A 72,089-nucleotide genomic window follows, 5' to 3' on the forward strand; every position below is an offset into this window, starting at 1 on the left:
TTTGACTTCATCCAAATACTTTTAGCAACGGCCAGTCTCAAGTGCATTTGTGAGGTTCCTTCACTCAAAGAGAAGCAGAAGGTTCTAAATGGAGTAATTGTGCACAGGCTTAGGGGCAATCTGAGACATGGCCAAACCACACGAGGATAATAGCCATCTCAGCACAGCGACTGGAGCTATGTAAAGCTAATACATACAGACGCTGTAGGCTTCAGCCTGTCTAAAAAGGCAGGGAGGTTGCATGGTATATTAAATTCACTGAATTTTACAGCCAACATCTGGCCTCAAGGACAGCTGTGGTCAGGTTTAGTGAAAGACTTCAGTGAAAAATGGTAAAGTCAAAGTATGTGAGCCTCTCATTTGCACTAGAGCAATTTGTTAATCAGGTGATCGGCATTGTGGCTTAATATTTAGTAGTTTTATTTTACTGAGGCAAGAACAAACTTCTCAAAGAGTTAAGCAGCATCTCCTGGACTCCAGGGAGTCTTACTCATGTATCACTGTCCTTTCTGTTCGAGAAACATACGTTTTTATTGTTAAGAAATTATGAATGTTTCTTTTAAAAAATCCCTTGAATTTTATGTACTTTGATATCACCAGGCACTCAGTGATGAATAAATAGTGAATAATGAGAATGTTGAATAATCAGCATCTAAGCCAGCCACATCTGAGATTTTGAATAAAAGACTGTTTAGCATAAATAAGAACTCTTCCTCATAAGCATGGAAACCAAACTGTGGGATTTTCTATTCAATGCAGAAAAGTTGCATCTCAGAGCTGTTGAGTTCATTTAGCTGTCTGTTTCTAATCTTGCAGAAAACACAACATGGGTTTAATGTGACCCTGAAGGGTATAAGCAAAACAGGGCTTGCCCTCTGATCCTCCATTTGAAGCTTGTTGAATTAGTCCAAGCACATTTGAAATGAATCAAGATGGTTAACATCTGCCTCTCTTTATTAGAAAATTTCTCTTTTTATTATAAATAAACACTTTGTCCTGGTAAGATTGTGAATTCCATTAGTCCAAGGACTGGCGTTTCCTGAGCAACTTGAGTGCTGAGCCAGAAGCACAAGGTATGATTAAATCTTGCTAGAATCCATCAGTGGACACAGAGTTGACAATTAGCTAGTCCGTGGCAGGCTTTTGCTTCATCCTATGTAGCAGCTGATTCAGCTACACTGAAGAGTCTTAGAACAGGGTCTTGATTTTCCTGATTTACATCATGACCGAATGGTGCAGAGATGCTTGGCACTTCTTTGAGAGAAACACGCCTCAGTCAGCACTTTGCTAATTATCAGAACACAGGAGAGGCCCATCAGATAGTTGCTTTGCCTTTCAGCCTCCTCACTGTGGGTGTTTGCTGATATCGGGGGGTAAAGTAGACCCAGATGAGACAGTTTTTTAAGGGGCTGTGGGTATTAGAAAGCAGGATTTTTAAGAAGGGTTGGCTTTGTACCACCTCCCCTCCCCCACTCACACTCGCCATCTTTCCTCTCCTTCTCCAGCTCTCACAAACGCACAGAATGTGGTTTTAGTGTGGCTTTTCAGTGACCACACTGATGTCACACCTCATTTAGTGGGTAAGGCATGATGGGTTCTGTGAATTCAAAAAAGTAATTTCTCACTCAAAGCTGGAAAAAGTAAAAGCCTCTATTAGAAATGAATTGTTCTTTCTCTCACACATACCCCTTACTCAAAGAAAACTGATTTGAACACTAAATTATTACTATATGACTTCGGACATGATTCTTCACTCTTTTAAAACTAATTCTCTAAACTGAAAGTAAAACAACATTGACTTTGAAGAATAATCTTCACAAAATGTCTCCCCTTACATTGTGTAATTAGTGTTCCCAAGTAACCCAGTGATGGAGACATGATCAGCCCGTTTAATCCAGGAGGAAAAAAGTTAAGCCCTGATATTTGCACTTGTAAGATACAGAATAGGACTAATGTCTAGGTCTCCCATTTTTCAGTCCTGTGCTCATTTCGAAACACTAAATCCAAGACACCTAAAAATAAAAATAAAACAACAACAATAACCCTGAAAACTGTCATTATTCTGTTTTACAAAGCTTGATGGAAAGAAAGATATTCTGGTTTTTAGTGTATGTCAGGCTACATACCTGCATCAACCCACTGAAAACAAACATACTGAATTAAAATTTTTTTTTAATCTTGTTAAAACAGCCACTCAATTGTTGTGATATCAATTTTTCGAGGGGACTTTTGTCTGTTTCTTACCCTGCTATATGCTAAGAACATAGAATAGTAGTTGCCTTATTGCAGGAAGTCCACAGATATTTGTTGAATAATTGATTTGGTGAGCTAGCAAGAAAATAATGAATCTTTAGGCCAAAATCTAAGTGCAGGTGAGAACCTGGAGAAGCAAGTATGGCATTTCATCTGCTATTTTTACCTTAAGATTTGAAGACCATAACCATTTAAGTTTTTATGATCCTGTGGGATGTGGAGGCCAAAATAATACAGCTCAAGAAAACGACAATAAATATAAACCCAAATATAGCACATTACACATTATGGCAAATGTAAATGACTAAATAATCCAATTAAAGTGCTAAAGTTGTTGGGTTGGATTTTTAAAAATCTGACTCTATTTACAAAAGGCAGATTCCCAACAGTAAGGATAGAAGAGGCTTTTAAAAAGTATGAAAAATATGAATCATGAAATATTAACGATAAAAACAAAAATCATTGTATGTTGCTGCTGCTCCTAAGTCACATCAGTCGTGTCCGACTCTGTGCGACCCCGTAGACGGAAGCCCACCAGGCTCCCCCGTCCCTGGGATTCTCCAGGCAAGAACACTGGAGTGGGTTGCCATTTCCTTCTCCAATGCATGAAAGTGAAAAGTGAAAGTGAAGTCGCTCAGTCGTGTCCGACTCTAGCGACCCCATGGACTGCAGCCTACCAGGCTCCTCCGTCCATGGGATTTTCCAGGCAAGAGTACTGGAGTGGGGTGCCATTGCCTTCTCTGCATTGTATGTTAGTAATATACAAAATAGATCCTAAGGCAAAAGGTTTTCTTAGATATAGGTTAATTTTAAATAATAAATTATTTAATTTACAAGTAAGATATAAGAATTCTAAATGTGTATGCACCAAATAACATAGCTTGAGAAGCCATGGAGATGCTGTGGTGTTGCCAGGAAGAAGAGTGATGATAAACTTTAGACCTTTCAGTAAAACTCACTTTTAGACAAAAATGACCCACTATCCTACCCTGAATGCAATATGTACATATATATAGCTAAATAATTTGTGTGACACGTATTCAGTGGAATACTAGAGAGTAGTGAAAATAAATGAACTACAGCTTGATACACAGAAGAATCACAAAAACACAATGATAAGGAGATTAGCCCTGGGATTCCTTTGGAAGGAATGATGCTAAAGCTGAAACTCCAGTACTTTGGCCACCTCATGCGAAGAGTTGACTCATTGGAAGAGACTCTGATGCTGGGAGGGATTGGGGGCAAGAGGAGAAAGGGACGACGGAGGATGAGATGGCTGGATGGCATCACTGACTCGATGGATGGGGGTCTGGGTGAACTCCGGGAGTTGGTGATGGACAGGGAGGCCTGGCGTGCTGCGATTCATGGGGTCGCAAAGAGTTGGACACAACTGAGCGACTGATCTGATCTGATCTGAAACAATATTATCAAGTCAGAGAAAGTACATGGAGTACTGTTTCAGAAACAGACCAAACTAAGCAAAACAGTACTTGGATACATTCAAAAGTCATAAAATCCTAAAGAAAAGCACAGCAATGATTATCACAAAAGTCAAGATAGTGGTTACATGTGGTGGGCAGATAGGAGCAAGGCACAGAGAGGGTATCTAAGAAAGTGGCACAATCTATTTCTTTACATAGGTGTCAAGTTCTCAGGTATTTGCTGTATTACTTTTAGCAATCTATTTGAATAGAACATATATACACAAAAATGCACAAACAGAAGTCTGCAACTCAGTGAGTGAAGTTGAAACAGGGAATTAGCACCAAAACTTTCCTACATCTGAATCAACTAGCTATCCTACTGAAGGACAAAGATACTAAGTGTACATACACAAAAAAGAAATGGCAAGTTGCTAACTTCCTCTCAAAGGTAAATGTGTTCTTACTGCCAACACCATTGATCAGTTTTGCCTGTTTTTGAACTTTATATAAATGGAACTACATAATATCTACTCTTTTTTCCTGGCTACTTTCCATAAATATTTTGTTTGTGAAATTATCTATGTTGTTCCATGCATAAATAGTTTGTTTATTCTCTGATTTACAGACCTACCTTGTTTTATTGCACTTAGCTTTATTGTGCCACATAGATATTGCATTTTTTACAGATTGAAGTTTTGTGACAATCCTGTGTCCAGAAAATCTATCTATGCCATTTTCCCAACATCATTCACTCATTTCATGTCTCTGTGTCACACTTTGGTTATTCTCACAATATTTCAAACTTTTCTATTACTATTATATTTTCTGTAATTATCTGTGATCAGTGATCTTTGACGTCACTTTTGTAATTAGAGATTTTTTGTATTTTTTCATCAAGATATGTATATTGGTGTTTTTTCAGATGTAGTGCTAGTGCACACTTAATAGACCACAATAATAGTGTAAACATAACTTTTATATGCAGTGGGAAACCAAAAATTTCATGTGACTCACTTTATTGTGGTACTTGCTTTATTGTGGTGGTCTGGAACTGAACCCACAATGTCTACAAGGTATGCCTGTATTATTTTAAAGTCATACATATGTATTTTATATAAATGCATATGCTTTACTTTACAGTAAAACGAGTGAAAATGAAACTTTGAAAGATCAGATTCAGTAGTTAGGTAGTTGCTGTTACCCTTTGCAGGTCCCTTATAGTTGTAAATCGTAACTATCCAAATATTTTAGACATTAAATATTTCCAGAGAAGCTGAAATGAAAGTCATTTCTCAAACACCTCAGTTTTTCTGTTTTTGCTGCCAAGTTCAGACCAGACACAGGGATAACAAATATGGACTCTGTCAAGTAAGTTCACCTTAAGTGTTTATAAGACCAAAATTCGAACAGCAAAAACAAAGAAGTGCTCACTCAGCCAGATTTCCTCAGCAGATCTACTTCTGGCAAAGTTATGGAGCCAGTGAATTGTCTCAGGCACATGGCTCCTACAGTCCTCAGCCCCCTCGCACACGTACATACACCTGTTTCTCCTTTTGTCCTGTGTTTGCCTTTTTGATCTGTAAGTTCCACCCCTGAACAATGATCAATCCTGATTTCTCCATGCATGATGAAAAAGAGCCTGATAAAATAATTCACAGTGGAATGTGAAAAGGAGGGATTATTCTATATTTCCAGAAACTGTCTACATTTTACAAGAGCAATGGTAAGGAGAAAGTTATCACAAAGAAGAATCAGCCATGGTGATAGACTATTAGGGGAGATTTTGGATGAGCTTTTTACATCAAATTAGGATGGCATTACCCAAGTTTTCTTGCAATGAGCAGACCCAAGACCTTCTGCCCTGGAAGGCTTTGTCTATTCTAGGCAAGGGGACTTCTGAAGGCAGGAAGAAGTCTTTAACTTTATCCCTGTGGCCTCCAAACCAGAAACCACAATTCAAAGATGAAAGCTAATCTTCACAGCAGAAAATTTTTTTCTTAGCTGCTGCCACTGAAAAAAGCAAGAAGTCAACCTCAGCAGAGGTCGTGATGGGAAAACATCCAAGCACTGCTGGCTCTTCTGACCAGGCTGAGCAATGCCTGGAAATGCCTGCATCTTTAGTCGTGTTTGTAGATGGAGATTTATTGGTCTAGTAGGAAACAGGTTTGGGAACAGCTACCTGAAGTTAGATCCAGGCTCAGCTATAACTGAAGCTGTTTTCCTGAGGATGCTACCTTCAATCTATTCTTCTCTGGGGTTGATGTTCATACTTCCACAAATGTGACCTTACTTTCTGATTTGCCTCATTGAGTCCTGGTTTATGACTACTGTCTTGAATTCCAAATCCCTTTTGGTTTTGCATTTGTCCTGGAGTTTTCATTTTCTAAGAAGATATAATATGAGTAGTAGTAGCTGCATTAATGTATCTTTCTACTAGACTGGATGCAAGGTTGAATATACCTATACTTTTATCTCCAACTTCTGCCGTGGTCCCATTTGGGAGTGGAGGAGTTACATGATTAGTGAGCAGAGTTCTCACTTTATGGCCTGGTTACAGCAGAATGCAATCAGTGATAAACTTCTCTCTAATCTCTAGCTTTCCCACGTGAAACACTTCTTTTATGAGACAGCATGCAGGATAGTGGCTGACAGACCAGTTTGGTCAGACACCCGTTGTTAAAAACAACTTCCTCCTTCTCATTTCAGTGATATGGCAAGGGAAGCATTCTGGGCTATCTGGTCTACCAGTTTGTGATTCCTTGGTCAGCGCTGCAGACTGTGAGGCACAAGAAGCCACAAGGCCATTAGCGTAGATCTTACATTTAATAAGTTGAACCAGTACGCAAACCCAGATGTATTTATCTTGAAAACTCTTGCTCTTAAACATACTACAGAACACTCCCTCATTTTCACTAAAGACAATGGCAAAAGACTCAGCCTCTCTCTTCATGTCATGTTTCTTTCTTCCCAGGTGAAATTCATATCCTTGTGGTCAGTTACACCATCATTTCAAGTTCACAGGTCCATGCCTACTGGTGCCTTGATTGGTTTAGAGCTGAAACTCTGGGCATTAGTGTAGTTGCAATATCCTAGTAATTCTAGCAACAAATTCCTAATTCTCTTAGTAATATCTTCTGACAACTCCTTTGCTAGTCTTTAATTAGCTCAGTCTTCACCTAAGCAATATTTTAATGGACTCACAACTTTTCTCAAGCCCTCAATCCTATAGTTACCCTTCTTTCCAAAGGTGACATTGTATTCTATAACATTTTTGGAGGATATTGAGGGGCTTGACTATGGATTTTTCAGTCTTTATCAAGCTCTCCCTCCCACCTAGTTCTTCCCTCTATTAACAGCCACCTTAACTCTTGATCCTCTCTGCTTTTGTCTCCCAAAGTTGTGACTCCCTCACTTATCATTATAATCTTTTGCCTTCAATCTATCCTATTCTACTGTCTCATTCCCTCTGGTTTTTAAACTTGATAAAGTCTCCCTCATCAAAACAAACACAGAAACAAGTAAAAACCCTAAAACTTAAACCATTTCCTCAACAGTATACTTTTACCCTTGACTCAGTCCACTTCTCTTGTGAGTTGAAGATCCTGAAAAAGTAGAATATATTTCCTCGCTAAATTTTTTTATTGCCCATTCTCAACTCAGAGTCTCATAATAAGCTTCTACCCTCACTAAAACCCTAAAACTCCTCCAGGAAAAAAAAAAAAAAAAACAACTTTCTCTTCATTGATATTTCTATTAAAAAATAATCTTTTGCTACTACAGAACTCGATTATCTGCATAATTTGATTCATTCTACTATTATACTTCGTGGAATATTTATCCTAAATATTTTTCAAAATGCCTCTCATCTTTTATATCTTATATTCTCAGGCTCTCAATCCTTAATCTTTCTCTTGTTTATCCTCTTATACTCTCTTTACACCATGCTGTTAGCTTAGTGCTAACATTTCACTCAAATTTTTAAACAAAACTTTCCATGGGTTCCCTATTGGCACAGGGTCGACTCCAGGCTCCCTAGATGGTAGACACAGCTCTCCATGGTGTGCATGCTGAGGTTAGAAGCACACAGAAGCATCTTCTCTTCCCTGCTGATGTGAAATTTGAACATGCATAAACCAGCGACAAGGTGATGTAATCCCATCCAATTTCCACAGATAATATCCAGGGTAGAAATGTTTCCAAACCACAGCTGAAAGACACATGTGGTTTTATTCAGCATGAAATTCAGCAAGTAATTAATACTCAACTCTGTCATGCTCCTGGAAGCAGGGTTTCTCTTGGGGCTTTGGAGAGTGAGAATGAGACCCTTGTCCTGGTCTATATGGACTCCCTCTTTCCTACCAGGGCAGGCTAAAACCTCTCATACCTGTTCCTGTGTAATCACACACCTGTGTGGCTGCTTCTTGGGGTGCTTGGAGGAGTGTCAAAGTTTCTGGATGATTACACAGAGAGCACCCAGAATCAAGTCTATTTTAGGGATTATCTGAGGCTATTTCTGATGCTGATTTTCCTGTCAACACTGCCCAGCAACTGTACACAGCTAAAGACATCTAGAAAAAAAAATAATAATAATCTAAGGTGTTATTCTATTGGGCTGGCCAAAAAGTTCATTATGGTTTTCCATAAGATGGCATGGAAAAGTCCAAACAAACTTTTAGGCCAACCCAATATTCTAAAGGACTCAGATACTAGAAGCCTTAAAGACTAGCTGAAGGGAACCATAGGACCAAACTACAGGAGTGGTCAGGCTTCTGCAAAATGAGTGTAAAAATATCTCATCTGGAAACCTCCCCTCAAGAGCATTTTTATAAACACTTGCCCCATAACCATTAAGGAGTTTTCCTTTTTCTCCAGTGCTTTCCCTTGCTCTTCTCCTACTGGACATATTCACTTTCTATTTGATCATGCCTTGAATCTATCTTCAATTCTGCTTGATAACAGACATCAATGGTTTTAAAACATTTTTGCCTTTCTATCACATCTTGCTTTTTTTAATATTTTGGAGACCTCTTTGAGAAACAAGGAAAATCTACAGGCTGAATGTATACATACATATATGACAAATATGTTTCAAATATCTAGAGCTGCTGTTTGATGAATAAATTCAAATTGATATAAAATGTCTTAATTTCTGAATTCACATTAGCATTTTGCTATTGTACAGTTTCTCAGTCATTGGCTACTAATTTTACAACCTTGAAGGGGGAAGGAGTATCTGATAATTTTTGATGTTTATAAAGCATTTTGAATTGGAGCCATCTATCACAATAAACTGTGGAAAATTCTGAAAGAGATGGGAATACCAGACCACCTGATCTGCCTCTTGAGAAATCTGTATGCAGGTCAGGAAGCAACAGTTAGAACTGGACATGGAACAACAGACTGGCTCCAAATAGGAAAAGGAGTACATCAAGGCTATATATTGTCACCCTGCTTATTTAACTTCTATGCAGAGTACATCATGAGAAACACTGGACTGGAAGAAGCACAAGCTGGAATCAAGATTGCCAGGAGAAATATCAATAACCTCAGATATGCAGATGACACCACCCTTATGGCAGAAAGTGAAGAGGAACTAAAAAGCCTCTTGATGAAAGTGAAAGTGGAGAGTGAAAAAGTTGGCTTAAAGCTCAACATTCAGAAAACGAAGATCATGGCATCTGGTCCCACCATTTCATGGGAAATAGATGGGGAAACAGTAGAAACAGTATCAGACTTTATTTTGGGGGGCTCCAAAATCACTACAGATGGTGACTGTGGCCATGAAATTAAAAGACGCTTACTCCTTGGAAAGAAAGTTATGACCAACCTAGATAGCATATTCAAAAGCAGAGACATTACTTTGCCAACAAAGGTTCGTCTAGTCAAGGCTATGGTTTTTCCTGTGGTCATGTGTGGATGTGAGAGTTGGACTGTGAAGAAGGCTGAGCACTGAAGAATTGATGCTTTTGAGCTGTGGTGTTGGACAAGACTCTTGAGAGTCCCTTGGACTGCAAGGGGAAATCCAACCAGTCCATTCTGAAGGAGATCAGCCCTGGGATTTCTTTGGAAGGAATGATGCTAAAGCTGAAACTCCAGTACTTTGGCCACCTCATGCGAAGAGTTGACTCATTGGAAAAGACTCTGATGCTGGGAGGGATTGGGGGCAGGAGGAGAAGGGGACGACAGAGGATGAGATGGCTGGATGGCATCACTGACTCGATCGATGGACGTGAGTCTGGGTGAACTCTGGGAGTTGGTGATGGACAGGGAGGCCTGGCGTGCTGCGATTCATGGGGTCGCAAAGAGTCAGACACGACTGAGTAACTGAACTGAACTGAAAAGTCATAAAGTATAATATATCTGTATGCTAAAATACTGCAGTGTTAACAAAAAATGTAAAAATATGTGTACATTTTGGATTTCTATACATAAAATTCTAGAATGATAGTAAACATTAGTTAGTTACTCTAGGGAAGTATAATTGGGGATAGAAGTAGGAAAGAGCTTAGACTTTAAATTTTATATACTTTATAAATGTATTACTTTTGTGGTTAAAAGTAAAAAAAAAAAAAAAACTATAGGATTTCCCTCCAGGAAGAAAAATGTACCTATGATTGAAATTATGCTTATAATTCAGAGAGTTTATGGACCAACCTCGTCCCATCAAGGCACATTGGTATCCCTCATTGGGCTTATTAGGCTTTCAGATGACAAGTTTCATGTATTTAAAGAGAGGTCTCAAGCATCATTTTCTCTTCTCTATCTACAACTTGACTTATGTAAGTCTTTCTCACTTTTCATGTTTCTCTCCCAAATTGAATCCATTTATTTCAATTGGATGTGCTGAACTGAGTTTGTCTCTATAGGTTTGGTATCACACATGCCCAGTAGGATAGGTGATTACCTCCTCTTTATCAGAAGAGCAGTACAGGAAATGTAGACTCTAGCACTTGCTTCCTCAGCAGTTCCATGGCAGATGCACACAGAGTGTCCTGGCAGTTAAAATTCTGAGGGAGTTTCTTGATATACTGATGCTAAGTTGTATCTCTATCAAGCTCCATTCATTAAGTCTACAGGTACCCTATGGCCAGACCCAGTCAACTATCACCCAGTGGAGCAGATTAGAAGAGGCCAGGACCTGGAATTAGAATTCCCCATGGGAATGAGGGAGGTGTTGTGTTGGAGCCAACTGACAATTTAAGAGATGGTCCAGGTTAGCTGCCACCACACGGCACCCTGCATGGTTATAGATGGGTGGCTGATGCAGAGACTATGATGTAATCTCAGCCAACCACTGGAACTAAGCAACTGTCATTCATTCTTTCTTTCATTAAATGAATCAGCTTTCACTGTGCTCCTACTAAGTTCCAGGCTCTGCTAGTGCCTGGAACATAATGATGAGAAAAATAGTTATGGTTCTGAAACTGAAAACTGAAACTAAAGCTGCTCAGTCGTGTCTGACTCTTTGCGATCTCATGGATTGTAGCCTACCAGGTTCTTCATTCCATGGAATTTTCCAGGCAAGAGTACTGGAGTGGGTTGCCATTTCCTTCTCCAGGGGATCTTCCCAACCCAGGGATTGAACCTGGGTCTCCTGCACTGTAGGCAGACACTTTACCATCTAGCCACAAGGGAAGCCCTTCCTGGGATTTCCCATCTAGTGGGTGACTCAGATATGATGGTGTAACCATTAAACTATGGAGATAAGAACAAAGTTTTAGAGAGGACCTAGGACCTAGGACATATAAGATTCTTTGTGGGAGTAAGGGGTCAAGAAAGGCTTCTAAGTACAGTGATATTAATGCTGATTTGTAGAGGCAAATAGGTGCTAGCCAGGTGATATGTATGTGTGTTTGCATGTGTGCTGGGGTGTAGGGGTGTCAGTGTGGAAAGGACCAGTTTAAGAGTGGAAACCTAGGAGAAAATCAGTGGTGAGGAGCAGCAGAGAACAAATCATCAAGAGATGTTATGAGAGAGGTTGGAAGGGCCCACAAGGACCTTTGACATTATTTTACGAACTTTACACTTTACTCCAAAGGGTTTTAATCAGGGCATGATCAAAACTGATGTGGGTCCTGGAGTAGAGCCAGTGGAAGTCTGGAGCATTTGTCAGTTGGTAGCAAGGCCACCCCTGTGAGCTGGCTGGGGAACCCCTGTAGTTGGCAGACAGTGTCCCAGAGAGCAAGCAAGGTCCAGGCCTGCCCTAGGAGCCAGCTGACAACTTGGGGGGTGAGGCCAGAGCACAGAAGATGTTTCTTAGGCCTCTGACATCTTGTCTCTCATCTACACCTTTGCCCCTTGTGCCCTCAGAGTGGCAAAGACTGTTGGTCCCTGAGCCTCCTTTCTTGTCCTCTTTGTCCTTAGCAGAGGAGCAGGGATAAGGATAAGGAGCAGGGATAAGAATGGGCTCAAGGCCATAAGGAGGACCTGGAACAAGTAAGTGTACTAATCACTTTTGCCAAATCTCAGGCTTCCCTGGTGGCACAGATGGTAAAGAATCTGCCTGCAATGAGGGAGACCCACGTTCATCCCTGGGTCAGGAAGATCTCCTGGAAAAGGAAGTGACAACCCACTCCAGTATTCCTGCCTGGAGAATCCCTTGCACAGAGGAGCCTGGCGGGCTACAGTCTATGGGGTCACAAAGAATCAACATGACTGAAGTGACTTAACACACAGCCAGGCCTTTGCAGCATCTGGCTCTCCCTAAGGTTCTCAAATCCTCACAGAGAACCTGAAACTGGAAGTCTTCCTGAAACATCTGGGTTTCAGGGCCGTACGTGGCCCACCTTTTCTTCCGAGTGTGCTGGCCCTGCCGTGAGAGGCTGTCTGGACGGTTGCATGAGGCCAGGAGCGGCTCAGTCTCTGCCTTCCTGGTTGTATTCCCAGGGAAAGGACTCAACTGTTAAGTAAACGGACAGTCTCGTGGGAGCAGAAGAAACAGGTGGGGCTTGTCTCTTAAGAAAACTTCTCGTTAAAACAACAAACTTCTGGTGTCTGTTTAAAGCCCACTAGACAACATATGGAGAAAGGAAGAGCCATTTGCGCTTCTGGCATGTGAGTTTCTAGAAGGTGGTGTCTGCAGCCTGCCGCTTCAGACCTCTGGTCCTAGCCTTGAGGGGATGCAGCGAGCAGCCCTCCTTTCATCCTGGGAAATAACTTGCTTACCAGGCATCCAGGCCCGGCCCTCCTGATGAAACTTGTTCTGAGAACAGCATCTGCTCCTAGGGGTGAAACTGAGGGTCACAGGGGCCCACGGCCTGCCCCCCTGGTCTCAGCCTTTCTCTGGGGTGACCTTTTGCTGACCCCTCCCCCTTGGGGCAAAATCCAGGCAAGGCAGCTGCTGGTTCATTCTCGGTAGTAATAGGAACCCTTCTAAATGCTTATCAGCATGCCAGGCGCTGAATGTGAGCTCTGGAAATTACTTTCGCTGAAAGATCCCTGGTGCCTGCCCCTGCATTCGGTTTCCAAAAGCTCTGACACCACTGGGTGCTTTACTGAGCTTTCTTTTTGCGATCAGCTTGTAAGTCCTGGATGACACTCATTCCAGGGCTTTCTGAGGACTTGTATGCTGCCTGTTTATGAGCCAAGCTGGAAAGCTCAGCCTTTCCGGGGGAAGATTCCCACCCGGCCATATGTGGGTGAGTGTCAGAGGGCATCCGGGATTAGCTGAGCCTAAAAGCCGGAGGAACGTTTGTCCTGTTGTTGAAAGGGCTAATGGGATGCAGTCTGAGGCTGGGAAGAAAAGCCCAAGGGTTGCTATCTATCCCTCAAGGCCAAGGTTATAAAGAATAGGAGCCAAACTTTGAATTGAATCCAGTAACCCTTGAGCATTTCACCACGCCAAGCCCCTCACTTGGGCAATCCACCTCCCTCTGCTTGGAGAATTTACTTTTCCTTGTCTCATATATCAAAGCAATTGGCAAAATCTAGTTGGTTCACTCACTAGTAGATATTTATTTATGGTGAGAGATAGAATGGTGAAATAGATACCTCCCATGTCTTAAAGCAGCATAATTATAAAAGAACAGAACAGATTCTCAAGGTTGGAAAGGTCTTAAGGGTTCTCTAGGCCAGCCAGTCCTGGGAACTCAAATCTCCTGGCTTCTCTCCTTAATGGGCAGACTTCAAGCCCAAAAAGAAGGCCCCTGGTGACTCACTGTGCCTTAAGTGAAAGGCATTGGTTCCTCTTTCAAGGAGCAGCTCATCATTTATCAAACTCAGTGTCCTCTGTCCCTCCTAGCACTGTCTCCAGAGCCTTCGATCATTTCTCTATGATGTGGTGATGTGGTCCATGGAGGAAACTCATCTACTCCTAAGCCTCATTCTGTGCTTGTGAGACTGATTATTTTTAGGTCTAATGTCATCATCCTATTTTTAGTCTTTAATAACTTCATCTTTTATATTCACTCCAATATTTTGCTCTAAATCAGTGGTTGGCAATAGTGGCCTATGTGCTAAATCAGACCCACCCCCTGTTTTCTATTACCTACCATCTAAGAGTCATTTTTATATTTGTAAATATTTTGGTAAAAAAAGAAAATATTTTAATGACACATGGAAATTATGTCAAAGGACCTGCATAATATCCTCAATTTTACCTCTTGGATCACAAAGCCTAAAATATTTACTGTGTGTCCATTTACAGGAAAAATTTGCCAAATCTTCATCTAGATTTTTAGTTCTAGAATTAAACACAGAATAACCCACCCCTTTTACACAAGGGCTCCATTCTTAAAAGGATAATGTTTTATATCATTTATGAAATCTGAAATGAATAGTCCTGTACAGATGTGAGAGTTGGTCCATAAAGAAAGCTGAGCACCGAAGAACTGATGCTTTCAAGTTGTGGTGATGGAGAAGACTCCAGAGAGTCCCTTGGACTGCAAGGAGATCAAACTAGTCAATCCTAAAGGAAATCAACCCTGAATATTCATTGGAAGGACTGTTGCTGAAGTTAAAGTTCCAGTCCTTGGCCACCTGATGTGAAGGGCCGATTCACTGGAAAAACCCTGATGCTGGGAAAGATTGAAGGCAAAAGGAGAAGGCAGAGGCAGAAAATGAGATGGTTAGATGGCATCACCGACTCAATGGACACGAATTTGGGCAAACTCCGGAAGAGAGAGGAGGACAGAGGAGCCTGGCATGACGCGACTTAGCAACTGAACAACAACAAAATGAATACAGAGTAGGATGAGGTTAAGAATAGTTTTTGGTCCTGTGATGTACCACTAATGTCTCCTCCAGGTAATACCAATCATCATCAATGGACCCCTCTAGTTCGGTTCTTTACAAATTTGTCTTGTGTCCGAGGATATCAAGAGAGCCATGTCAGTTTTCTTGTTTACATCCAGAGATAACAAATGCACTGGTATATCTCTTGTTTCAATAAGAAGTTCTTTCAATCAGGACTGCAGTTAGTCTCACATAACTTATTCGGATACTAGTCTCCTTTTCTAACATATGAGATTTGGCACAAAATTTTTCCAGAACTTCATGGTACACTCTCCGAGCTGAGCTTGAGAAACTTGTCTAAATTGGTAGGGTACTGCTGGCTACCATAATATGTAAGCTCTACAATCTCAGAAGATTAATGAAATAAAAGTTAATTTCACTCTCAGAGTAGTTATAATTCTTATAATGTCTATGTCATGGTTTAGGGACTTAATTCCTCATGGCGCTGTTAACCACCAGGGCTTCCAAAAGAAAGAGAGCTGAGAAGGTACACCTGCTCCTTAACTTCTATCACCTTTACCCATGTCACCTCTACATGACATGCGTGACAACCAGTCACCCGTTTACCGAATGGGAGTATTGCTCCAGTCTCTTCCGGCCACGCTCTAAGCTATGGAAATGGAAAGAAAATCTTTGGTGGGCAGCTGGTCATGTCTGCTGTATTTCCTGTCTTTCCTTCTGAAAATTGTAACTCTATTTGCAGTTATCCATATCTCTCTTTTCTCTCATTTTTTTTTGTCCTTGAGAATTGCTAACATGGTATCCAAACAATTTTTAGAAGGTTCTGTTAAAATTACTTCACTCATTCATTCATTGTTTCTATTTTTTATTTAATTTTTATTGGAGTGTAGTTGCTTTACAGTGTGTGTTAGTTTCTACTGTACAGCAAAGTGAACCAGTATATCCCCCTCTTTTTTGGATTGTCTTCCCATTTAGGTCACCACGGAGCACTGCTAGAGTTCCACGGAGCACTGCTAGAGTTCCCTGAGCTAAACAGTAGGATCTCATTAGTAAACTATTTTTTATATAATATCAATAGTAAATATATGTTGGCATCAATCTCTCAGTTCACCCCACCCCTCCTTTCCTCTCTTGGTGTCCATATATTTGTTCTTTATATCTGTGTCTCTATTTCTATTTTTCAAATAAGATCATCTATATAATTTTTCTAGATTCCATATATATTTGTTAACATATGATATTTGTTTTTCTCTAAGTGATTCTATTTTGGCTTGTTTCTTACTCATTTGGGTTTTAAGGTCATTTTCTTTAAGATCAATTTACTGAAGATATTTAGCAGCAAGTGTTAGAAAGCCAACTTAAATTAGCACAAGCAAACAAAAAAGAAAATACTAGGGTATATATCTTGAAACAATAAACAGAAGAAACTGTAACACTGGGGGTTGGAACCAGGATGAAATATATCCTGGTCTCTTTCTCCCTCCATCTGCTTCTTCACTTGTCCATCTGACTTCACTCCAGCAACCCCCATCATGTAAATTAGCAAGCCCCAAATGCTTCTTACCTAATTTACATTAAGAGATTTTGGTTCTGATAGGCTGGACCTGAGACACCTGCCAGTTCTAGACCAATCATCGTGTCAACTGAAATGGGACTAGAGTAATGGGTCAAGCCCAGGCCTGTTCTATGTGGCCATTCCCCTGCTCCTTACCACTCCACCCTGACTGTGGATGGCTGAAGATCAGGGTAATGGAAATGCTTGTCAGGCAAACAAACAGAAACAATTCTCTATGGAGTGACTATGGGAATAAACTAAGAGATGAGGGTTCCTTTGTTATCTGTATCATACCAAGGCCACACACATCCTACCCTAACACTTGGGTTTTTGATTTGTTTGTTTTTTAAGTTGTTCAGTTTCATCTTTTTGTTTTTGCTGTTGTCCATCCTAAAGGAAATCAGTCCTGAATATTCGTTGGAAGGACTGATGCTGAAACTCCAATACTTTGCCGCTTGATGCAAAGAACTGACTCATCTGAAAAGACCCTGATGCTGGGAAAGATTGAAGGGGGGAGGAGAAGGGAATGACAGAGGATGAGATGGTTGGATGGCATCACCAACTCAATGGACATGAGTTTGAGTAAACTCCAGGAGTTGGTGATGGACAGGGAGGCCTGGCATGCTGCAGTCCATGGGGTCGCAAAGAGTCAGACACGACTGAGCGACCGAACTGAACTGAAAAAAATGTTTACTGAAAACAAAGAAAAGTATATTACATAAGATGATTGAGACATGAATAGAGTGTTAAAAAGTTTGGAGGCAAGAGAGATGCTGTGTGATATCTGGATTACAACTTGAAGGCTGTATAGGATTTCAACTGGCAGCCATGAGGGAGGGCGGTGAAGAGCTGGGCCAGCATTCCAGGCCAACTAAAGGTTCTGAGAAAACCCTCAGGGGTGATCCATATTAGAAAGGGTGTCAGGGTGATGGGCAGAGTGGAAGAGTTCCAAAGAGTGTTTAGAGAACAAGGAGTTTCTGGGTTTGGCTGAGGCCTGTGAAGGCCAGAGTATCAGAATACATCAATTCTGGTCTGTCTGTGTGAGAAACAGTCCTGTTTCCTTATCGTTTCTCATTGTAGATTCCATTTCCCTCATTAAATTCCAAGCTCCTTGAATCCCGGGGGAAAGAAGCTCCTTTATAGAAAGTCAGCTGTGTGCTGATGTTTTTTTAAGTCTTCATAAATCATGTGAGCTCTTTCATAAATCACATGGAGCTGCCTTCGCAGTGCAGCTGCACTGCACTGATACTTCAGGGTAATGCTTCTATTTGTTCCAGGCAAAACTATCAAACTTGGGCAGTCCCAGATCCCCTCTGCTTCTTGATGGTACCTCTCCCCTATGTCCTCCCTTTGCCCAAAGGCCTCTTACTGTCTTCACTCCCTTTCCCACTCACTGCACACCTATGAAAACAGGAAAGACTCTGTTATCAGTCACTTACCCTGATGATGGATTGATTAATTGCACTTTAACTGAAATCTAGTCACACAAGTAAAACCTGTGCTTTCTGGTTCATTTGCATTTTAATCCATTTATCTTCCAATGTGGAATGAAAGGCTATTTTCTATGTTACAAGGCTTTAACCAGCTCACAGTTAGATGGTAGTGGTAAAGGAGAAAGAAGGAAAAAACCAGAAATAAGGAGGGGAAAAAGGACCAGTTGAAAAGCAGAAGATACGCAAGAGATTGAAGAGGCATATGAACTGACATAGAGTATAGTTGATAAATCAGATGTTCATTAAATATTTATTGAATAAGTGCTCATGGAATGAGTAAATGGTTGAGTACTAGATTCAGAGAAATAGATTAGAAGAATTTTCTCTTCCAACTGGACAGAAAAATTCCTCAGGGCTGGGAAATGTCACTTATTTTTCTTAATCCCGTGGCATCTAGGATATATTGCCCTACTCAGTAAGTAAGTAGAGATATTTGTTTTTGTTGTTAAGTCACTAAGTTGTGCCCAACTCTTTGCAACCCCATGAACTATAACATGCCAGGCTCCTCTATTCTCTACTATCTCCTGGAGTTTGTTCAAATTCATGTCCATTGAATTGGTGATGCTGTCTAACCATCTCATCCTCTGTCACCCCCTTCTCCTTTTGCCTTCAATCCTTCCCAGCATCAAGGTCTTACTTAATATTTAATAGATACATGTCATTTGAGGTGTTATATGTATATTTAGCATACACTGCCAGAAAAGGAGTCTGTCAATAAAATAATTTCACAAAACCCCTAAACCTCAATCTTTTACTTCTACACACTTGGTTTTTCAATCAATTAGCTATGCCTCTTTAGTTCACTGGTTGACCTCGTCTGCTAAATAAGGAGTTGTAGTAGATCAGCAAATTTGAACCTGTACTCTGTGTAACCCTAGAGGTTTTGAAAGTGCCCCCAAAGCAATCATGAGGTAGACAGGTGCAAGGAAAAAATCAGATGGTTAGGACAGAAAACCCTCCACCATAGCCCTGTCTCAGGCCCCTCCTCCCCATCCCTACCACCTGCAGTGGCTCCATGTCAAGGAAAGCAGACCTGCTCTTACCTTTTAATACTTTAGAGTTCTGAGTAAATATTTATTGGGGGGATGAGAAAAGTTTCAAGACCACTGGACTTGATCTTTAAACTCATCATTTCTTTAACTTTTTCATGTATTATTTTAGGATATCTTTCCTAGCAGTAGTGCCTAATTAGAGCAGCTTCTCAACTTTTTATGATTAATATCTTTAAAATTAGGAATTCAAAGCAATTACAGTTTCAAGGCATTTGCCAAATACCTTCACATACTAGATGTTAGAGTGAAAATAGACTTAGACATAATCTTGAAATTACTATTAGGACATTTTGATGTGCTTTCCAAAATAGTTGCAAAATCCTCATGCTATCTTCAAAATATTCACTGAATGGACAGTTATTAAAATTAATTTTTTAAAACATCTCTTTTTCTAACCAGAAGGCTGAGTCAGATTTTGCGAATTCCTAGAGGGGAAGCGGTTTCCAACTAATGATTTCTCTGGTGAGTTGTAATAGAAAAATATAAAATCTCTGTCAATGAAAAAAAGAGCAGAAATAAATTATCAATTGGATAATGATTGGTGAATTAACTGGCTTATGAAAGTATAGGAATCAAAGGAAAATATATGTCCAACCACTGGCTTGATGATAACCACAATCAAAATGTCCATATGTTTAACCTAAACTAATGTCTATTCATAAATACAAGGTGGAAGAGATGGGTAAACATATTACATGAATAGAGCTTCCCAGGTGGCTCAGTCAGTGGTAAAGAATCCATCTGCCAATGCAGGAGATGCAAGAGATGCAGATTTGATCCCTGGATTGGGAAGATCCCCTGGAGGAGGAAATGGCAACCCACTCCAGTATTCTTGCCTGGAAAATTCCATGGACAGAGGAGCATGGTGGCTATAATCCATTCGATGACAAAGAGTCAGACACGACTGTGCACACACACACACACATATGCACACACACATTACAAGAATTTCAAGTAATTTTAGAATTCACGGACACCTCCATGCCAGGGAGGAATTACTGGAAGCCAAGCTTTAAGTAATTAATGTAGGTATGCAATTATATGTGTGGTTGTGTTCTTACAGTTCATCACATAAAGCTAGCAAACAGAAAGATTGTACTTCCTGACTTCCTTGAGGTGGGATGGCATCATGTGACTTGCTCTGGCCAAAATCTGAATTGGGTCAATTATGAGCTAAGCACTTAATTGCTAAGGCAAGACCTTCCAAAGCAGTCTTTCAACCCATCTTGACTCTCAGCAACTGGGTTCCTGAGTGCCCATAATGACCATGGTGGTTGTGTAGTTGTGTAACATGAATGAGGAATAAACCATTGTGGTTTAGACACTGATATGTGAGAGTTGATCAGTGAAGCCTAGTCTGATAAAATATGTGAAAAAGAAAGCTATTTCAACCAGGAAATAGCCTTTCTCTTCCAGGCAAATTGGGAAATTTGGATGAGACCAGACCATAGGCAAGAATTTGTGGGATAATGTAGCACATCCCTTCTGAAAAAAAAAGTATAAAACTGCACTGATTTCTCAGGCTCCCATGAAATACTTAAATACTCTCTGGGAGACAAAAAGAACCTATTTTAATTGAAAGCATATGACTTTTCTTCTCCCATCTTGAAGTTTTTAAGTGGCATGTGTCATGTTTTCTTGAAAACAAAACCAATTGAGGTAGGAAAAAAAAAATCCCTGTAATGTTTCTCATTTGAACAGAATTCAGACATTTTTCCATAAAACTTTATTTTTCAAATTTTTGCAATTAAGATTTTTAAAAATTTTACAATAAATGCTACAAAAAGAAAAAAATTCTTTAGCGCATCCGACTCTCACAGTCCTTTTGTCTTCAAATACATGAACAACACATCAACACATGATTTTTTCTAGGCAATGTTGGTGGGTCTTGATATGGTTAATTTAAAAAGCTGAGCTAATAGCTGATGGACGAGGTTGAATCCCCTTCAGAGAATGGCAGAGGAAAGTTCTTTCCCGGAATGAGTCACACGGTCCTCACAGCGGCTGAGTTCAACGGTTCCTGTTAGTCAGAGTGCCAGAGTTTATTCCCCCCACTCTTTGTTTTTATAGCAATATTAATTCCATTCCTATGAACTGAGGTTTGGACAAGTTCCTCCTTGATTTTTAAAAACATATTAGTGGTGAATCAGGATGGGCCCCAAAATAAGAAAACACACACACACACACAACTTCTGCATGATTCCACTTATATTAGGTCATAAATTCATCCATTTCTTATGCTTCATACTTCTTTTCCGTCATTTGGTCTTACCAGAAAAAAAAAATGAGTGGAATATTCTGAAATATGTCCTCTAATTAACCAAATAGTCTGTGAAAGTTTCATTGGTAAAGCAGAATGAGACTTAAGTAATTTATTTGAGAGGTACCCCTCAGGAATTTTTAAAGTTCATTTCCCTCCTCCCCTTCAAATGCTCACAAATGCCAAGGACAATCTGTATTTTATGTGTGTTTGTTTGTGTTAATTGCTCAGTCGTGTTGACTCTTTGCGACTCCGTGGACTGTAGTCTGCCAGGCTCCTCTGTCCATGAATTCTCCAGCCAAAAATACTAGAGTGGGTTGCCATTTCTTTCTCCAGGGGATCTTCCCAACCCAGGACTCAAACCCGGGTCTCCTGCATTGCAGGCAGATTCTTTACCATCTGTGCTATTAAAGAAGCCTAGCATTTCATAGTTTCACTCAAAAAAGTAAGAAAGCAATGCATTTAATATTCATGGATACTTAATTAATGTCAGTAATTATTAAGTATATCTCTCTAAAATATAGTTTTTGAAACCATAATATATGTAATTTTAGTTCTGAACTGAGATGTATTTTCCACATTTAATCATGGAATTTTACAAATTACTCTTTTAACAGTTAAACCTCACAAGGCTTTGAAAATTCAGGTTGATGATAAACACAATGGACTAATATAGTCCACTTACAATAATTGATGGTAAGTCATCAGCTTATAAATTGAAAAGCAGACATTCTTGCTTTAGGGTGATAGTAGTATTCTTATATTGCTTAGGCTTTTTCTGTTCACAGATTGTGAAACTGATATTAGAACCTGTATCTCCTGAATTCAAATAGTTTCTTTAAAAAATAGCAGAAAACAAACATGGTTACAAAAGGGGATGGTGACAGGGAGAGATAAGTTAGGAATCTAGGACTTCCCAGGTAGCACCACTGGTAAAGAACCCACCTGCCAATGCAGGAGACATAAGAGACGTGGGTTCAATCCCTGTGTTGGGAAGATCCCCTGGAGGAGGGCATGGCACCCACTCCACTATTCTTGCCTGGAGAATCCCATGAACATTGGAGCCTAGTGGGCTACAGTCCATAGGGTCACAGAGAGTCAGACACAACTGAAGTGACTTAGCATGCATGCACATATATAAAATGGGTAAACAACAAGGACCTACTACATAACACACAGAACTCTACTCACTATCTTGTAATAACCTATATGGAAAAAAAATCTGAAAAAGAATGTATATATGTATAATTGAATCACTTTGCTGTATACTTGAAACTAATACAACATTGCAAATTAACTATCTTCAATTAAAAAATGCATAGTAGATTACAAGGCAAGATGGCAGAGGAATAGGATGAGGAGACCACTTTCTCCCCCACAAATTCATCAAAAGAACATTTAAACGCTGAGTAAATTCCACAAAACAACTTCTGAATGCCAGCAGAGGACATCAGGCACCCAGAAAAGCAGCTCATTGTCTTCAAAAGGAGAAACTTTTCATCTTTAACCTAGATGTTTTATCAACAGTGCTGTATAGATGGAGAAGTCTTGAGACTACTGTAAAAATAAGACTGAAAACCAGAAGCAGGAGGCTTAAGTCCAAATCCTGAGAACACCAGAGAACTCCTGACTCCAGGGAACATTAATCGACAGGAGGTCATCAAACGCCTCCATACCTACACTGAAACCAAGCACCACCCAAGGGCCAACAAGTTCCAGAGCAAGACATACCATGCAAATGCTCCAGCAACACAGGAACACAGCCCTGAGCTCCAATATACAGGCTGCCCAAAGTTACTCCAAAACCACTGACATCTCATAACTTATTACTGGATACTTCATTGCACTCCAGAGAGAAGAAATCCAGCTCCACCTACCAGAACACTGACACAAGCTTCCCTAACCAGGAAACCTTGACAAGCCACCCGTACAACCCCACCTACAGCAAGGAAACTCCATAATAAAGAGAACTCCACAAACTGCCAGAATACAGAAAGGCCACCCCAAACTCAGCAATATAAACAAGATGAAGAGACAGAGGAATACCCAGAAGGTAAAGGAACAGGATAAATGCCCACCAAACCAAACAAAAGAGGAAGAGATAGGGAATCTACCTGATAAAGAATTCCGAATAATGATAGTGAAAATAATCCAAAATCTTGAAATCAAAATGGATTCACAGATAAATAGCCTGGAGACAAGTATTGAGAAGATACAAGAAAGGTTTAACAAGGACCTAGAAGAAATAAAAAAGAATCAATATATAATGAATAATGCAATCCAGATCAGATAAGATCAGTCGCTCAGTCATGTCCGACTCTTTGCGACCCCATGAATCACAGCACGCCAGGCCTCCCTGTCCATCACCAACTCCCGGAGTTCACTCAGACTCACGTCCATCGAGTCAGTGATGCCATCCAGCCATCTCATCATCTGTCGTCCCCTTCTCCTCCTGCCCCCAATCCCTCCCAGCATCAGAGTCTTTTCCAATGAGTCAACTCTTCGCATGGGGTGGCCAAAGTACTGGAGTTTCAGCTGTAGCATCATTCCTTCCAAAGAAATTCCAGGGCTGATCTCCTTCAGAACGGACTGGTTGGATCTCCTTGCAGTCCAAGGGACTCTCAAGAGTCTTCTCCAACGCCACAGTTCAAAAGCATCAATTCTTCAGTGCTCAGCCTTCTTCACAGTCCAACTCTCACATCCACACATAACCACAGGAAAAACCATAGCCTTGACTAGACGAACTTTTGTTGGCAAAGTAATGTCTCTGCTTTTGAATATGCTATCTAGGTTGGTCATAACTTTCCTTCCAAGGAATAAGCGTCTTTTAATTTCATGGCTGCAGTCACCATCTGCAGTTATTTTGGAGCCCAGAAAAATAAAGTCTGACACTGTTTCCACTGTTTCCCCATCTATTTCCCATGAAGTGGTGGGACCGGATGCCATGATCTTCGTTTTCTGAATGTTGAGCTTTAAGCCAACTTTTCCACTCTCCACTTTCACTTTCATCAAGAGGCTTTTTAGTTCCTCTTCACTTTCTGCCATAAGGGTGGTATCATCTGCATATCTGAGGTTATTGATATTTCTCCCAGCAATCTTGATTCCAGCTTGTGTGTCTTCCAGTCCAGTGTTTCTCATAATGTACTCTGCATAGAAGTTAAATAAACAGGGTGACAATATACAGCTTGACGAACTCCTTTTCCTATTTGGAACCAGTCTGTTGTTCCATGTCCAGTTCTAACTGTTGCTTCCTGACCTGCATACAAATTTCTCAAGAGGCAGATTAGGTGGTCTGGTATTCCCATCTCTTTCAGAATTTTCCACAGTTTATTGTGATCCACACAGTCAAAGGCTTTGGCATAGTCAATAAAGCAGAAATAAATGAGATCAAAAACACTCTGGAGGCAACAAATAGTAGAGTAACAGAGGCAGAAGATAGGATTAGTGAAGTAGAAGATAGAATGGTAGAAATAAATGAATCAGAGAGGAAAAAAGAAAAACAAATTAAAAGAAATGAGGACAATCTCAGAGATCTCCAGGACAGTATTAAATGCCCCAACATTTGCATCATAGGAGTCCCAGAAGAAGAAGACAAAAAGAAAGACCATGAGAAAATACTTGAGGAGATAATAGTTGAAAACTTCCCTAAAATGGGGAAGGAAATAATCACCCAAGTCTAAGAAACCCAGAGAGTCCCAAACAGGATAAACTCAAGGCAAAACACAAGACACATATTAATCAAATTAACGAAGATCAAACACAAAAAACAAATATTAAAAGCAGCAAGGGAAAAACAACAAATAACACACAAGGGGATTCCCATAAGAATAACAGCTGATCTTTCAATAGAAACTCTTCAGGCCAGGAGGGAATGGCAAGACATACTTAAAGTGTTGAAAGAAAATAACCTACAGCCTAGATTACTATACCCAGCAAGGATCTCATTCAAATATGAAGGAGAAATCAAAAGCTTTACAGACAAGCAAAAGCTGAGAGAATTCAGCACCACCAAACCAGCTCTTCAACAAATGCTAAAGGATATTCTCTAGACAAGAAACACAAAAAGGGTGTATAAACTCAAACCCAAAACAATAAAGTAAATGGCAACAGGATCATACTTATCAATAATTACCTTAAACGTAAATGGGTTGAATGCCCCAACCAAAATACAAAAACTGGCTGAATGGATTCAAAAACAAGATCCCTATATATGTTGCCTACAAGAGACCCACCTCAAAACAGGGGACACATACAGACTGAAAGTGAAGGGCTGGAAAAAGATTTTCCACACAAATAGAGACCAAAAGAAAGCAGGAGTAGCAATACTCATATCAGATAAAATAGACTTTAAAACAAAGGCTGTGAAAAGAGACAAAGAAGGACACTACATAATGATCAAAGGATCAATCCAAGAAGAAGATATAACAATTATAAATATATATGCACCCACCATAGGAACACTGCAATATGTAAGACAGTGCTAACAAGTATGAAAGGGGAAATTAACAATAACACAATAATAGTGGGAGATTTTAATACTCCACTCACACCTATGGATAGATCAACTAAACAGAAAATTAACAAGGAAACACAAACTTTAAATAACACAATAGACCAGTTAGACCTAATTGATATCTATAGGACATTTCACCAAAAAACAATGAATTTCACCTTTTTCTCAAGTGCAAACCAAACCTTCTCCAGGATAGATCACATCCTGGGCCATAAATCTAGCCTTGGTAAATTCAAAAAAATTGAAATCATTCCAAGCATCTTTTCTGACCATAATGCACTAAGATTAGATCTCAATTACAGGAGAAAAACTATTAAAAATTCCAACATATGGATGCTGAACAACACGCTGCTGAATAACCAACAAATCACAGAAGAAATAAAAAAAGAAATCAAAATATGCACAGAAATGAATGAAAATGAAAATAAAACAACTCAAAACCTGTGGGACACTGTAAAAGCAGTCATAAGGGGAAAGTTCATAGCAATACAGGCATATCTCAAGAAATAAGAAAAAAGTCAAATAAATAACCTAACTCTACACCTAAAGCAACTAGAGAAGGAGGAAATGAAGAACCCCAGGGTTAGTAGAAGGAAAGAAATCTTAAAAATTAGAGCAGAAATAAATGCAAAAGAAACAAAAGAGACCATAGCAAAAATCAACAAAGCCAAAAGCTGGTTCTTTGAAAGGATAAATAAAACTGACAAACCATTAGCCAGACTCATCAAGAAGCAAAGGGAGAAAAATCAAATCAATAAAGTTAGAAATGAAAATGGAGAGATCACAACAGACAACACAAATACAAAGGATCATAAGAGACTACTATCAGCAATTATACGCCAATAAAATGGACAACTTGGAAGAAATGGACAAATTCTTGGAAAACTACAACTTTCCAAAACTGAACCAGGAAGAAATAGAAAATCTTAACAGACCCATCACAAGCATGGAAATTGAAACTGTAATCAGAAATCTTCCAGCAAACAAAAGCCCAGGTCCAGACGGCTTCACAGCTGAATTCTACCAAAAATTTAGAGAAGAGCTAACACCTATCCTACTCAAACTCTTTCAGAAAATTGCAGAGGAAGGTAAACTTCCAAACTCATTCTATGAGGCCACCATCACCCTAATACCAAAACCTGACAAAGATGCCACAAAAAAAGAAAACTACAGGCCAATATCACTGATGAACATAGATGCAAAAATCCTTAACAAAATTCTAGCAATCAGAATCCAACAACACATTAAAAAGATCATACATCATGACCAAGTGGGTTTTATCCCAGGGATGCAAGGATTCTTCAATATCCACAAATCAATCAATGTAATACACCACATTAATAAATTGAAAAATAAAAGCCATATGATTATCTCAATAGATGCAGAGAAAGCCTTTGACAAAATTCAACATCCATTTATGATAAAAACTCTCCAGAAAGCAGGAATAGAAGGAACATACCTCAACATAATAAAAGCTATCTATGACAAACCCACAGCAAACATTATCCTCAGTGGTGAAAAATTGAAAGCATTTCCTCCAAAGTCAGAAACAAGACAAAGGTGCCCACTTTCACCATTACTATTCAACATAGTTTTGGAAGTTTTGGCCACAGCAATCAGAGCAGAAAAAGAAACAAAAGGAATCCATATTGGAAAAGAAGTAAAACTCTCACTGTTTGCAGATGACATGATCCTCTACATAGAAAACCCTAAAGACTCCACCAGAAAATTACTAGAGCTAATCAATGAATATAGTAAAGTTGCAGGATATAAAATCAACACAGAGAAATCTCTTGCATTCATATACACTAATAATGAAAAAATAGAAAGAGAAATTAAGGAAACAATTCCATTCACCATTGCAACAAAAAGAAACAATACTTAGGACTATATCTACCTAAAGAAACTAAAGACCTATATATAGAAAACCATAAAACACTGGTGAAAGAAATCAAAGAGGACACTAATAGATGGAGAAATATACCATGTTGATGGATTGGAAGAATCAATATAGTGAAAATGAGTATACTACCCAAAGCAATCTATAGATTCAATGCAATCCCTATCAAACTACCAATGATATTTTTCACAGAGCTAGAACAAATAATTTCACAATTTGTATGGAAATACAAAAAACCTCGAATAGCCAAAGCAATCTTGAGAAAGAAGAATGGAACTGGAGGAATCAACCTGCCTGACTTCAGGCTCTACTACAAAGCCACAGTCATCAAGACAGTATGGTACTGGCACAAAGACAGAAATATAGATCATTGGAACAAAATAGAAAGTCCAGAGATAAATCCACACACCTATGGACACCTTACCTTTGACAAAGTAGGCAAGAATATACAATGGAGAAAAGACAATCTTTTTAACAAGTGGTGCTGGGAAAACTGGTCAACCACTTGTAAAAGAATGAAACTAGAACACTTTCTCACACCATACACAAAAATAAACTCAAAATGGATTAAAGATCTCAATGTAAGACCAGAAACTATAAAATTCCTAGAGGAGAACATAGGCAAAACACTCTCCGACATAAATCACAGCAGGATCCTCTATGACCCACCGCCAAGAATATTGGAAATAAAAGCAAAAATAAACAAATGGGACCTAATTAAAATTAAAAGCTTCTGCACAACAAAGAAAACTATAAGCAAGGTGAAAAGACAGCCTTCAGAATGGGAGAAAATAATAGCAAATGAAGCAACTGACAAACAACTAATCTCAAAAATATACAAGCAACTTCTGCAGCTCAATTCCAGAAAAATAAACGACCCAATCAAAAAATGGGCCAAAGAACTAAATAGACATTTCTCCAAAGAAGACATACAGATGGCTAACAAACACATGAAAAGATGCTCAACATCACTCATTATCAGAGAAATGCAAATCAAAACCACTATGAGGTACCATTTCACACCAGTCAGAATGGCTGCGATCCAAAAGTGTACAAGCAATAAATGCTGGAGAGAGTGTGGAGAAAAGGGGACCCTCTTACACTGTTGATGGGAATGCAAACTAGTACAGACACTATGGAGAACAGTGTGGAGATTCTTTAAAAAACTGGAAATAGAACTGCCTTATGACCCAGCAATCCCACTGCTGGGCATACACACTGAGGAAACCAGAAGGGAAAGAGACATGTGTACCCCAATGTTCATTGCAGCACTGTTTATAATAGCCAGGACATGGAAACAACCTAGATGTCCATCAGCAGATGAATGGATAAGAAAGCTGTGGTACATATACACAATGGAGTATTACTTGGTCATTAAAAAGAATACATTTGAATCATTTCTAATGAGGTGGATGAAACTGGAGCCTATTATACAGAGTGAAGTAAGCCAGAAAGAAAAACACCAATACAGTATGCTGCTGCAAAGTCGCTTCAGTTGTGTCCGACTCTGTGCGACCCCATAGACAGCAGCCCACCAGGTTCCCCCGTCCCTGGGATTCTCCAGGCAAGAACACTGGAGTGGGTTGCCATTTCCTTCTCCAATCCAATACAGCATACTAACACATATATATGGAATTTAGAAAGATGGTAACGATAACCCTGTATGTGAGACAGCAAAAGAGACACAGATGTATAGAACAGTCTTTTGGACTCTGTGGGAGAGGGAGAAGGTGAGATTATTTGGGAGAATGGCATTGAAACATGTATAATATTATATAAGAAACAAATCGCCAGTCCAGGTTCGATGCATGATACAAGATGCTTGGGGCTGGTGCACTGGGATGACCCAGAGGGATGGTACAGGGAGGGAGGTGGGACGGGGGTTCACACCCATGGTGGATGCATGTTGATGTATGGCAAAACCAATACAGTATTGTAAAGTAATTAGCCTCCAATTAAAATAAATAAATTTAAATTAAATAAAATGCATAGTAACAAAAAAAGAAAATAGGTGCTTTGGTGAGTTAACTGTTTGCTTGTTTGTTTTACTTAAATACATGTTTTTAATGCAGTTAGAGAGTTGAGTAGGTAAATATGTGAAAGAGAAAACTTAAGAAATCAAGGAATGATTTTCTGCAAATAGAAAAATCTTTTTTTTTAGAAACGTGATTTTTAAAAATAATTTTATATATTTATTTGTGGCTGTGATGGGTCTTCATTAGTGCATGGGCTTTTCTCTAGTTGCAGAAAGCTGGGGTTACTCTCTAGTTGTGGTGCATGGGCTTCTCATTCTGGTGGCTTCTCTTGTTGTAAAGCATGGGCTCTAGGGCATGGGGGCTTCAGTAGTTGTGGTTCCCAGGCTCTAGAGCACAGGCTCAAAGCCTCTATAGTTGTGGTGCCCGGGCTTAGTTGTTCCACAGCATGTAGGATCTTCCCGGACCAGGGATTGGACTTGTGTCTCCTGCGTTGGCAGGCAGATACTTTACTGCTGAGCCACGAGGAAGCCCTAGGAAAATCATACTAGAGAAAGGAGAAGACAGGAGAGACCTCAACTGAAATACTTATGTTTTGTTTTCATTTCCCGCATCCCCACACCCAGAAGGATCCTGATCTCATTGACCTGAAGCCACAAGTTAAAAACTCAGACACAGAGTGAAGCCTGAGCATCTCCAGTGCTGACACCCAGAGGAAGGCCAGAGATACCAGAAGAGACATGGGGGCCCACCAGCTTTCGCAGCTCTAGCCAACATATTAGACAGAATTCCGCCATGACACAAACCGCAAAGTCTAAAATAGGGCTGCATGTGCCTTGGGCTTTCTTAAAGGAAAAGGAATGGGTTTTCCAGGACAAAGTTGCCCAGGAATTCTCTGTCTGTGGAAAACATACATATATACATTTTTTTCCCACACATACACCATTTGTTACATATATATATATATATATATATATATATGAACTTCCTAATTAAACTTTTTAATATCTTCTCATGTTGAGTTCCACCCATGTAATTTAGATATTTTGTGAGTGTCTGGAGACAGAAATATGCCCCACGTGGCAATATTCCATGAAACTAGCTGGAGAAAATCATGACATGGAAACATAAAAGAGATCCGGCCTTATTCCTAGTCATCTGGTTAAATGAACTTTCCCTAATAGACTGCAAGCATCCCAAATAGACTCCATCTTAGATGGAGCAGCCAGGATCACAGAATGAGTGGTTTCAGGCATTTTGAGACTAAAATTCACCCTTTGTTTTCAGTCAACATGACTTCAGGATTATCATCTAGCATCCTCTTCCCTGCCTTCATATCCCTAAGGCATAACATTTCTATTCAGCTCAGTGCAGATTTTAATCTTCTGGACCAGCATGATGGAACCACCCCTCAGGGAAGGTGGTGGGCGGGCGGGGGGGGGGGGTTGCTGTCCACAGGAGCACAGACATTTCCAATAAAGGGAGCTAGTCCACAGTGGATTAGGCCACCTCTCTCTTCTTGGGAAAATGTGGGGACACTGGCAAAGCCCTACTGTTTTGTAGAACAGGAGAGCTAGCTGAGAATGAATGGTCTCCTCTGGGAAAACTTTCCTTCTGTAGTTGTTGGAGCCCAATGGGGAATGTTTTTCTTTCTTTAAGATTTCCAGCCTCCCTACTTGGTCTCATTGCTGCCAAGTTGCACACAAACATGCCTTTGAATCCAGACTTTTGCTGGCCCCTCTAGTTTCATCCTGATTTCTTCTTCTGGTTAGGGTTCCACGCTGGGCCTGGTGCTCACACAGTATTGCACATGGGGAAATTGCCTAATAAATCACAGGGATCATGGGCTCCTTGTATAAATGGGGGTTTTCTTCATATATCTTCTACCTGGTGCAAAATGCATTGAGGGACTGATTTTCTATGAGTCATTGTGCAATTTTATGCATTTGCAAGAACCGAGGTCTTTAATAAATCAGACCTTTGGAGTTCTTGGAATATTTTTCTTTATACCACGGACTTGAACATTTTGTATGGTTTGTGGTCATTTGTTTTTTTAATATTCTGGTTGGTTTTCAGTTTGCTTGGTGGTGTTGGCTGCAGATGCATAATTCCTGCTTGAGTTGAATTTTCCACTCAGAGCAATTTTATAGCTCTCCAGTGTTCACAGAGACCAGAACGGACATGTCTGCCAATTTGACCAACTTCATTGACAGACTCAGAATCTTAAGTGTGGGCCAAATAATGGGCGTGATTCATATCTTACAAGCACCCCCATTGATTAGCCCAGGATCTGATGCTGGCCTTGTGTGAATAACATTCTCCAGCCTTCTCATCAGGGTGTCTTGGAGTATGCAAGGCCCTATCCCACACGGAACACAAATGTTATCCCTCATTTCCAGCACGTATTCTCAGGGTCAATAAAATCCTTTGGGAGAGATGCAATATCCACACAATCCTGAATATCTTTCTCCCTGATTATGTATGAAGTAAAGGAACACTGAGTGTTCAGAACTGAAGCAAAATTGTCACTCAGCACACTGACAGACTGGTTTTATGAAGAAAAACAGTACTATAGCTGTTCTATTGCATGGGAAGGTGACATGATTTTAGAAAGCCTTTCTCATTCTATTTTTTGTTAGTTTTTTTTTTTTTTTTAAGGTCATTGCCACCTCCAGATTTCCTACCATTACTTTAGAGGATGTCCCCCTGAAACACAAGTGTTTAGGGGATGCTTACTATCCAATGTTTTGCTAAGAACCAAGGAATACATACATTTGAGTGAAAGTCACTCAGTCGTTTCTGACTCTTTGTGACCCAGGCCAGAATACTGGAGTGGGTAGCCTTTCCCTTCTCCAGGGGATCTTCCCAACTCAGGAATCAAACCAGGGTCTCCTACATTGCAGGTGGATTCTTTACCAACTGAGCTATCAGGGAAGCCATATACACACATTTAATGTAAGGCAATTCCTGTCTTCTAGAAGTTTATATTCTAAGTGAAAAACATGAGGTCACCACATAGAACAGTATAAAAACAATGCAGAGTATAAAAACAATAACTGATCACTTATTCATTCACAGTAGAAGCTCTTTTTCTATAGCATAATTTATTTAGCATACACGTCCAAAACACTTGAGATAGCTTCCAGTGTTAAAATACGTATGATACAAAACATTAAAAAATAAACCAGAAAGATCAGAAACAGTTCAGACAAAAAAATATTTGACTAAGAGTCCTCAAGTACAACAAGAATCCCTTACTATTGAAGCAGAAAGCAAAATCCAAACAGACTTTGATGTCCTCATTAGGTAAAGCCAATGAATGAACTCTTTCTTGATATAAAACATAATGAATTTATTCAAATAAATTCAAAATATAAGTTGACACTGTCAACAAGATATCAGAACCTCACAGGATCACTTGGGAATTGGCTGTGATTAATAAGAGATTATTTAAGGAAATGCTACAGAGGACCAAATTAGGGCAAGTGTGTGGGTGGCAATGTAGATGATTTTAAGAATTAAGAGTATTCAAAATTAAATACAGTAAATCACAGATTGAGAAAGGAACCTCCTTTTCAATGTTCTTTCAGTCAAACCATCTCAGCTTGCTGTCGTTAACTCCAATGCTCGCTAATGTCTGCTAACTTTCCCTTTCAAAAAAAGAAACAGCAACCTCAGGCTAATTGCTTTCAATAGGTAGAAGTATCCAGTGATGATTTTGAACATGATTTTGGTTTTGGTTTATTTATTTATTTTCATGGTTTTCTATTTGTATGAAATGATATGAGTTTTCTACTTATGATTAAAAATATAACATTTCCCCATAATTTTTTAAGTGAGACTTTTCACCTATCCTGTTGGTATAAATTCAGAAGTCTAACACTTGCAAGCATTGAGGAAGGTATGAATTCGGAGCTATCTGTAATGATTGGTGGCAGAATAAATTGATGTGACTGCTTTGGAAAACAGGTTGGCATCGCCTCCTTAAATGGAATATTTGCCTGCTTTAATGAGTCACCATCCCAGCCTGTATGTTCATATCAAGATACATTTTTGCACTTGAATGCAGGTGATACGCAGAATAAAGTTCACAGCAGTCCTCTGAACACTAAGGAAATCACGAACTCCACCAAATACCCAATAGCAAAAAAAGTAGATGAATAAACGGTGGTGAATTCACATAACAGAATATTATATAGCAGTAAAACTGAATGAACTACAACCACTGAGAATAACAGAGATAAATCTGAGTTATATAAAATGAGAAGAAAAGCAATACTCAAAAAAGATTGCATAGAGTTAGATTAATTTTTTTAAGGTTAAAAACAATTAGAGTAAAACATGCACATTTTAGATCTACATATTGATGCAATGAGACTGTACAGAAAAGGAATGATGACCACAAGATTCAAAATTCTTTTCCTGGGGGCAATGGGTAGGTGGATAGGTTGTGGAAAGGGGTCATATAGACATCCTGGCTTTTGTTTGGGGTGGTGGTTTACAGACACGTATTACATAGTCAAAGAAATTAAATAACTAACAAAATAAGGAAACGTATACACTTTGATGATGAGAGTCTGTCAAGAACAACAACAACAACAAAAAAAATGATGAACTCAATTCTGTGTATTTCAGGTCCAGTTGGAAATATAAGGATTTAAGGAAAGATACTACGCAAAATAAGGTTCAAGTGTGAAGCAGGATACAACCGACTGACATTTGAAAAATGCTGCAATAAAAGAAATTCCTTCCCAGGCAGGCTGGTTTTGGTAGTTCAAATGACTGAACATTATAAGTCAGGTTAAGGGGCGATTTGGAAGGCATCTAAGTTGAAAATGAAGTTACCCACAGGGCCCAAAGGAAGCAAAGAATGTAGGGCAGCATGGGAACCATGGAGAAAACAGGATGGTCAACGAAGGATCCAGCAAGGAAGCTCAGAGCATCTGGGGCTGTGATGTGGTCAGGGAGGTGGCAGCTCTAGTCAGTGCCACGTGGAACACTTTTTGATATTTGAGACCTGACATATCTATTTCTTGAAGTGTCTAGCTGAAGGTCTGTCTGTGGTACTTACTGGTAACCTACCTTTTTCCAGAAAGAATCGAGGATGGCTTGCAATATTATCTGAAATACATTTGGGTAATGTAGGAGAGGAATAAAAGAGTTTTTAAAGGGGGGTGGGGAGCCAAACTGGAGTCAGCAACACTCCTAATACAAAAGAAAAAAAAGTGCCAGCCAGAGGGTTGTCCACTGCACTTGCCACATAACACGTGGAGGAATCAGCAATGCTATCTTTATTTGTACTTTCACAGGATTCACAGTCCATTTTTGAATGCTGTATTGCAGCATTCCTCAAATGAAGGCAAGTAGAATTCATGATCCTCTGGAAAAGCTTTCTTGAGAGAGACAAGCACACGCACTGGCTTTTGGTAACCTAATTTATGAGTAAGTAAAGGAACTGCAAAAATGGATGGAGAGTATAAGCCTTATATGATGTCTACTAAATAATAGTTTCTACAGTACTTTTGGCAGGAACTCTATGAGGATTCATTTTTGAACTGTGCCTGAAGTGTATGTTCATTTTAAATGGGGAGCTCCATGTGCTTCAGATTTGTGATGAACAAGTGGAAGAGTTGACTTGGTGATGCTAACATGGAAAAATATGGTTTATATTCCAGTCCAGGCTGAATGCTGTCCATTTTTAATAACAAGGGAAGGGTAGGATGTGGTCTTTAAGAATAGGTCTTTAAGCAGTGGAGTAACAAGAAAACATTGGTGGTTGGAGAAGGTTAACCAAGGAAAGAGTTATGGCTTTATGGGGCTGGACATTGGAGGTATGAAGCCAATTAAGAACTTAGGTAGCAGCTGGGGCCCCAGAGTTACCTCTCAGATGGTAGCCCATCTTTGTATGCCTCCTTCTTTCTGAGTGAGTATCCCAGCACTGTATGGGTATCTGTGTTGCTGTGCACAATTTCAGCTGATTTAATTCCCTAACGTAACTCTTTTTAGTTGTCTAGGGAAATAATGATCATTTATAATAAACCCTTTCTACAAACATTAGTCCAGAAGCTAAAGAGTACACAAGATGCGGCAGGCACAAAAAAGAAATCAATATCGAGGGATAAGTTTCAAAATTCCATTTGTTTTTTCCAATTTGGAACAGACTTGAGCAGCATAAGAGCTGAGATTTCTGGCTGAACCATTACAAAGATATCACACAGTTTCTCTCGAAAAGTGAATAAAGTTGAGATATTAATAAATCAATCTGAAGTATCTTTAAGCTCCTAAAGATGAGGAATGAAGCCAACAGGAATCCCTAAAAAACACAGAGTGTGCCCCCAAATCTAGGCCCCTCTTGACTTTGTTACCTTGCATCCTCTGGTAGTTCTGTTGTGCATTCATCACCACATTCTATTGGATGGTCCTCACTTTCCCCCTTTGTTAAATCACAGCAAACCTTCAAATCAGAGCCTTCTGGCAGAAAGGAAGAAAGCCAAACAAACCAAGATAGATGTGAGTGGCTGAATGGAGGCCTGCTGTGGAGTATCAGTCCATCAGGGCAAGTGCATCCAGTGAAGATATGAGGAAAGGGAGAAGTAGATGGTTAGATAGAGAAAGATGAGCCCAGTGCTATTGAAATTTCTGGTTGGCTCCTGAGTTTTTGTGCTAATGTAGTGTGAAAAACGAAAAGTATGGATGCTTCCATAAGTTGAACTACCATGCCATGCCAAAGTCACACAAGTTTTCATGCACCTGTAAGTTAATTACTGATGGACAGTCCCCATGCTTACAAGATTTTTGAGGCCATTGGCTCAGGCTAGAGGAGCTGGGTTCCTAGAAGTGAAGAAGGATGGAAAGGAAGAGAAAGAAATATATCAATTTCCTTCTGACAAAAAGATTTCTTTAACATTAAGTTAAAGCTAAAAATGTCTTAGATCTTAAGAGATCATGTCCAATTAAAAACCTGATTCTACAGTATTTAATAAAAAATTTAAGTCCACGTAAAATGTAGCTTTTATTACCTTTACTAGAATATATTAAGTTGAACCACAAAAAATATTCTACCATTTTTGACCTACCAAGCCAGACTTCATATGGTTCAGTCTGATACAATTATCAGGAAGGAAGGAGTGAGGTAGGGAAGGAAAGAAAGAGGATACAAGGAGAAAGGGAAGAAATACAATATGCTCCCTTTCTTACTGGATTATTCAGGGAGTAAATGACTGATTATATACACAGTGTTTTCAGCTTTTTGGAAATGCACTGCTTAAATCTCAAGTTATTTTATTGTCACCATCAGTAGAATAATCAGCTGGATCCACGGGGGCTCTGATGCATATTTAGGGATGTCACGCTTCTTCTACAGACTGGTGGTTATCTAGTTAAGAGATTTATAAACTGGAAAGAAAAAGAAAATGCAACAAACCCAACAAGAAGGCAGCTCAGTGCATGCGGAAGATGATCACATGGGAAGTGAGAAGAGACAGAGGAGCCTAAGACACGCTCACCACAGTCCCTGTGGGGCTGCTACAGGTGAGCTCAGGAAGGAGTCCCGAAACCGGCAGGCTCATTAATCATGGCGGCAGCCCCGGGTGGGAGACAGAAAGCGCGTTTCCTTTGCACAGAGGCATGGAGTGGGGTGGGGACCATCCTCTGCTCCTCTGTGATCCCTCCCTACGCAGCCACAGGAAGACCTCCTAGTGCGTCCCTTGAGGCAACAGTAGGGTCTTCCAGGTGAGAGTCCAGCCCTGTGGACTGCTGCGGAGGAGGGCCCCGCCTCCCTGAGTCATTTCTCCCCAACTCCCTGGCTCCGCATCTCTGAAAAGAGGCCAGGGCATCAGCGGTCCCCGGACCAGAAAGAAAACCGAGCCAGCGGGTATTCTTTTCACACAGACTTCTGAGAGTTTTGTCGTGGCAGTAGTTTTAGTAAATTATGCGGGGACTTTCTTTAAATGGCTAACTTCTCCCCTTTTCCTTGTCAAGTGAGTGAATTTTTTTACATTCTTGGAACAAAATTGAGAATTCCCCTTTGCTGTTTCGTTCTGCTCTAGGGAAATGCACACCACCCACGTGGCGCAATTTCAGGAGAGTTGGGAAGACCCTTTTACCCCAAGAGTCCCCTGACCGTGTTCCCACAGTACCCATCTATACACACAGTTCCAAAACCAATACAGAATCTTTGCACATTTCCTGTTTTCACCTCTGCATATGTGTAAAGGATTTCTCAATAAAACTTTCCATGAGAAAAAAGGAGACCCATAGTTTTAAATGTGTAAGCATGTACTCATGCATACAATCATTCTTTAAGGAAGAATGAAAACATGGTAAGTGTGTAAATGAGATCTGAATGAATTTCCTGTAACGCTTACCTAAAACCAAGAGACAATGCAGAGAGGGGACACAGAAAGCAGGGATTAGTCTAACTCATTAATAAATAGTTTGAGAAGGTCATTAAAGTACAGTGAATATGAAAGTCACAAATATAATTGCTCTTCAGCCATTGTAATTCAGTTTTTAATTTTCTTATTATTGAGTTTTGAGCATTCTTTATATATTCTGCATACAAATATTTTATTAGATTTGTGATTGCAAATATACCTAGTCTAACCTTGTGTTGTCAGTCTCTTAACCATTTCTTTTAACAGAATAACAGTATTTAACTTCAGTGATATCCAGTTTATCAACATTTCCTTCTATGGGCAGAACTTTTGGTGTCATGTCTAAGAATGCTTTGCCTAATACAAAGTCATAAGGATTTTTTTGTCTATGTTTTCTTCTGGATGTATCCTAATTTTAGCTGTATCTTGGATCTATTTTGAGGTGACTTTTGTATAAGATGTGAAGTTTAAAATTCTCTTTCTTTATTTATTCATTTTCCATATGAATACACATGTGTTCCAACATCAGTTATTGAAAGATTGCCATTTCCCAAATGGATTGCTTTTGCACCTTTGTCAAAAAATTAACTAGCCATATTTATGTGGGTCTATTCTGCACTCTTTATTTTCTTCCATTAATCTCCATGTCTGTCTCTTCATCAATATCACACTATTTTGATTACTATAGCTTTTCAGTAAATCTTAAAATTTTATAATAAAATTTCTCCAACTTTATCTTCTTTTCCAAAACTGTTTTAACAGCTATTCTAAATTCTTTTCTTGTGCATATAAAATTTGATATGCTGCTGCTGCTGCTAAGTTGCTTCAGTTGTGCCCGACTCTGTGTGACCCCATAGACAGCAGCCCACCAGGCTCCCCTGTCCCTGGGATTCTCCAGGCAAGAACACTGGAGTGGGTTGCCATTTCCTTCTCCAATGCATGAGAGTGAAAAGTGAAAGTGAAGTCGCTTAGTCCTGTCAGACTCCTAGCGACCCCATGGACCACAGCCTGCCAGGCTCCTCCGCCCATGGGATTTTCCAGGCAAAAGTACTGAAGTGGGGTGCCATTGCCTTCTCCGAAACCCTAATTTTGATATACACTAACTCAAATGGACATGAGTTTGAGTAAGCTCTGGGTGTTGGTGATGGACAGGGAAGCCTGACATACTGCAGTCCACGGGGTTGCAAAGAGTTTGGACACGACTAAGTGACTGAACTGAACTGCTGCCTATATCTACAAAAAATTCTACTGGGATTTTGATTGGGCTTGTATTAAATCTATAGATCAATTTTGGGGAAATTGATATCTTTACTATACTGATTCTTTCAATTCATAAATATCATTATAAATAAACAGCTATTTTAGTAGCTATTAGAGTCAGTAGCTCTATTAGTTAGAGCTATTTCATTCTTACTTGATTCCTTTCATCAGCACTTTGTAGTTTTCAGATTACAGATAGCATGTATGTTTTGTTAAATTTATGAAGTATTTCATTTCTGAATCTATTTCACATATATTGTTATGAAAAGTTTTGATTTCCATATACACTTCTAGTGTTCAGAAATATATTTCTATATACTTCAAAATATTGATCTTTGTATGTTGAACTTGTATTCTGCAACTTTGCCAACCCCACTTATTAATTCTAGAAATTATTTTCTTATTCCTTGGCATTGTCTACATATACAATCATGTTATCTAAATAGATACAGATATATTTTTCTCTTTCCCATCTGTAAACCTTTTCTTTCTTTCCCCCTTCCTTCCTTCCTTTCTTCCTTCCTTCTTTTCGTCCTTGATTTTTCCCATTTTGCTTTATTGCTCTAAGTAACACTCTAGGATAATACTGAATAGGAGATTTGATAGTAGGGAATTAACAAAATGGCAATTCTAAGTTCTACCTATTGAATAAATGAAACTTTAAATGGAAATAGATTAAAACTTCTCCAATCAAAAAGACACAGAGTTGACTGAATCCTTTTAAAAGGAAAACAGACTTTAATAATATGCTGCCTTTAAGAAACTCACTTTAAGGGCACACATAGGCTGAAAGTGAAGAAATGGAAAAAGATAAATATATGATCATACACATGTACATACTCACAGAACTACATCATTAAATTCACAATTAGCACTGGGGAGGAAGTAAAGAGCATGCCATAGAGTACCTAATCAGCACAGAGGGCTGTGGAAAGCTTCCCTAAAGAAGTGATATTTAAGTCGAGGCTTAGTGATGAGTAGGACTTTTGTGGGTGAAGAGGAGTGAGAAGGAGCATTCCTGACAGATATGATCCCATGGGTTGGACATTTTAAGATGCAAAGGAACTTTCCTTGGGCAAAGAACAAATGTTGGTATTTTAGAGCACATGAAAAGGGGTAGGAGGAAAGAAGAGGAGGCCAGTATGAGTTGAGCAAGGTGTGCAGACCTGCCTCATGTAGAGCCTGAAAAGGATGGTCCCTAATCTACACCAGGCCATCTAGATCACCTGTGATCTCCTTCTGAGAAGAAGCAGATGGAGGAGAGCAGAAGACTGAACAGAAAGGGGTCAGAGACCAGAATGATCCATTATATGTTTCCTACACTATTTGTGGGAATAAAGAAAAGAAAGAAAAAGAAAAGAAACTTTTATACGTGGATGGACCTAGAGATAGACATACAGAGTAAAGTAAGTCAGAAAAACAAATATTATATATTAACACATACATGTGGAATCTAGAAAAAAATAGTATAGGTGATCTTATTTGCAAAGCAGAAATAGAGACATGGATGTAGAGAACAAACATATGGACATCAAAGGGTGAGGAGCAGGATGAGTTGGAACATTGGAATTGACATGTATACCCTACTCTATATGAATTAGATAACTAATGAGAACCAACTGTATAGCAAGGAAACTCTACTCAGTGCTCTGTGGTTACCTAAATGGGAAGGAAATCCAAAGAAGAGGGGATATATCTATATGTATACTTGATTCAATTTGCTGTATAGCAGAGAATAACACAACATTATAAAGCAACTCTACTCCAATAAAAATTAATTTAAAAAAGAAAGAAAAGACAAAAGAAACTTGTATGTAACCATTCATTGTCTTTCACTGCATTGTTTGCCTAAGAACTGTGGAGACTAAACCCTCAAATTTGAAAAGTTACTTTGCAGTTTTTTTCTGGCATAATACATTCATTATAAAGGTGTGCGATGAACAGTCATGAGGTCCAGAGGAATTATGAGTACAAAATAGCAAAACAAGTTAATGGCAGCAAGGCTGGGACAGAGTCCAGAACCCCCTCATGTTTGCCATGTGTGATGAAAGCATAAGCACTGATGTTGACATCTTTGCAGACCAAGCCCCCCTTTACTTCTCTAAGTCAACTCACACTGCCTAGGAGACACAGGGCTCTTTGTCAACATGATCTTTCTGCATGTAGCCATGTTGGTAGTTCTTCAAAATCAACTCACTAGTGTCAATCACCTCTGATCTTCTCCAAAACCAATGGGTGGGATTAAATCAGTTCTAGGATGCTCCTGGAACTTACAACCTATATTCAAATGAGGTCATATTTATCTGAATCCATTTAAAAATATTGTTTTCACATTTTAATGCTAAATCTTCTACATTTCCTGTCTCTCAACTCTGTCCATACTGAACATACTGGTACAGGAAGTGTTTGGTTTCTTCTTTCATAAAACAAAACAATATGAAGAGCCTCAGCTTTACAATCAGCTTGACACATGTGAAAACACTCTAATGAAAAGTCAGCTCTGTAGAACAATGCCAAGAGCTGGGCAGATGTCTGAAAGTGGGCTTTTATCTGAAAATGAGGCAAGAGTCAGAGGTCTGCTTCCTGGGAAACTCGTTCACTGAAGCAAAAGGTCGGAAAGACTGGTTATAAATCGAAGCTAGCCAGGAGGAATTGCAGTTCCTCCTACTGTTGACCAGAGGAAAAAGCAAATAAGCCACTCACAAGGGAACGGCCTACAGCCTCTTCTGCACCCATCTGTGGGGTGTTCCTCTCTTGTGCCCCCACTTCCTACTCGCTTACTCCAGACACTGCTGCCCACACAAGTCCCAAAGACATTGTGAATCCCTGAAGGCTTGCTTTGGGTGATGTCAAATAAGAATACTCATGTCAAGATGCAACTAGAAAGAATATTCCAGAACAAGCTGAGCTACTTCAGCATTTCAAGACATTTTGTCTGGAGAGGAAAGAGCATAGGACAGATAACACAGCTGTTTACAGATATCTTAAGGACCACCAAGTGGAAGTAGGGTGAGGCTTAATTAGTGTGGCTCCAGCACACAGAATTGTATTGGACTGGAGTTAAAACCAGCTGTTTTGCTCTCTTGCCTCAGTGAAAACAACTGTCACACTGTGAAAGTGAATTTGCCACACGTTGAGACTGCAACCTGAGAGTAACATGTAAGCTGAGGTAGGTAACCACTTGGCCAAGATGATTCCCTCTTCCCTTTCAGAGAGTTATTTTGCCATCTGTGAAAATAATATAGCATCATTGCTAATCTCATCATTATAGTCATTAACTAGACTATTAGTTTTCTTCTATGAGTTAAAGCCCACTGTAATAGTTATTATTATTTTATTACACCCAGATTCTACAGAACTTTCAAAAAAATATGGCTCCAACTCTAAGGGAAAACAGATACATACAGGAGAAATTCCATTTTGTCATACTATTGGAACCCTTGTGTTCCAGTAGATAAAGGACACCTTCCTCTAAACCTCCACACTCTAATATTCACATGTTCAGACTTTTATGGAAATCCCTCATGGCTCAGATGGTAAAGAATCCGCCTACAATGCAGGAGGCTTGGGTTCAATTGCTGGGTTGGGAAGATTCCCAGGAGAAGGGAATGGCTACCCACTCCAGTATTCTTGCCTGGAGAATTCCATGGACAGAGGAGCCTGGTGGGCTACAAGCCATGAAATAGAAAGAGTTGGACATAACTGAGCAACTAACACACTTTTAGACTTTTATATTCTTTGATTTGTCATCCCAGGATCTCTCATTTCCAAACCAAGCTGTGCATGGAAATAGTCAATAGTTGCCACTCTTCTTTCTCAATAACTGTCAGAGTGTTTTCTGGTTAAACATTATTGGTGAGAGGAATTAAATAGTGTGCAGAAAAGATGAGCTGTAAATTCACCTTTTTTAAGCTACATCCTAATTTTTAGCTACCAGCTGCTAAACAGCAAAAGATCAGAAAGCCAACAAAGATGACCCACAGTGATCCTACCTGAGCTGTGTGTTTCTCTCAGGGTCAGAGGGTAAGAAAGATGAGTGGACCTTTAATTTGCACAGTAGGAGAGAGAGAACTTCAAAAACTCCCCGTCTTTCTCCTGTGTTTGGACCTCTGCCAGAGCCAGGCATATTCTAGCTCCTTCTGGGAAAACCACCTTCTCCCCTGCAACAGAAAAACAAATCAACCCCAGCATTTAGACCCGCGGATGGCTTCCAGGGAAAATATAAATGATCCACCTGCTGAAGCAAGGAGATGACATGGAGTTGGCTATATTTGCAGATGACTCATGCTGATGACTTCCTTGTGGTTGTCACTGTGCAGCTTCTCATGCCCCTCTAATTGCTGGGTGGACAGCTCAGCAAGACCATGTAGCCCTTACTGTCTGTGCCTCTGATCTGTCTCTACCCTGACCCTTGAGCCCTTCTGTGGTGTGGCTCTGACCTCATTTCCCAGTAGCCACAATGATTAACCCACTTCCTCCCTCAAGCAGGCTCTGGTGAATGTTTGTTGCGATGAACTTGAATCCAAGGAAACAGACGCAGATGGTAGTCTATCTAGTTGTCTTTTAAGACACAGGTAGGCAGGTTTGTTTAGAACTAGTCTATTTTTAGAGTATTGCTGGAAAAGTCTAGCTAATTCTAATGTGCTTGCACTAAGTTGCTTTGCCTAGATTCATAGAACCAGGTTGATAAAAGAGATCTTAAAGGTTACCCAGTCACACAGATCCTCTGAATACATTTGTGTGTTTTCCTCCTGGGCAGAAGTAGTTCTTAACTCCTTTCAAAGGCACATATTCCATCCTCATCTCACAAGGAGGAATACACTTTTGTCAAATAAAATGAATGCTCAGATTTCTAAATTAATTCTAGATCATGGATGAAGATTCCTTTTCTTTCCTTTTTTCTTATATGTATTTTTTACTTACTAAGTTAAAAAGGAAAAGGTATATGAATATAACTATTAAGTATTATATAGTCATCTTTACTGATATTATTTTTAGAAATAGAAGACATTTGAATTACCTCTTTTTAAGTGAAATCTTTCAAAGAATACTAAGTCCATACACAGTATAGCATTCTGTATATATATTGCGTACACATTTAGTGCTAGATCAATAAGCAGCCTTATTGACTACATAACATATCCTCCCTTATTTTACTGAAAAGGACTATTAGGGACAGAGGAAAGGGGATACACCCATGAGTGTATCAGTTAAAAGTCAGTTAAAGGAGAAAGAAGCATAAATCAAGACTGAAGGAGAAACAAAGACCAAGGAAGAAAGAACAAAAGGGGGAAATAAAAGAAAGACAACAAAATGGAAATAGAGTCACAGATGTATAAAAACTTGTGGTTACCAGGGGTAAGGATGGGGAGGGATAAATGGAGATTGGGATTGACAGATACATACTAAATAGATAACTAGTAAGTACCTACCTGGAGCAGCAAAAGACAACCCACTCCAGTATTCTTGCCTGGAAAATCTCATGGACAGAGGAGCCTGGCAGGCTACAGTCCATGGGATTGCAAAGAGTCAGACACAACTGAGAAACTATCACTTTCACTAAGTACCTACTGTATAGCATAGGGAATTCTACTCAATGCTCTGTAATGACCTATCAGGGGAAAGAAGCTAAAAAGAGAGTTGGTGTATGTATATACCTGAGTCACTTTCTTTTCAAATCAGAGAATTGATCTGTTCAAAGCATCATTATAGTGATTTGATTTCTGGGATAGTCTGGACTTTAAATATTCTTTCCCATTGTGACTATGAGCAAACCACGTCAGACCATATGTTCTTATTTCCTCACATATAAAAACATAGTCTATTTTTGTCTCAACATTCACGGGACAGAAATTGCTCAGGTTGACTAACACATGTGGCTGTCAGGACAGTGCACACTTCTGAAAGTCCTCTAAGCCAAGCCTGTACTTGGGTGACCTTATCTCCACTGTGAGCTCAGCCCTCCAAATGAAATCAGTTTGTGAAATTCTCATTTGCTTTTCATTTTCATGCCCTATTCCTCTGTCCTTCATCCCTATCAACCAACTAGCATCTTCTAAGCTCTAAGCCACTTAGCATACTCTACTGTGGCATTTCAGACCACCCTTTGAAACACCAGTTTGGATGCATGGCATCTTAGAATAAATTGTTCATTGATACATCAGCTGCATTAAAAATCTATGGAAGTCAAGGTAGGTCTAAAGTCTGGATGAATGCAATATCTGTCTTGGACAGTTCAGACGTTCAAAGTTTACACAGTCATAAAACAGAACAAATATCATAGTCTGACCCTGTCAGATTTCTCCACTGCTGTGATGAGCATAAACCATTTACTGGAAAAATTGATATGCTTTTATCATTATTATTTTCAAAATTGTGCCTTTGGTGAAACTGACTTGGGACAGAATACAAAATGAAAGCTAGTTTAAAATGCATAAAACATAGGATGGCAACAGTAATTAAACAACTTAATTCCTCCCCTCCTCCAGGTAATCCAACAGAAAATTTCATGGGAGTATTCCAGTTGAGAAATCCCAAGGAGAAATCCCAAATCACTCTAACCCTCATATGGTAAGTGTTAGTACTCCATTGTAACTCAGCTTCTACACCATCTTTGCAATTTGTAAAATGTAATAAAAAAAAAATGTTAACTCCTTAAACTGGGCACTTCATAAGGATGCTCTCAGACTGCTCATCATCTCCTCTTAAATATGGGTATGTGAGCAAAGAGGGGCTGATTTTAGTCCTTGCTGCTTCCTTGAAATCTTCTCTCGCATGCCAGGGAGATTTTGAACACAGGGTTGTATATAGAGAGACAGATCTGGGAAAGACAAGGAGCAGAGACTAATATAAAAACTAAAACATTAAAGAAATGGGCAGATATGTTTCAGAGAATTATGTTTAGAAATAAGGGTGTAGTGAAGAAGCACAAGCTGGAATCAAGATTGCCGGAAGAAATATCAATAACCTCAGATATGCAGATGACACCACCCTTATTGCAGAAAGTGAAGAGGAACTAAAAAGCCTCTTGATGAAAGTGAAAGAGGAGGGTGAAAAAGTTGGCTTAAAGCTCAACATTCAGAAAATGAAGATCACGGCATCTGGTCCCATCACTTCATGGGAAATAGATGGGGAAACAGTGGAAACAGTGTCAGACTTTATTTTGGGGGGCTCCAAAATCACTGCAGATGGTGACTGCAGCCATGAAATTAAAAGACGCTTACTCCTTGGAAGCAAAGTTATGACCAACCTAGACAGCATATTGAAAAGCAGAGACATTACTTTGCCAACAAAGATTCATCTAGTCAAGGCTATGGTTTTTCCAGTGGCCATGTATGGATGTGAGAGTTGGACTGTGAAGAAAGCTGAGCACCAAAGAATTGATGCTTTTGAGCTGTGGTGTTGGAGAAGACTCTTGAGAGTCCCTTGGACTGCAAGGAGATCCAACCAGTCCATTCTGAAGGAGATCAGCCCTGGGATTTCTTTGGAAGAAATGATGCTAAAGCTAAAACTCCAATACTTTGGCCACCTCATGCGAAGAGCTGACTCATTGGAAAAGACTCTGATGCTGGGAGGGATTGGGGGCAGGAGGAGAAGGGGATGACAGAGGATGAGATGGCTGGATGGCATCACTGACTCGATGGATGTGAGTCTGAGTGAACTCCAGGAGTTGGTGATGGACAGGGAGGCCTGATGTGCTGCGATTCATGAGGTCGCAAAGAGTTGGACACGACTGAGTGACTGAACTGAACTGAACTGAAGAACAGATACAGGTGGGTTCTTCTAGTTCTCAGTGACCATACCTGATTTTCTATAGTTGATTTTTATGTTATGACTGTACAGCCATTGCTTTTTTTTTTAAGTGGTCAAGCTCATTTATTTATTTTTATTTTTTATTGGAGTATAATTGCTTTAAAATGTTGCATTAGTTTTAGGACTTCCCTGGTGGCTCAGATGATAAAGCATCTGCCTACAATGCAGGAGACTGAGGTTTGATCCCTGGGTTGGGAAGATCCTCTGGAGAAGGAAATGGCAACCCACTCCAGTACTCTTGCCTGGATAATCCCATGGATGGAGGAGCATTGTAGGCTATAGTCCATGGGGTCGCAAAGAGTCAGATGCATTAGTTTTGCTGTACAATGAAGTGAATCACCTATATGTATACATATATCCCCTCTCTCTTGGATCTCCCTCCCACCAAGCCCCATTGCATCCATCTAGGTCTTCACAGATCTCTAAGCTAAGCTCCCAGTGTTATACAACAGCTGCCCACTAGCTATCTATTTTACATATGATAATGTATATATGTCAGTCCTAATCTCCCACTTCATCCCACCCTACACTTCCCTGCCTGTGTGCACATGCCGGTTCTTTACATCTGCATCTTTATTCCTGCCCTGTAAATAGGTTCATCTGTGCCATTTTTCTAGATTCCACATATATGTGTTAATATAAAATATTTGTCTTTCTCTTACTTCACTCTGTATGACTCTAAGTCCATGCCCTGAATTATAGTTTTCTCAGGGCGTATGCCCTGTAGTGGGATCGTTGGATCCTATGGTAGTTCTATTTTTAGTTTATTCAGGAACCTCCATACTGTTCTTCCTAGTGGTTGTACCAATTTCCATTCCTATTATCAGAGAAGGCAGGTTCCCTTTCTCCACACCCTCTCCAGCATTTATTGTTTGTAAATTTTCTGATGAAGGCCATTCTGACAAGTGTGAAGTGGTACCTCATTGTAGTTTTGACTTGCATTTCTCTAATAATTAGTGATGTTGAGCATCTTTTCATTGCCTCTTGGTTATTTGTATATTTTCAATTGTGAAATTAAATTAGAATTGTGAAGTTTTATAATTAAAATTTAATTGTAATATTGAAATTGTAAAATTTCATAATGAAAGTGTAATTGTAAAAATGAAATTGTGTATACTTCAAAATATTCTATGTATTGTATATGTCTGTGTGTATACCTACTGTGTATACATATATATACTCATTATACATGTACAAATAATATGTATATATAATATACAGCAAACACCTGTGTATCCAACATCCAGCTAAAAAATTAAATATTGAATATTCACTGAAATATATCCATATCCTTCCCTGGACCCTGAGCTCTTTCTCCTCCACACACACAGAGAAGAGCCTCATTTGTGGCTGGGTATTCAGAATATTCCCATAAACATTATTTAGAGAAGATTGCTTTGTATGTTTGTTTATTTATTTAAACTTCTATGTTTAAATAAATATGAGCATTTTTTTCCATGAACATTTATTTTTTTGATTCAAGGCCAGCTTCTGTGATTGACCTACCATTTTCCAGGGTAACATTTCCTGCTACCAAATGCTACTAGATATTATGGACTGATTTGATCCAGAGTTAAGGAAACAAAAGAAAAGCGTATTTCCTACCAGCTATGCAAAACTCCATGAGGTCAAGAATGACAATTTTTTCCTAGGGTCCCATCATATTTCCAGTTTTCAATGCTAATGCCTGGCATATAGCTATTGCTCAGTGAATACCTGTCAAGTGAAGCTATGAACAAATAAGACAGGAAGAAAGGAGCCAGGATGTTTGCACTGCCTGATGCTGTTCCCTCCGCTGGCTGGTGTAGTTTGAGTGCTGAAATCAGCCCTTCATTGCAACAATGTATTAATGGCAGGGCATGATTTCAGTACAGGAAATCTGCAATGCATTTTGGGTGTGTAACCAGAGAAAGGATGCAACTTTTACAATTTTCTAAAGGCTAGTAAAAGGTAGCCAAGCAGGGCCTCAGTCTGTTACCCTGGAGTTGAAGAGAAACGGAGGAATTGTTAGGCAAGAGGTTAAATTCTCTTGTTTGAATGATTTGATTTCCTTGAAATACAAGGTCACATATGGCCAATTTCATTCTTTCTATTCATAAAGAGGTCCAGATCAAAACAACTGAATGGAACCCAAATTTCACAGTTCTCTTCTCTCCAGGCCCAAATCAGAAGCTCAGAGGCATCAGCAACTGATGGTTTTTATGACAAGCTCCAGTCTTGGCATAATAGGGTCCCTCAATTAGCTTTAAGGCCTTTCATTTGCGATATAACAGCTCTGTTGTCAGCAGCATTCGGTGACATCACGGTTATAAAACTCAGCAACAGCAAGAAAATTGTCTTGGTGTCGAAGTGGGAATTCTGCTGCAGCCAGCCCCATAGCCATCCTGTGTTCTTTGTTTAAACTCAGTCCTCATGCTGGGCTGGCTGTACCCAGTCATGGGCTCTGACAAATGTGCAGGCTGCTCATTTGTCACTGCTGTTTCCAACTAAGAAACACCACCTGGCCCTGACCTTGGGCCTCCACCATCCTCTTTCACTCTGGCCTTCAGGATCAGTAGCTCAGAGGCTTATATCTATGAGGGCCTTTGATGAGTGCTCAAGGAAAGCAGATAGGAAGTGTCACCACCAGAAATGTGTCGCTTTGTATATTTAAGGCATTTCTAGCTTCATTCAGTTCAGTTCAGTCACTCAGTCATGCCTGATTCTTTGTGACCCCATGGACTGCAGCATGCCAGGCTTTCCTGTCCATCACCATCTCCCAGAGTTTGCTCAAACTCTTGTCCATCAAGTCAGTGATGCCATCCAATCATCTCATCCTCTGTTGTCCCCTTCTCCTCCAACCTTCAATCTTCCCCAGCATCAGGGTCTTTTCCAATGAGTCAGTTCTTCACATCAGGCAGCCAAAGTACTGGAGTTTCAGCTTCAACATCAGTCCTTCCAATGAACACCCAGGGCTGATCTCCTTCAGAATGGACTGGTTGGATCTCCTTGCAGTCCAAGGGACTCTCAAGAGTCTTCTCCAGCACCACAGTTCAAAAACATCAATTCTTCAGTGCTCAGCTTTCTTTATGGTCCAACTCTCACATCCATACATGACTAGTGGAAAAAGCATAGCTTTGACTATATGGACCTTTGTTGGCAAAGTAATGTCTCTGATTTTTAATATGCTGTTTAGGTTGGTCATAGCTTTTCTTCCAGAGAGCAAGCATCTTTTAATTTCATGGCTGCAGTTACCATCTGTGGTGATTTTGGAGCCCGAGAAATAAAGTCTGTCACTGTTTCCATCATTTCCCTATTCATTTGCCATGAAGTAGCAGCTTCATTAGATTCTTCTTAAAATCTGAATTCTCTGGGATTGACATATATATACACTACTACATATAAAACAGACTTCCCTGGTAGCTCAGACAGTAAAGAATCTGCCTGCAATGTGGGAGACCTAGGTTTAATCCGTGGGTTGGGAAGATCCCCTGGAGGAAGGCATAGCAACCCACTCCAGTATTCTTGCCTGGAGAATCGCCATGGACAGAGAAGCCTGGTGGGCAACAGTCTATGGGATCACAAAGAGTCAGACATGACTGAGCAACTAAGCGCAGCACATATAAAATAGATAGCTAATGAAAATCTACTGTACAGCCCAGAGAACTTTACTCAGTGCTCTGTGATGACCTAAATGGGAAGGAAATCCAAAAAAAGAGGGGATATATGTATCCATATAGCTGATTCACTTTGCCGTACAGCAGAGACTAACACGAAATTGTCAAGCAACTATACTCCAATACATTTTTTAAAAAATAATAAAAACAAAATAAAATCTTACAAATATAAAAAAAAATCTGAATACTTCCAAGAAAGGTCAATCATCTGTCTGTGAGAGGAAGCATGCATGCTGTTGTCCTACCCTCAGCTCCTTCTCTTATAGCTGACCAGATACCCACCCTCCATGGGACCCACCCCAACCACAGGCCAACTGTCGAGGCCCATGTCCTCAGCTACTAGGCTCTTTCAGGCACAGAGCATGTGCACCGAGGCTTGTGCTGCCTCAGCAGATGTGGAGGGCAGAGGCAATGCAGAGGGAGGCCCGGGCTTAGCTATCCACCATCTGTGCTGGACTAAGAAAGGAAAATTGTTCACTCACCCCCCATTTGCTTCAAATGTTATTAAAAGTCATCAAGAGGAGAAATCAGTCTAGCAAAACTGGACCATTGTAGAGACAGAATGTTGCTATAAACATCTGCAGAAAAGAACTAACATACCAGTCTGCCTAGGCAAGACAGCCATGAAAATGGCTTTAGCAGGAGGTGAATCTATGAAGTCACCCTCAGAAAGCGGCAGCTCAGCTTCCAGGTTATTAAAGGAAGGAGGATGCTTTGTGCCTCTCCTGGCCACGCTCAAACTTGGGCATTTCCAATGAATCAACTCTACTTGTGTTCTGTCTCCTCAGTATCTTGGAATATTAAAAATAAACATCAGGATCTAGGAATCTTTTTCTCTTAGAGAAGCTCAAAGTGTTCCTTAAAGTCCCCTGAATTGATCATCGTTTCTGTAACTAGCTTGCTTCTCCAAAGTTTTGCAGAGCAGTGGAGCTATTCAATATTCCTGCCCTTGGAGTACTATTTCCTCCTTATTAACCAGGTAGGGTTCCTGAGTGTAGCCTTCAAAATCTGGTTTAGTCTCCTGTAATTCTCCATTTCCTCAACTAAAGTGGGCCAAGAGCTTTCTTTTCCTCACAGAGGTATTATGACTTTTAATTGCTCTTCCAAGATACCCTGAAGTCCCTTTAGAGCCGCCTCTACAAGCTGTCTGCTTTGCATCCCACAGCTTGCTCTGCTCTGCATGGTACATGGACCAAAGCTGACTTTGGCTGTCTGAGGAGCCCATGGGGCATCTTTCCAGGTGTCAGCCTGTTTAGCCCCTTGTTTAAATCTGTGAACTTCCCAGAGTAAGCTGACCTCACCAGCCCTTCTTGAAAAGTCTTAATGACAGCTTCTCTAAACTAGTTCAACAGGAATAAATCCTCCCACTCTTCCTGAATATCACTTTATTACTACCTGAGCCTCTGCTCTGAGCTCTGAGAGGAAGATTTTAACCATCAGTCTTGTTTGGCAAGTGTTTCTCAGAGTGGGTTCTGCAGAACACTCCTTTCATAGAATATTAATACGTGTCACAGGCTACAAACCTGCTCCACCTTCACATGTGCATGCCTGCACCTATACACTGTGCTGTGCTGTGCTTAATCCATCAGTCGTGTCCAAATCCTTGCAACCCCATGGACTATAGACCCCCAGCCTCCTCTCTCCATGGAATTCCCCAAGCAAGAATACTGGGGAGGGTTGCAATGCACTCTTCCAGACACATACACTACACACATGTAAGCATCATGCAGCTGTGCAGGCTGCATGCAGTACAAACACACATCCCGTATTGTACACACTTATACCCCACATACTGATCAATTTAGTATAGAAAACCCAAATCAGCATAAACCAATACTCTGCATCAATTCATCAGATCCTTAATATAACAAAATGCATTATAAACATTTAAAATAGTGTTTCAGTATTATTTCCCAACTTATTCAAACAGTTGTTTCTTTGTGGAGAGCACCTAAAATGGATGAGTGTACCATGGAAAGCAGTTTGCAAAAAATTCTATTAGAAGAATAAGAAGACCACTAACACATCTAAAACTGGAATCGTAGCAATGATCAGTTTTAATAATATTAAAAAAAAAAGATTTTCAAAAGCACTGAGAAATTAGGTCAGAGGTGGGCAAACTATGGACCACAAGCCAAATCTGTGCTGTGATCTGCTTTTGTACACCCATCCAGCTAAGAGTGCTTTAGATTTTTAAAGGGTTGTGAAAATAAAAGAAATAATATAAAAAATATTATATAATAATATAAAAAATAAAAGAAATAATAGCCAGGACATGAAAGCAACCTAGATGTCTATCAGCAGATGAATAGATAAGAAAGTTGTGATACAAATACACAATGGAGTATTACTCAGCCATTAAAAAGAATACATTTGTATCAGTTCTAATGAGGTGGATGAAACTGGAGTCTATTATACAGAGTGAAGTAAGCCAGAAAGAAAAACACCAATACAGTATACTAATGCATATATATGGAATTTAGAAAGATGGCAACGATAACCCTGTAAGCGAGACAGCAAAAGAGACACAGATGTATAGAACAGTCTTTTGGACTCTGTGGGAGAGGGCAAGGCTGGGATAGTTTGGGAAAATGGCATTGAAACATGAAACAGATTGCCAGTCCAGGTTTGATGCATGATACAGGGTGCTCAGGGCTGGTACACTGGGATGACCCAGAGGGATGGGATGGGGAGGGAGGTGGGAGGGGGATTCAGGATGGGGAACACATGTACACCCGTGGCAGATTCATATCAATGTATGGCAAAACCAATACAATATTGTAAAGTAATTAGTCTCCAAAAAATAAATTAATTAATTAATTTTTAAAAAGTCAAAACAAAATAAACCAAACCAAAAAAAAAAAAAAGAATGTATAAAAAGGATCATATGTGGCCCACAGAAAAAGTTTGCCATAGCCATTAGCCACCTGTTATTTAAATTAATTAAAATTATGGAAAATTAAAAACTCAGTTTCTCAGCTCCATTAGCAGCTATATTTCAAGTGCTCAATTTCTACATGTAGTTAAAAGCTGCCATGTTGAAAAATGCAGGTAGACAACATTCTTCTTACTGCAGAAAGATCTATAGCATTGTACTGTCAAGGTTTGAGGGAACATTGTGCTTATTTCTAGAATAAGCACAATAATAAGCACAATTTCTTTTGTGTTGCTTTGGTTAAGGAATTTGACTAAAGTGATATGGAGTATGAGTCTTGCAAAAACGAGTCAGCTGATTTCTGATGGATTTCCAGTTAAGTGATTTTGCTGCTTGTATATTGATTACCTTCAGCTCCCAGAAACTATATCTGTGGCAACCTCACCATGCTCCCAGGCCCCAAAGCAAGCTAGTGGTTGACAGGAAGATTCTCCCCAGCCACTCTTTGCATGGTGTCCAGCCTGGATTTTATTTTGGCTTGCCTCCTATTTCCTTCAAGTTCCTGTTAGCCTCTCTATGTCTCTTTGTTTCTTGGATTTCCCTTCCTTCTTCCTTCCCTGCTAAAATATAGTACTTTTCGCTTTATTAATCAGACCAATTTTGCTCCTCATCTCTTCCTTGGCTGTGGGCCTGTATTTACATATCTAAAGACTCATAAATATACGCTGCTAAACAAAGTGTCATCTACTGAATTACCCTTTAGCAATATGGAAGAACTGGCAAAAGCCTTGAAATCTCCTTTCTTTTCCTTTTTCCAACCAATATCCATAACTGGATGGAGTAGTACCAACGTTTAGTTCCTTACAGATATATATTATGTTTCACTCACTAAAAGGTTAAGGGCAGAGTTTTTGTTTAAATGGCATTTCCCCTTGCTATACTACAAGAATGTGTGCTTAGCAGGGGCAAGGAGAGCATGAGGAGAAGGAAGATGGTCAGCACCACCAAATGCCATGGAAATAAAAGAAGACAAAGACTATACCAGACCATATTATGGGGCCACTGAGAATTTCTTTAATAAGCTAGTTTAGTACAGTGCTAACTGTTGAAAAATGGGTAGGTGTGAGTATAAACTATAATTTTAAGGGACTTTAAGGATGAAAGAATATAAAAGGGAAGAATATTCAAGTAAATCTTATTATTTTAAGATAAGAACAGATTAAAATATGTAGACTCCAGGGGAGAAATCAATTGTACGAAGGAGGAAAAACTACACTGTGAAAAGTCAAATATGGGCAGATGTAGGGTCAGAATTTATACCACATACATGATTCGGTGAACACTAACCAGGTCACTAAAACAAAATCCTATCCCCAAACCAAGGAATACCTGGGGATTCTGCAGAAGAAATAGAAAATTGTCCTATAGGGACACATCTATAACTCAGGGCCCATCAATAGCAACTCTTTCAATTCACAAAGGACAAAATTAGGAAAAATAAAAAATACAAACTAATAGTCAAAATAAAAAATTAAAGCACGTGAAGCCATAAATAACCACAAGAGATAATTTGCAGATACAATTAAGGCAAGTATTGGTGCTCTACAATCTAGAAATGATAGAAAAACCTTTACAAAAATCTTTATAATATTAATAAAAATAGGTCTGTTTAAAATGAGTTAACAAAAAAGATAGTAATAGAAGCAATAGAAACCATAAAAAATAAAGGATACCTAAAAATGAAATATATAGCTATTGAACTCAAAATTCACTGAAGAGATTAAATAGACAAATAACCATAGCTTTTTTAAAAAAGAGTTCTAAACTGGAAGATCAATTTGAAAAGCGCAGGCAGAATATAAAATGGTGTCATAAAAAGTGAGGAATATATGAAAAAGAGGTTAAAAGAGACTGAAGTGATTTCTGTTTCCAGCCAAGATGGAATAACAGGAACCAGAGTGACTCTCCCAACTGAAATAGCTTTTTAAAAAAGGACAAATATAGAAAATCTGAAATGCATGAAATGACAGATTTCAACACACGACATCAGGCAATGAAGAAAAGGATTCCTAAAATTATGAAAACAAATGAAGTGAGTTCTTCTTTGATCCAACTGACTGCTTTTGAGAGTCCCCAGATCATGGCACAAGCAAGGGAATCTGTGTATAGCATAGTAGAATCCCTTACCAGGGAGAAAAAGTGGATAGAATATACAGGACAGAGTACTAAGAGAAGAGGGAATCATGGAAAGAGGATTTTAGAGATAAGTAAAGGGTACCCCCCTCAACACACAAGTATTCGTCTGAGTGCTGATCAACTTATGCATGTAAGGGAAATACCCAAGGCCAGAGAAAGAACACTTGGAAAGAACAAAGGTAACAATAACCTGACCAGGAAAAATGCCTAGTCTAGTCTAGACCAACTAGCTAATTTCATTATTCATGGGACATTGGATAGAGTGCCTGAAAGATCTTGCATCACTAATGGAAAAAACTAGCCCTGAATGAAGAGCTCCTCTGATCCTGCCTAATAAATCTTAAAAGTGAGACCCCAAAGAAGCTGTTTTCCAGTAAATTGCTTTCCACCCTCCCAAAAGCCCAAGAATATATATTTCTAGAAATACAAAGATGACCTACATCCAACAAGACAAAATTCATAATATCTGGAATCTAATAAAAATAACCAAACATACAAAGAAACAGGAAAATCCAGTACTTAATGAGGTGATAAGTCAATCAACTAAAACCAACCCAGAATTGGCAGAAATGTGAAAATTAGCACACACAAAAAAGATATTGAAATAACTGTAATTCACAAGTTCAAAAGATAAGTTGAGAAGTAGACTTCTATTTTTTTTTTTATTAATCAATCACATTCATGTTTTTTGTAATTAGCACAGTAATCATGCAAAACTCAGTTGTCTCTTTTATATGTATTAAAGATACTTATATCTTTATATATATATGTATCTTTATATATATCGATATATATATATCTTTATGTACATACATATATTAAAGGTATAATCCAGATAACAGATAAAACCAAAATTTGAAATACCTTATAATTTGATAATTCTCCAGAAGATATATTTTATTACAGTTTTCATGGGTTAATTGGCAACATAGAATGATTTATCTTGATCTCAATTTTAAAAAGATAGATGGATTTTGAACAAATATGGTGACAAATATGGTGTCAGCTAACAAGAAAAAAACATTCTTTAGCTGTAATTTGATATTTGATTTGTCTTTCTGCATAATCAAATTAAGATATATAAAATACAATTTTTAAAATATTCAATAAAAAATAATAGGGAATTGTTACTGGAAACATGATTATATGTAAATGATATATATTAAAGCTAGTTTATATTCTTTTTTTTAAATTTTATTTTATTTTTAAACTTTACATAATTGTATTAGTTTTGCCAAATATCAAAATGAATCCGCCACAGGTATACATGTGTTCCCCATCCTGAACCCTCCTCCCTCCTCCCTCCCCATACCATCCCTCTGGGTCGTCCCAGTGCACTAGCCCCAAGCATCCAGTATCGTGCATTGAACCTGGACTGGCAACTCGTTTCTTACATGGTATTTTACATGTTTCAATGTCATTCTCCCAAATCTTCCCACCCTCTCCCTCTCCCACAGAGTCCATAAGACTGTTCTATACATCAGTGTCTCTTTTGCTGTCTCGTACACCGGGTTATTGTTACCATCTTTCTAAATTCCATATATATGCATTAGTATACTGTATTTATGTTTTTCCTTCTGGCTTACTTCACTCTGTATAATAGGCTCCAGTTTCATCCACCTCATTAGATATAATTCAAATGTATTCTTTTTAATGGCTGAGTAATACTCCATTGTGTTTATGTACCACTGCTTTCTTATCCATTCATCTGCTGATGGACATCTAGGTTGCTTCCATGTCCTGGCTATTATAAACAGTGCTGCGATGAACATTGGGGTACACGTGTCTCTTTCCCTTCTGGTTTCCTCAGTGTGTATGCCCAGCAGTGGGATTGCTGGGTCATAAGGCAGTTCTATTTCCAGTTTTTTAAGGAATCTCCACACTGTTCTCCATAGTGGCTGTACTAGTTTGCATTCCCACCAACAGTGTAAGAGGGTTACCTTTTCTCCACACCCTCTCCAGCATTTATTATTTGTAGACTTTTGGATCGCAGCCATTCTGACTGGTGTGAAATGGTACCTCATAGTGGTTTTGATTTGCATTTCTCTGATAATGAGTGATGTTGAGCATCTTTTCATGTGTTTGTTAGCCATCTGTATGTCTTCTTTGGAGAAATGTCTATTTAGTTCTTTGGCCCATTTTTTGATTGGGTCGTTTATTTTTCTGGAGTTGAGCTGTAGGAGTTGCTTGTATATTTTTGAGATTAGTTGTTTGTCAGTTGCTTCATTTGCTATTATTTTCTCCCATTCTGAAGGCTGTCTTTTCACCTTGCTAATAGTTTCCTTTGATGTGCAGAAGCTTTTAAGGTTAATTAGGTCCCATTTGTTTATTTTTGATTTTATTTCCAATATTCTGGGAGGTGGGTCATAGAGGATCCTGCTGTGATGTATGTCAGAGAGTGTTTTGCCTATGTTCTCCTCTAGGAGTTTTATAGTTTCTGCTCTTACATTTAGATCTTTAATCCATTTTGAGTTTATTTTTGTGTATGGTGTGAGAAAGTGTTCTAGTTTCATTCTTTTACAAGTGGTTGACCAGATTTCCCAGCACCACTTGTTAAAGAGATTGTCTTTAATCCATTGTATATTCTTGCCTCCTTTGTCAAAGATAAGGTGTCCATATGTGCGTGGATTTATCTCTGGGCTTTCTATTTTATTCCATTGATCTATATTTCTGTCTTTGTGCCAGTACCATACTGTCTTGATAACTGTGGCTTTGTAGTAGAGCCTGAAGGCAGGTAGGTTGATTCCTCCAGTTCCATTCTTCTTTCTCAAGATCGCTTTGGCTATTCGAGGTTTTTTGTATTTTCATACAAATTGTGTTTCCATACAAATTGTGAAATTATGTGTTCTAGCTCTGTGAAGAATACTGTTGGTAGCTTGATAGGGATTGCGTTGAATCTATAAATTGCTTTGGGTAGTATACTCATTTTCACTATATTGATTCTTCCAATCCATGAACATGGTATATTTCTCCATCTTCTACAGATGAAAATAGCAATGAGATAAAAGTACACAATGGGGATTATTGACAACTAGACATTACAGAATAAAATGACTAGTAAAATTGAAAACATAGTAATAAAAACTATTCAAATCAAATACAGAGAAAATAAGAATTTAAAAAGTTTACAGGACTTTAATAGGTAGTGGAAGTAGAAAAACTTCAAGCATGTAACTGAAATCCTGGTAGAAGAAGGAAATGTGAAGGAAAAAGAACATTTGGCTGAAGTTTCTCAAAAATGATGAAAACTATAAACCCATAGTTCCGAGAAATATAACAAATCCTAAGCTTAAGAAAAATGAAGAAAACTATACCAAGGCACATCATAATTAATTTGCTCAAAAGCAGTGAGAAAAAGAGAAAAATCTTTAAAGCAGGCAGAGGAAATAATGATAGATTGCATACACAAGGAACAAAAACAGATGACCGCTGATTTCTTGTTAGGAACAATGCAAACAAGTAGTCATAACAGCTACATTTTTAAAATACTAAAAGAAATAGAGTTGCCAACTAAGAACCATATAAATAATGGAACAACCAGAAAGAAGGTAAGTAAGGAAACAGAGAAATTAATATAGTAAACCAATTAGATCTAACATTTATACAGAAGTCTGCCTAACAACAATAGCACACACATTCTTCTCAAATGTACATGGGACATTGTCCAGGACAGATCATCTGTTAGGCCATCATTTAAAACTCAGTAGATTTTGAAACTGAAATAGCATATAAAGGATCTTCTTTGACCGCAACATAATAAAGTTAGGAATTAACAACAGAAGTAAAACTGGAAAATTAACTAATTTGTGAAAAGGAAACAACAGACTCTTAACAACCAATTAATCAAACAAGAAATCACAAGGAAAATTAGAAATGCTATGCTATGCTAAGTCACTTCAGTTGTGTCCAACTCTGTGCGACCCCATAGATGGCAGCCCACCAGGCTCCCCCGTCCCTGGGATTCTCCAGGCAAGAACACTGGAGTGGGCTGCCATTTCCTTCTCCAATGCATGAAAGTGAAAAGTGAAAGTGAAGTCACTCAGTCGTGTCCGACTCTTAGCGACCCCGTGGATTGCAGCCTAACAGGCTCCTCCATCCATGGAAACACAGCATATCATGACTTAGAAAGAAATTTATAGCCAAAAATGCTTACTATAAAAAATAAGATCTCAAACCAACAACCAAACTTTATAACTGAGGACCTAGACAAAGAAAACCAAACTAAACTCAAGGCTAGATTCTTCTTCTAGTGGAAATAATAAAAATTAGAGCAGAAGTAAATGAAATAGAATAGAAAAGCAATAGAGAAAATCAATAAAAAACAAAAGCTGTTTCCTTGAAAAGAAAAACAAAATTTATAAACCTTTAGCTAGATAGGCTAATTAAAAAAGAGAGAGTCTACTCAAATTACTAAAATTAAAGAAAACTGAAATGGGGGCATGGTTACTAATTTTTCAGAAATAAAAAGGATTATAACAGAGTATTATGAACAATTATACACTAACATATTGGCTAACAGGTGAAGTGAAAAAAATCTGAGAAACACAAACCTACCAAGAGAAAGTCATAAGAAACAAATCTGAATAGACCTATGACTAGTAAGGAGATTGAATCAGTAATCAAAAATCTTCTGACAAAGAAAAGCTCTGGGCCTATAACTTCACTGTTAAATGCTACAAGACATTTAAAGCAGAACTAACAACGAAATTTCTCAAACTTCTGCAAAAAAATTGAAGAGGAGGGAGCTCTTCATAACTTATTCCATGAGACTGGCATTACCCTGGTACCAAAGCTAGACAGAGACACTACAGGAAAGAAAAGCACAGAATAATTTCACTGATAACCATTGATGCAAAAAATTCACAACAAACTACTCACATACCAAATTTAGCAGTATGGCTTATACACCATGAACAAATGGGATTTATTTCTGGAACGCAAAAGTATTTAACCATTCAAAAAAATGTTATCAATACAATATACCACATTAACAAAATAAAGGGAAAAAAACACATGGTCATCTTAATTGATGCAGAAAAGGCATTTAGCAAAATTTAACAGCCTTTTGTGATTAAAAAACACTCAGCAAACTAGGAATAGAAGGAAACTACCTCAACATAATAAAAGTCACATATGAAAACCCCACAATGAACATCATACTCAATGGTCAAATACTGAACACTTTTCCTCTAAGATCAAGAACAAGACAGGATGCCTACTTTCACCACTCAGAAGTAAAACTGTTTGCAGATGACATAATATTGTATATAGAAAACAGTAAAGATTATACACACACACAACTGTTAGAACCAATAAATGAATTCAGCAAAATAGCAGGATACAAAGTCAATACTTTGCATTTATATACAGGAAAACTGAACAATCTGAAAAGAGATTAGAAAAACAACAGACAATTTCATCAAAAGAATAATATACTTAAGAATTAAGTATATTTAACCAAGAACATGAATACTTGTATAAAGAAAACTACAAAACATTGCTGAAAGAAATTTTAAAAGGCATACGTAATTGGAAACACAACACATTGGAAGACTTTAGTATTGTTAAGTTGTTAATACTACCCAAAATAATCTGTAGATTCAATGCAAACTCTATCAAAACCCCAATGATGTTTTTGCAAAAATACCAAAACCCATTCCAAAATGCACATGGAAGTTCAAGGGACCACCTCCCAACAAAAAGCCAAGACAATCTTGGAAAAGAATAAACCTGAAGATCTCACTATTCTTGTCAAACTTACTACAAAGCTGCAGTACTCAAAACAGTGTAGTATTGGCTTACAGCCAGATGTATAGACCAATTGAATAGAACACAGAGCCCAGGAATAAGGCCTTACATATATAGCCAAATGGTTTTTGACAAGGGTGCCAAGACCTTTCAGTGGTGAAAGGATAGTTTTTAAACAAACAGTGCTGGAAAAATATACCCATGTGTGAAAGAATGGAGTTGGACCCACTTACTGAACACCATATACAAAAATTAACTTAAAAGTAGATTTTTTTAAAAAACCTAAATGTAAAACCTACCATTATAAAACTCGTAGAAGAGAACACAGAGTAAATCATTTATGACACTGGATTTAGCAGTGGTTTTTTTTAAACAAGACACCAAAAGCATAGGCAATAAATCAGATTTCATGAAAATTGTTAAATTTTGTGTATCATAAGATAAGATCAACAGAGTAAAAGTGTGACATTCTGTGATGGGAGATGTTTGCAAATCACATATCTGATAAAGGATTAACGTTCAGAATATTTAGAGAACTCCTAAACTCAGCAACAAAAAAACCAAACAAGCCAATTCAAACTTGAGCAAAGGGCTTGAATACACTCTTCTTCAAAGAAGATATAGAAATGGTTGATAAGTAAATATCAGTAAAAAGATGCCCAACTTCACTAATCATTAGGGAAATGGAAATTAAAACTATAATGAGATATCCCCTCACAGCCATTAGGATGGCTATTGTCAAAAAACAAACAAACAGAAATAACAATAACAAGGACGTAGAGAAATTAGAACCTTTGTGCCCTGTTGGTGGGAATGTAAAATAGTCCATCTACTATGGACAACAGTGTTGTGGTCCCTCAAAAAATTATGAATTAGCATATGATGCAGCAATTTCACTTCTGTGTATATATCCAAAGAATTGAAAGCAGAGTCTCTAAGAAATATTTTCATAAAGGTGTGTCATAGCAGCATTATTCACAATAGTGAAAACACAGAAGCAATTCAAATGTCCATTGAAGGATGAATGGATAAACAAACGGTGGTATGTATCTATAATATAATATTAGTTAGCCTTAAAAAATAAGGAGATTCTGCAACATAGACAAACCTGAGGACATTATGCTAAGTGAAATAAGCCAGTCACAAAAGGACAAGTATTAAAAGATTCCACTTACATGAGATACTTGGAGTAGGTCAAATCATGGAGACAGAAAATGCCAAAGAATGGTGGTTGCCAGATGTTGCTGAAGGGGTATGAACGGGGGCAGGAGGTTATTGCTTAATAAATAGAGTTTCAGATTTATAAGATGAAAAGAGTTGTGTAGATGGGTAGTGGTAACGATTGCATACTATTAATGTATTTAAAACCATGAACACTTAAAAATCATTAAGATAGTGCACTTTATTTTCTCTGTATTTTACCACAATTTTATTTGCTTGCATTCCAAAATCACTGCAGATGGTGACTGCAGCCATGAAATTAAAAGACGCTTGCTCCTTGGAAGAAAAGCTATGACAAACATAGACAGTATATTAAAAAGCAGAGACATTACTTCGCCAACAAAGGTCCATCTAGTCAAAGCTATGATTTTCCCAGTAGTCATGTATGGATGTGAGAGTTGGACCATAAAGAAGGCTGAACACTGAAGAACTGACGCTTTTGAACTGTGGTATTGGAGAAGACTCTTGAGAATTCCTTAGACTGCAAGGAGATCAAACCAGTCAAAGGAAATCAGTCCTAAAGATTCATTCGAAGAACTGAGGCTTAAGTTGAAGTTCCAATATTTTGGCCACCTGATGCAAAGAGCTGACTCATTGGAAAAGACCCTGATGCTGAGGAAGATTGAAGGCAGGAGGAGAAGGGGATGACAGAGGATGAGATGGTTGGATGGCATCACTGACTCGATGGACATGAGTTTGAACAAGGTCCAGGAGTTGGTGAAGGACTGGGAAGCCTGGCATGCTGCAGTCTATGGGGTCACAAAGAGTCAGGCATGACTGAGCAACTGAACAACAATTTTACCACAGTTTAAAAGAAAAAAAAAAGAAGGGAAAATGAAAGCTCCAGTGGCTTCTTTTTACCTGCAAACTAATCTCCCAAATGTATAGCAAGGCTTCTCCTAATCTTGTCCCAAAGTATCCTTCCCTGGTTCATGTTCCACCACATCTGCCCACACACCAAAGCCTCAATCAACAAACCTGCTGAGGATGTTGTAGTTCACATAGACTGTGCTCGTGCATTCGCCAATGGTAAAGGGCCTAGCTGCACATGCATGCATCTTTGCACACGCAATTTTTCCACCTGGGTTTCTTACCTTTGAGTTATCACTCTAGCATTTACTGGTGGTTAAATTTGCTTTGATTCTTGGTAGTTACCAGATATCTGCCTGCAGATAGAAAAACTTTAGGTTTTTCTTTCAAATATCTGCTACCACTTTCCAGAAAAACTCACTTAGAACTCTTTGACTATACTTTAAGAGAGAGAAAATAAGGGAATTCACTATTTGTAGAAGTTCTGAGTTGGCAATCCTGGAAGCTGTGGTCCTTATGCGTTTTTCTTCACTGAAGACGGAAGACCTCCCCCAAGAAGGGCTACCACTTCACCACGGTGTGTCCAAACCTTGGCTGAGAACACAATCGAGCTAACAGCTCCTTTATTCAGACAGTGTGGTTAAATGTTTTTTTTAAAAAAGAAACAAAACAAAAATGGTGATCATATGACTTAATCACTGAATGTGAATCTTGAATTGATTTTCATAAATACCTTAATTGGAAGCATTAGCACAGAGTGATAAAGGGCACAATCTTTTGATTCAGAGATGTAGGTTCAAACCCCAACTCTCCAATTTACTGAGTGATCTTGGCAATTTGTTTAATCCCACTTTACTTCTACTCCTGAGAAATGGGGATGATTATAGTACTACCATATGGCTCTGCAGGAATTTTAAATTTTCTAATATATGTAAAATAAAATATTTGAACAAATAGAAAACTGCTGCTCATGCATTGAACACTCAAGAAATATTTCCCTCTTTTGCATTTATAATGACTAACTCATATACTGTTCAATCCACCTGGAAAAAGTATATATAATTCAATAGTTTTTAGTAAACTTATGTGAGCATCACAATAAATATTTCTAGTAGATAATGATTACCTTGCAGAAATGCTGGTGATCAGTGGCTGCTCTGAATTATAAGTAGAGAGAAGGAAGACAAAATGAGGCAGGGAATTAAGAATAGGAAATAAAATTAACAAAACTGATGGGTATGCTACTGCTTTATATGCAGTTGACAAAAAAGGAAATCATGATATAAAGATATTATGTAATCACTGACTTTATTCCCCACATTATACATTTCACACCTGTGACTCATTTATTTTGCAGTTGGATACCTATCTTTTAATCTTCCCCCACCTATTTCTTTCCTTGCCCTGTATCACCCCACCCTGGGCAATGGCCAGTTTGTTCTCTGTATCAATGATTCTGTTACTGTTTTGTTATTTTCATTTTCTTCAGACAAGTATCCCGGAGTGGAATTGCTGGATCATACAGTATTTCTATTTTTAATTTTTTGAGGAATCCATAAAGTTTTCTATAATTTAATAATGATACATCTCTATATCTTTGTAAGGTGACATAACTAAAATTATGGTGATCATTTTGAAATGCATAGAAATACCAAATTGCTATGCTATATAACAGGAATTAATATAATATTATAGGTCAGTTATACTTCAAAACCAAGCAGAAAACAAACTCACAGAAAATGAGATCAGATTGAAGATACCAGAGGTGGGGTGAAAGAAGTGAAAGTGTTACTCACTCAATCGTGTCTGACTCTTTGTGACCCCATTGTGGCCCGCCAGGCTCCTCTGTCCATAAGATTCTCCAGGCAAGAATACTGGAATGGGTTGCCATTCTCTTCTCCAGGACATCTTTCCAACCCAGTGATCAAACCCAGGTCTCCCGCATTACAGGCAGATTCTTTACCCTCTGAGCCACTCAGGAGGTGGGGGAGGGAAATTTGGATGAAGGCCATCAAAAGGTACAAACTTTCAGTTATAAGATAAATAAGTACTAGGGATGTAATGTACAACATGATAAGTATAATTAACACCTTTGCACATTATATGTGAATATTGTTAAAAGAGTAAATCTTAAGAGTTATCATCACAAGGAAAATTTTTTTATTTCTTTAATTTCGTATCTATATGAGATGACAGGTATTCAATAAACTTATGTGTGCTCATCATTTCATACTGTATGTAAGTCAAGCCTTATGATGTACACCTTATACTTAACCCTGCTTTATGTCAATCATATCTCAAGAAAATTAGAAGACAAAATAAAAAAGAAAGTCACATTTGAGATCCTGAATTACCCAAATTAGCCAGTGGTGCTGATCCAAATCACTTCTCAGCTTTCCCCCTCAATCTGAACTGAGTAACCTAGAATTAACTGAGAATTAAAAGCAGCAATATATATGGGACTTCCCTGGTGATCCTGAGTAAACTCTGGGATTTGGTGATGGACAGGGAGGCCTGGCATACTGCAGTCCATGGAGTCACAAAGAGTCGGACATGACTGAGCGACTGAACTGAACTGAACTGAGAAGGCAGGGTAGAGGCTGTTGGTAAAGATTCCATTTGGAGGGTAGATGTCCCGGTGGGGCATGGAAAGATGATGCAGATGGTAGTTAAGTAGATGATGCAGGTGGTTAACAGTCCATGCTTCCAATGCAGGGGCCCAGGAACTAGATTGTAAATGCTACAACTACGAGTTCACATGCCACAACTAAAGATATCATGTACCAGGATTCAGTTCAGTTCAGTTCAGTCACTCAGTCGTGTCCAACTGTTTGTGACCCCATGAATCGCAGCACTCCAGGCCTCCCTGTCCATCATCAGCTCCTAGAGTTCACCCAAACTCGTGCATCGAGTTGGTGATGCCATCCAGCCATCTCATCCTCTGGCGTCCCCTTCTCCTCCTGCCCCCAATCCCTCCCAGCATCAGAGTCTTTTCCAATGAGTCAACTCTTCGCATGAGGTGGCCAAAGTACTGGAGTTTCAGCTTTAGCATCATTCCTTCCAAAGAAATCCTAGGGCTAAGACCCAGTATACCCAAATAAATAAATAAAATTGTTTTAAATATATCTCTTATAAAAAACAAAGCAGGGATATACAAAATTTTTTGTAAGTGGGGAAATATAAACTTTCAGAACTACTACTCCCAAAAGTGACAGGAATTTGTAGCTCTGGGGAAAAAAATTTAAAAACCCAAACAAATAAACAACATTAATAGTATTACCATTTGACAAATCCTTTTCTCAACTGGGTGCCCATTTCTCCAATCAAAGGAAGACTCTTTTTTTACTTCACCTCCTAGAATTTTCCTTCTGCTTATTTCCTTTTATTCTAATCATTTTCCTTCTCATTTCTGTTCTTCATATTAAATGCTTTTCTCGTGTCATTTAGGATATGAAACAGCCCTATTTCAGTAGTTGAAATTCATGGCCCCTAATACCCTTATATTCACCCTTTTCCCACATCTAAAGACTTAGGATCAAGGATTTTAGAGGACAAACTCAGAAGAAAGAGAAAGCATTCGGGGGTCCAGAAAAAACTCTATCTTCAGCATGTCACTCTGATGCAGAGCCAAGATCCAGAGCTTTCCTATTCCCAAAGCTGGGGTTGGGGGGATGCTATCTTGAGACCCAGCTGGGCCAGTTCTGACCCCCTGACTTCAAAATGAGGCAGTGTGTCTTTATTGAGGTTATTTTTCAATACCTCCTATTCTCTTAATTTTTTCCCTTGTTTGAAGACACCCAGCTGCATCTGGAGTGGCAGGGAGGGCTGTTCACTAATTTGCTCCTAGGCTATCTCATCTTGAGTTCACCATTTAGCACTGAAATTACTGTGGTCTGGCTAACCCTGAGAATCCTACCACCAGAACTTTGCCTGTCAGCGAAAGAGGAGACAGTTCGATATAAAAACCATAGACACTTTTGTCTCTTGAGGGAAGTCAAGACCATCTCTCTCCTCTAATTCATTTCTCTTCACCCTCAAGGCGGGGAGTTGATGATCTGGTTTGGTCAAGTTCAAAGACCTGACATCAAGCCATGTTTCTAGCGGTGGAGCTAACAGTGGTTTCCGAGCAAATGTTGGGTGTGGGCTTTCTTCTTCAGATAGAAAAGCTCAGTTTCTCTGAGGGCTGCCCCTGCTGCACACAAGACCTGCCCCAGGACCAGAGACACAAGAGGGCTCCACCCAGAGGTTACTTGGTGATACCTCATCTGAAATGTGGCAAGAAGAGAAAGGAAATATTCACATGCTTCCCTGTCTCTTGTATCTCAGACCAATGACTGGAGAGAATCATAAGGAATGTCAGGCAGGATGCCATCAGAGAAACAAGAGCCTTGCCTGGTAAACCTGTCTTAAAATTTATCAGTCAATCTGGAACATTTTGAGAGCAAAGAGGGCTGTTATTAACAATTAATTGGGAAAAACAGGTATAAATGGGACCATCCCAGGTAAACCAGATGTCTGAGCATTGTAACTTAGACATTTCTGGTGGGGAGGGCTTTTGTACAGGGAAGGATGACTTTACCTCCACCAGAGTCACTGGGGGAGCAAAGCTCAGAGATAGGGCTCCTGGAGCCAGACCCAAAGCGGCAGTGAATCTTAGAAATTGCTGGGCCAGCAGCTACCAGTAATCTCAGCTGCCAAAGCAGGTGGCTGTTGAGATCTTCCTCTGGCCATGCAACTTACTGCATCTCCTTCAGAATGAAGGCTTCTTCTGGTTTGCCTTCCAGATTTTACATGAGAGACAGTCACCGGCAGACTAAGCTGGACCTTGCAAAGTGACCGTGGAAGAGCCAGACGGAGATGCCAGGCTGATGTCAGGTGAGCCAGCACTGGTGAAGAAATGTTAAATTTCTGAAGGGATTTACATGGGGAAGAGCCAAACAGTCCATCTGGAGAGACGCAAGAGAGGGATAAAGAACTTTAAGCCATTGTAGGTTGGCTTTGAGGTTCTGAGGGAAAGCAAAACTAAACGGGAAGAAAAGAAGGAGAGATTGGGGCAGCTAACCCTCTGGGAAGACTTGAGGGAGGTAGAAATGTGAAGAAGAATTTAAACTTCCAACATTTTCATCAAATTAAAAAAAAGAGTTTTAAGACACTATACACGTGTTGAGGGCTTCCCTGGTGGCTCAGACGGTAAAGCGTCTGTCTACAATGCGGGAGACCCAGATTCAATCCCTGGGTCGGAAGATCCCCTGGAGAAGGAAATGGCAATCCACTCTAATATTCTTGCCTGGAAAATCCCATGAACAGAGGAGTCTGGTAGGCTACAGTCCAAAGGGTCACAAAGAGTCAGGCACGACTGAGTGACTTCACTTCACTTCACTTCATACACATGTTGAAGTAATTCAATCTTTTACTATGTCTTCTAGAAGAACATCAGCAAAGGTTTACATTACTCTTCAAGAGTTTTTGAATCTGTGTTTTTTGAATGTGATGCAAAACCCAGTCATCCCCCAGCTCACGTGGGTTTCAGCACAGGAGGGTGACTCGTGGTTCAGGCAAGTAGAGCTCTACACTATGGTTTGGGGTCAGAGTGTCCCAGGTGAAAAGCAAAGTTTCTCCTTGTGCTACTTGCTGGTCATTTTGCCTCAGGGTCACAGGGATGGACATTTTTGGTATGGGGCAGGATTAGAGCAATACTTGGCACCTATATCTGCACTAAACATTGCCCTTAGTTTAACAACACTGTTGTGCCAACTGGGAAGGAAAACCCCACATGAGCGTGCAAAAGAGCTTGATATTTTTTTTTAATTTTATTATTTAACTTTACAATATTCTTTCTAGCACTGAAACTGCTGTCTCTGTGTACTGATTTGTTTGTTTGTCTTACTAACCAGGGTATAATCTCTGCTTTTCTCACTTTCATACCTCAGTTGCCTAACAAGGTGTTGAGACTGGCCAGGATACGTCTGATAGCTATTTGTTAAATAATTATTCAAGGTGCAAAGACCACTAATTTCCTTCCAATATCAATCCCCACATTCCAGTATAGACTCACCTGAAAGAAAGATGATATTTCCCAGCTTTTTCTTCCTAATTTTTGCTTATAGGTATGGCACTCACTAAGTCCCATTCGCAATGTGAATTAACCCGTCCAGCTTTGCAGTGCTACACCAGTCAGTGCCCCAACAACCTCCCAGATGACATGTTGGTTAACATATGTTTACGGGAAAGAGATCCTATGGGAAGGGTCTGACTCAGTTTAATCTCCTGGCCCCAAGAAAAGTGAGCACTCACCTGAGCTTCGGTGGCATCTTATGACATGCCTGCCAGGAAGGAGAGGGATTCTTGGAGTGAGGGATCACAGTCACACCTGCAGGAGAGCATTGGTAAGTCCTTCTATTCTATATGAACAGAGAATAATCTATATCCCAGCTTCCTTCTTGAAAAGGAAAACCAGGGACCACAACAAATAGAAAATTGGGTTACAAATATTTCAGAATGCCTCTATATTTACTGAAGTTTTTTACCCCCGCATTAAAAAAGATAAGCCTATCTTCAGAGGCAGGGAGAGTTATGACCCCCATTCACACAATAGAGTAAGAACGACTGCCATCAAGTCAAGAGATGTGGGTGAGGGCATGGGGTCTGCTCCGAAGCAGAAGGAACAGTGTGTGGGTGGTCTGGGCCTGATAGTAGAAAGGCCTGTATCTGACTCCCCTGTGAGGCTGTTCCAGTCTAGCGAGTTGTGGGAGCAATACTAGCAGAATCAGAATTATCAGACATGTAAATATTGCCTCCTCTATTTTAAATTTCTTTGATACGAGTCGATTTTGGTTTTCTTAACGGGTTTCCTACCATCAAGCTCCAAAACAGCTTCCTGAAGATTGCATGTGTAGACTGATATGTTCCTCCTAGCTCCCAGTTAAATCTTCTAGCATTACCATACAATTCTACTCCATAAAAAATGTATCACATTAGGACTGAACATATAACTTAATTTTATGGTATGCAAAAGTTGAACTAAGTGAATGCCAATTACTCCAACACCACACTATAGATAACCATGGAGCAATGCCTGGGTCTTCATTAACTTAAGTTAGAGGCCTGCTACTGGTCTCAAATGTTTTTGTCACTGGCCACTTGGAAATATACTTTTTTGAACTGCTTCTGGAAATAATACCAACTAGTTGTTTTCAAAAGTGCCCCTAACAGTGGATAAATTACCATGAACATATTTTTAAAGTAATTGTGGGGAATCCCCAAAGGTTTCTCTTAATCCCCAGTTCCCAAAGAGAAAAAGTAGTGAATGGAGAAACAAAGTAGCCAGTAATGCTGCTGCTGCCAAGTCGCTTCAGTCGTGTCCAACTCTGTGAGACCCCATAGATGGCAGCCCACCAGGCCCCGCCGTCCCTGGGATTCTCCAGGCAAGAACACTGGAGTGGGTTGCCACTCACTACAAAAATAAAGACTTCCCTGAGCCAAATACTGATATGAAGAACATAGAATTTAGGAAATTAAAATTTGCATGCCACAAATAGATTAAGCTATAGGATTCTACAAGGTTGTGCTAAGTCACTTCAGTCATGTCTGACTCTTTGCAACCTTATGGATGGTAATGCCCCCAGGCTCCTCTGTCCCTGGGGATTCTCCAGGCAAGACTATTGGAGCTGTTTGCCATGCCCTCCTCCAGGGGATCTTCCTAATCCAGGGATCAAACCTTGTGTTTCTTACATCCCCTGCATTGGCAGGCAGGTTCTTTATCCTTAGTGCCACCTGGGAATATTCTACAAAGTCAGGGAGCTACATCTGAGTCTTCTGCATTAAGCTAGGACAATGTAAATAGATGAAAAAGAATCCAATGCCAATTAAAAGAGTGGTACATATTAGTTGTACATGAAAGTGACATTTGTCATTTCATGTAGAACTCTTGGTGCTTAACTCCCCCAAGCTCTTTTCTACTGCTGTAGTAAATTCTGATGTATCACGTTAAGTTGGAAAAATCACAGTTAAACTAGTGTATGTGTTTTATTTGTTTTTTAGTAGTATATGTTCTAAACCACTGCATGGAAGACAACTTCCCTAAAGAGCTTTTTGGACCCAATCAGACTTTGTACAAGAAATTAACTCTTTTAGTCTAAGTCTCTGTGAGTGTGGTATAAATCACTTGGAGTTATTTGTTACGCAGCATTATATAGCCCATTCTGACTGATAAATAGTTGCCCACAAAGAAACGTGTCTTTTTTCTCCTGTTGCAAATGGGAAAAATAATAATGATTATCATTAATAATTTGTAATCTTAAGGCTTATCATTAATAATTTGTAATCTTAATTCTGCTCTCCTGAAGATCTAGAATTCAAACACACACTGCCTGCATTTAGAAAGATCCAAGGCCAAAAACTTCAATTAAAATGTTAACAGGTTACTAATATAAAATGATATTTTTTCTGAAGAAACTTATCACCATTGCTTCCACAGCTCATGTTCAACCAGATGCTAGCTTACAGCAATATATTTCCTTA

General features: G+C 39.2%; 1 long non-coding RNA gene across 1 annotated transcript; it reads right to left on the minus strand.

The window, feature by feature from the left end:
• Window positions 1-20,700: 20,700 nt before the first annotated feature.
• On the minus strand, window positions 20,701-43,628 carry LOC113891316. The gene is made up of 3 exons (XR_003510723.1): window positions 43,486-43,628; window positions 43,244-43,411; window positions 20,701-20,990 (listed from the first exon to the last, which is right to left on the minus strand). It is a non-coding gene; the product is annotated as an uncharacterized LOC113891316 (long non-coding RNA).
• Window positions 43,629-72,089: the final 28,461 nt, after the last annotated feature.

This window comes from Bos indicus x Bos taurus, chromosome 4, assembly GCF_003369695.1.
Source record: "Bos indicus x Bos taurus breed Angus x Brahman F1 hybrid chromosome 4, Bos_hybrid_MaternalHap_v2.0, whole genome shotgun sequence".
Taxonomy (NCBI): Eukaryota; Metazoa; Chordata; class Mammalia; order Artiodactyla; family Bovidae; genus Bos; species Bos indicus x Bos taurus.